The sequence below is a fragment of the Pinus tabuliformis genome, chromosome 8 (genome assembly GCF_031772625.1).
Source record: "Pinus tabuliformis cultivar Carrire ecotype Pingquan chromosome 8, CPIR1, whole genome shotgun sequence".
NCBI classification, from domain to species: Eukaryota; Viridiplantae; Streptophyta; class Pinopsida; order Pinales; family Pinaceae; genus Pinus; species Pinus tabuliformis.
In genome coordinates, this window is record NC_142294.1 from 519,501,661 (window position 1) to 519,573,749 (window position 72,089).

Here is a 72,089-nt window from a genome sequence, read left to right on the forward strand (position 1 = left end):
AGAGGCATTAATCATTTGAAAATTCAACTAGATATGGATATTTGGCACTAGATCTTTGTTGTTCTCTCACAAGCATGCATGAAATATGTCTTTCAATGCATGCCAGACTTCCATTCTGCTGCTGGATTTGACACTCAATTAGTTGGACTTCCCTATGAATTTGTTGCATATCTTCTAAGGGCTATGGGATACCTGCAAGTGGCAACATTAATGCCTTAGCCAACAAAGTCTTCATCATCTAATAGATATGAAGATTTTTCATTAACAAGGTTTGTCTACCTTGTGTCTAACATGGGTATGGTAAAATATCACCAAAGTCAGCCAAAATATCTTGGTCGTTGGGATCCATCTCAACTCTAATTTCCTCCCTCCATTCACTAATTATATTTATGGCCCATGAAGGAGTTCCTATTTTGTATGTGTTAGCTACTACATTACCTAAACGATCAATACTACCACACCAATGACCCTTTGTGCAGTTGTTCAAATCATGTCCTTTACCATGCCCTCTACTTGAGTTCGAGCCAGGGTTTCAGAGCGATGAGGGATGCTCCATCGTTGCACAAGGGTCCCTTATGAAAAACTTCCTAAGTTTTCATACAATAAAAGTCCTAAAACCCTTGGCCCATAGTTGGATGATCACATAGGGAGGATCTAGTGGAAAAAGAGGGAGATATGGGGCTTGTTGTACTAAGGGTGGAACTTTGCTATGAGATCTAGCAAACAATAATGGCCAGATAACATTTCAATAAATTTGACCCATAATTTCCTCTGATGATGTTGCACAAGGATGATCTTAGAAAAACAAGTCCATGTTCGATGGGGCTTATCCTAAGACAACATATCAGGCTTATCTTGCAGAGTGTGATCATATGAATTTACCTCTTCATTAAATTGAGGGCTAAGAGACCCCATGTGTAAATGAAGAGTCAGCCACCTTCTTCGCTGAATGTAACCTAACACCCATTTGGTTTGACTTCCCATTGACCTTAAATTATTCATAATAAAAGCAATGCATTCCAAATATATTTGAATGCTCTTGGCATCACCTAAACGACTTCGCATGCACCAGAAAACCCCCATGCACAAGCCTAAATGTGCTAACAAAGGAGCATAAACAGAGTAGGCCCATGGATTCAAGGGTTACTAAAATACAAAATTCCAAACAAATAGGCACATAACTAGAATATTCCCAAAATAAAATAGAGAGAACAATACAAACATAGCAAAGCGATTTGACATTGATACACATCACTGAAGACATAATAGAAAGATATGGGACCACTCGAACATATGCATGAGAGCAAAGGAAGTGTGGTGAGGTTTCTCAAACACTATCCTTTTAAACTTCCTTTACACTCCGCATGCAATGGCCATTTCCCTCAACTGAAAATCCTGATTACCTGCAAAATTTCCATTTTTTTTGTCTCGAAATTTTGATAAATATCATACCAACTATGTAACTGGCCTTATTCATTTTCCTATGCCACCATCTCTCCTCATTGATATTCCCAAGCTTCCCTTGCATGAGTTTACATGTGAGGGGCTAGCCACACCAACCCCTATTGTTTATGACCATCATTAACATGATTACTATGACCTAGATCCCACAGTGGTTTCTTGATTAACTCGCACCCTAATCAAGGATTCCTCAATTTGATATAATATGCTTTCTATTGAATAAGTTATTATGTATATTCATATTTGAAACTCAGTACTATTACTTGAATGTGTCCATGTCCAAATGGTCTCAACCTGCCCATTGGGGACCCAGGTATGTTGACCATTTGGTTGCATTCAAATGAGTCCAAAAACAAAAATTTCTTAGTTTTTCCAACAACACTAAATAAATGTATTTGCCTTTATATCCTATAACATCAACTAGCCTACACAATAATTTTATAAAAACCTTCCTATGCATCTAAGAGGTATTAATCATCTGAATATTCAATCAAAGTTGTATATATTGCATTAGATATAGGTTGTTATGTCAGAGGCATGCATTGTATATGTTTTTCAATGTGTGCTAGATGTGCATTCTGTTGTTGGATTTCACACTAAATTAGTTGAACTACCCTATGAATTGGTTGAATATCTTCTGAGGGCCCTAAGATACCTATAAGTGGCAACATTAATACTTTCACCAAAAATTTCTTCATCATCTAGTAGATATGAAAAGTTTGCATTAACAAGGTTCATTTACCACACATGTGGCTTGGTTCTGTTAAATGATCACCAAAATAAGCTAGATTCTCCTCTTCTTTTGGTATCCATCTTAGCTCAATTTTCCCTCTTACCATTCACTAATTATGTTTCCAGCCTGTAAAGGAGTGCCAATTCTATACGTGTTACCTGCTACATTATGAAAAACTATCAATACTACTATGCACCTACCATTGGTGGACCTGTTCTAATCGCTTCGTTGACCATGTCCCTGACTTGGGATTGAGCCATGACTTCAGAGGGATAATATGTGTACGGTCATTGCACAAAGACCCATTATAAAAACCTTTTGTAGGTTTCCTTGTAATAAAAGACCCGGAGTCATTGGTCCATGGTTGTTGATCACATAGGGAGGCTCCAATGGAGAGAGAGATATGAGGCTTGGTGTCCTGAGGGTGGAGATTTCTTGTGAGAAATAATAGACAACAACGAATAGATAACATTTCAATAAATCTAACCCATAATTTCCTCTCAGGATGTTGCACAAGGATGATCTCTTCCAAACTAGTCCATCTTCGATGGGGCTTATCCCAAGACCACATGTGAGGCTTATCTTGCAGAGTTTGACCTTGGGCCTTGATCTCTTCACTACATCGAGGGCTGAGAGATCCCATGCATAAATGAAGAGTCAACCACCTTCTTCCGAGGCTATAACCTATCACCCAGTTGGACAAAATTCCCATTGACCTTAAATTCTTTAGACTCGAAACTACCCTTTACAGAGATATTTGACTATTCTTAGCTTCATTCAAATGACTCCACATGCACCAAAAACCCCTTGTGCCCAAGCCTGAAGCTACTAACAAAGGAGCATAAACAAAGAAGAGTCGAACCTCACTACTCCAGTTTGGGATTTAAATTTACGAATGGATAGGAGGGATTCCATGAATCAACAGATATACAAACTGAAGGGTTACAAGAAAACATAATGCCCAAAAAATAGCTACGTAACTGGAATATTTAGAGAAAAATACAAACATAAGAAAGTTATTTTACATTGATACATAGCACTAAATATATAATAGAAAGGGATGGGCTGACTAAAATGTACCCATGAGAGCGAAGGCAATGTGGCAGGATCACTCAAACACTAGCCTAGTAAACTACCCATGGTACTCCCCATGTAATGCCTCTTGCCCTCAACCTTGGCTCCTTCTTACCTACTAAGAGTTTCTAGCTCTTTCATGCTGAAATTTTGATAAATATTATACCAACTGTGTAACTGACCTCATTCGTCATCATATGCCACCACCTATGCTCATTAATATTCCCTAGATTTAATTGCACGAGTTTACATGTGTGGGCTTATCCACACCACCCCTCGTCATTTATTACCATCATTAACATGATTATTGTGGCCTAAATCCACAATGCTTTCCTACTCAACTCGGACCCCGATTAGGCATTCCTCACTTTGAAATAATTTACTTTCTATTGAGTAAAATATTATGTATCTTCATATTTGAAAATGGATATTATTACTCGAATGTCTATTAGTATAGAATGAGTAGTTATGTTAATTATATTTATTTTTCCGTGTCCATTACTGATACATCTAATTAGTTTGAAATATGTACGTTTCCTACTCCCATATTAAATGTTTTTATATTCAAAACTAAAAATTGTAGTTATCAATTGCAAATTCAGTGTTAGTTTATATCATATAATAATAGTTTACAATGTTTTTAGATTGCTTTATATTCAAAATTACTACTTGTATAAATAATAGTTTGAGCATTAAAATATATTTATATTCATATGGATTTAAAATCAATAATAATAATTTTGTATTAAATGATATATATTATAAATATATATTGTAATCCGTGACTGCCACGACTTACGTGACCGATCCTAAAGGGATATGTTCCAATTCTTTCCTAAAGAGGCTTTTCATCATCCAATACAAGTGTAGTGTCTACTTGTATTGGGAGGTGTGGCCCTGGGAGTGGCTTGGGTCTAGAACCAAATCTTTCCATTCTTCCAAATTTGGATCAAGAATACCTGCTTTCTCATTAAGCACATCATCCCATTCAGCTATAAGTTGGCATATCGGGGTCAAGCCTGCATGGTATGCCCTCAGTGCATCCTCAATTATCCTAGAGGTGGGATTCCGTCCACAGGTTTAGCAGTAGAGGAACCTGAATTAAAAGTTTATGATTTAACCTGTTTTCCACGACCATTGTAGCCACAGGTGGCTCTGCTATTTCAAGCTGTAGCACGAGCCATGCAGTTTACTTCGAAATACCCAACTATCAACTTGCAAACACTTAACTGAAAGAAAAACGAGCAACCCCGATTGGCCAGGGAATGCCCTCTGTCGGAACACCTGTCAAGATAAACATTATTAAGAGCCACACCCTAAACAAAACCTAAAATTGCCATCGGTTACCTGTCAAGGTTGTAAGAGATAAGAACTTACCATAGCCATAGGTCATACAATATCCAGAAATGTTGAATAAAGAGAGAGACCTTAAACAAATCACTTGCAGAGGCCTTAATAGATTTCGGCCAAAACCACAAAATTGCATATGCAACCTAGATTGGATATTCCACTAGAAGAACCATGTGAGCCATGAACATCTCAAGAGCCTAACTATTAAATCTCGAACATATCAAGAGCCTAGATATTAAAAGCTGCATATGAATTATATATATAGTTTTAAAAAATAATAATTTATGAATATAAATGTATAATAATTATTATAGACAAAAATTAAAGACAATTCATTATTAAAATTTTGTAAAAATTAAAGTTTCTCATTATATTTAAATAGAAATGCAATACATTAAAAAAGCATATTATACATTTTTATTTTGAGAAATGAAAATCAATTTGTAATAATTAGCATCATAAAATTAATTTAAGAGATAATTTTTTTAGTTCACCAGGGTATAATTACCTTAATAAATAAAAGAATATTTTCCAAGCCCTAACTTATATGCTAAAAAAAAGTATTGTAAGTGATAATTTAAATATCAATAATAATTCAGTAATATTAAATAGAGATATTATATTTTTATAAAAATGTACATTTTAGTTTTGAAAAATATGATAATAAATATAAAATTTGTTTTATTCTCCAGAGTTAGCTTTAGTGATCAATAGTTAGATACAAAATTTTTTATATTGTTTTTAGTTGTTGTTGATCATAGCTTTATTGTCTTTGATTATCTAGTGTCGACCCCTGTAATCACACTTCACAATTTACCCAGATTTATACAGTTTAGTATCCATCAAATGCAGGGAAGTATTCCGAGGTTTAATTGGCTTTTATTGTAAGTAAAACAATATTAATTTTAATGATGTTTAATATTAAATTTATTTAGTAGCATGGAAATGCGTAAATCACATAGAAAAGCATGCAATAATTGGATATTGAAAATAACTGAATTTTGTTGATATGTTTGTACATAAATGTTGTATGAAGATTCAATGGTGTCATATATTTATAGTAGTCTCACCACAAATCATCAAGGAGCAAGATAGAAGAGAAAATAGTTTTGTGTTGATTATAAGAAATGAATTCACTAAATGAATGTTAAAAGGAAGAAATACATGAGTAAATGATTAAGAGTAACAATGAAGGAGATGATTAAGAGTATTAATATGATTAATTTTGAGGAAATGTTTAAGAGTATTAATATGAACCTTAATCAAATTTTGAGGTAAATATTTAAAATTAAGAGCTCATGACCATAATTTAAGAAAAAAAATGGCTTTTAACCATAATTTAAGAAGAATAAATAAAAGAATGAGACCACTCTTTAAGAATCAATATATGAATAACTGATTTTGACCATAATTTCTAACAATAAATAAAAGAATATAAAGATGACATTTTTTCACCAAAAAATTAAATCATAATAAATAAATATTTTCATTAGAATTGGACAATAAATATTTATGACCAAAATTTTAAGAAGTTTTTTCTAATAATCCCACAGGAATGAAGTTACCAATGCCCACGGGGCTCTGGATTGACGGTGAATGGGTGCATTGTTAAGGCACTCCTCGCAATAGGTCACTGGTTCAAATCCACTGTGGTTGGTTACCTACCAAAAAAAAATAAAAAAAATAAGAAGCTATCAATGATAATTTTGATGACGATGATGATTAATTTCCACTAGATCTTAAGAAAGGAGATTAATTGTTGCTTCTAAAAAAACAATTCTATGATCAAATAGAATAGAAAGAGGTGTTCCTATATCATTATACTTTTTGTGATTGAACAAGCAAAAGAAATTGATAGTGTGGTATATGTTAAAAACAATAAAATAAATTACATTCAAAATATACAAAACAATAATAATAAATTGATAAATTATAAATTATATATTGATAATAATAAACTATAAAATAATTGATTGGTTGTAGTGTTAAGTCACTTAGTAATATGAAGCTCACCAATTCCAAAATTCTTGGGAAAAATCCTAGCTATGTTAAGGGTCGGTGTGGCCGAAACCAAGTGTGGTTTCTCAAGCCAAAGGTTAAGCCTGCAATCAATAAAAGTATGTATATATATATATATATATATATATATATATATAATAATAATAATAAAGTCTAAAATTATGAAAATATAAATATAAATTTGACCTGTGATTTCAATAATTATTTAAAAAAAAATGATAATTACATTGATTGAAAAATATAAGTATAGAAATTTAAATTAGTAAGGAGCAATCATCTAGGATTTATAGGATATTAAATAAGAGGGAGGAGAGGCAATTGGCCAGAAGGAATTAAAGAGAGGAAATAAGGTGGGGGAGGAGATCAAAGAGATAGGAAAATTATAAAAAAGGAGGAAAACATTATGAAATCAGCTCACAAAAGATAGAAAAGATATATCAACACCTTATAATTCAGCCTCTTTGAGGGGCCAACCTCCTTTACATTACATAATTGAACAATTCATGGATGATTCAAATGACAAAACCTCGTTTCTATATATAGGAGTCTAAGGGGTCACAATATAACCAAGCCGACCTAACAATAATAATATAAAGGCACAAAAATAACAATAGAGGGATTCTATGGGGCATAGTAATAACAATATGGGGACAATAAGGACACAACAATATTAATAAGGGATATAACTACAATAGTAATGGGGGCGTAATTAGTATTATAGGGACCTAACATGCCCCTCTCCTTCAAAAAAGTGTTGTCGTCAACGCTTGAGTAGTTTTGGATGCTTATGTATAAAATTTTCATCCTCCCATGTGGAATATTCAGCGGATAAGTTCATTCACTTGATGAGATACCCAGAAATGGATCGATTTCGTAGATGTCGAGTTCTTGTTTTTATGACTGCATCTGGTTCCAATATAATTTTTCCTTCCTCGTCATGTTCTAGCAATATTGTTTGAACTGGGAGCTTGTCACCAATAACCTTCTTTAAACATGAAACGTGGAAAACTGGGTGCACTCAAGAAGTTGCAGGAAGCTCCATTTTGTATGTGAAAGTACCAATATTTTGCAACACCTTGTACGGACCATAATACTTTGGTGATAATTTAATATACTTCTTACCTTACTTGAGGGAGATTTGTTTATATGGCTGTAACCGTGGGAATACCCAGTCACCTACATCAAAACTTCTTTCACTGTGATGTTGATCTGCTTGTTGTTTCATTCTATTTTGTGCCAACATGAGGTTATCCTTTAAGAGTTGGAGAACTTGTTGTTGATGCTTGATGTGATGATCCACTGCTTGAAACGTAGAATTTTCTCTTAAATATGATGTGATGGATGGTGGCTGATATCCATAAAGTGCCATAAATAGGGTCATTTCCGTTGCAGTATGGAAGGAAGTTTTATACCACCATTCAACCAGAGGCAACCATTTGACCCATTCTGTTTTTTTATCAAATACAAAGCAATGAATATATCCTTCCAAACATTTTTTTACTATCTGAGTTTGTCCATCAGATTGAGGATGATAAGATGAGCTATGAGCTAACTGAATACCAAAAAAAGAAAATAATTTTGTCCAAAATTTCCAATAAAAATGGGATCTCTGTCACTTACAATAATCTTTGGGTTTCCATGTAGCTTTTGAATTGTTTCCATAAATGTAGTAGAAATTGTACTGGCTTTAAATGGATGTGATAATGAAAAAAAGTATGCATAATTGTTAATTCTATCAACTACCACCATGATGACACTCTTTCCCTCAGACTTGGGTAAACTTGTGATAAAATCCATTGAAACCTCCTCCCAATGTTGGCTTGGAATGGATAAAGGTTGTAATAGACCTAGTGTCTTAATTGTTTCAGCTTCATTTCATTGGCAAACCAAACATTCCACCACAAACTTTTGAATATCTGATTTAAGGCCATCCAAAAAAAATTCCTTCTTAACCCTGTGGTAAGTTTTAAAAAATCTTGAGTGCCCTCCTAAGGGAGAATCATGCAATTCTAGAAGAATATTTTGTTTGAGTAGGTAATTCTTACAGAGGTATAAGTGATATTTATACCATAACGAATCATTTTTCCAACTAAATGTATCAGATGTACTGGAATCTTATTGTAACTTTCGAATAAGTGCCCACACTTCTTCATCATTCTTTGATTCCCCCCTTGCTTCATTTATCCAGTCTCGTTGGATAATAGAAATGGCACACAACAATGCTTCCACATCATCATCCTTTCTTGAGAGTGCATCTGCCACAACATTTTGCTTCCATTTTTTGTAGATGATTTCAAAGTCATAACCCAACATCTTTGTGACCCATTTTTGTTTTTCTTCAGAGGATAATATTTGCTCTAAAAGTATTTAATGCTATCATGATCCGTTTTTACCTTGAAGTGCCTTCCCATTAGGTAGGGTTGCCATTTCTTAAGTTCGTGTAGTATTGCCAACATTTCCTTCTCATAAATAGCTTTGTGTAAACACTTTCCCTTGATTGGATGACTTTCAAAAGCAGTCGGTCTTTCATATTGCATTAAAACAACAACAATTGCATTTCCTGAAGCATGACATTCCACAATAAAGGTTTTTGTGAAGTCCGGTATAGCTAAGACTGGTGCTTGGCACATTGCCTATTTAAGATGTTAGAAGGCCTTTGTTGCTTCTTAAGTCCATGAAAATTCATCTTTCTTCAATAATGTTGTTAGAGGTGCTGCTATTTTCCCATAATTCTTAATGAACTTGCAATAATATCCTGTCAACCCTAGAAATCCTTACAAATTTGTTATGGATTTGGGGATTTTCCATTCCTTAATGGCTTTAATTTTCCTAGGGTCTACCTTAACTCCTTCATGAGATACAATATGACCCAAATATTCCACCTCTTATACTCCAAAGAAACATTTGGATCTTTTTGCATATAATTGTTTCCCCTCCAATAGTTGTAGCACCCTGTCAACATGTTGAACATAATCCTTCCAAGACTTGTTTTAGATTAGTATATCATCAAAAAATACTAACACAAATTTTCTAAGGAAGGGTTTGAAAATGGAATTCATCAAACCTTGAAATGTAGAAGGTGCATTGGTAAGGCCAGAAGGCATGACCAAAAATTCATAGTGACCCTCATGAGTTCTAAATGTTGTTTTCGTAATGTCTTCAGTCTTCATTATGATTTGATGATATCCTGAAGATCCAACTTGGTGAAGTAAATTGATCCATTCAATTCATCCAATAATTCATCAATGACAGGAATGGGAAACTTATCTTTAATAGTGAGCTTGTTGAGCTCCCTATAATCGAGACACATGCACCATGATCCATCCTTCTTGTGCACCAATACTATGGGAGTAGAGAAAGAACTTTGGCTAGGTTGAATTATACCAGCCTCTAGCATTTCTACAACCATACATTCAATTTCACGCTTTTGGGAATAGGGATATCTGTATGGCATGATGTTTGGAGGAACACTTCCTGGAATCAAATGAATAACATGATCATGATCACGAATAGGTGGGAGACCTTTGGGAGTCTCAAATACATTGGAATGATTGTCCAAGACTTTTTGGAGATCTAGAGAAATAGATGATTTCGATGTGGAAACATCTAGCGAACATAATTGTGCAATTACACCTCATTTTTCCTTTTTTAAAAGCTTTATCATATCGTTAGAGCTTATTATCTTTCTCGGTTTCCCTGCAATACCCCTTAATTCAACTTCCTTTCCTTCCACATAAAATTTCATGAAAAGTTCTTGAAAGTTAAAAGCTATTGTCCCTAAGGATTGTAGCCATTGAACTCCTAGTACAACATCAACACATCCCTTTGGAACGGAAAGCATTGGGCTATTCAATACATATTCTCCCATGGATAGCTTGATCTTAGTTTGATATATGATGTAGCATTTCTTCGTCTTCTCTATGGGTCATGCTAGAGCTTTCAGGTTGTTTACCAGGTGTTTCCATTTTCTTTCTTCAAGGCATCAATTACCAATAATAGCGCTTCACTATTCCCTTTGAATTCCTTCAAACTAATTTTTCAAACCAAGCTTATGCAAATATTTAAAAAAAATACACACCTTTTTTTTTACTTTGTAGTCACCCGATATTGAATCCAATGTACCTCTGCAATTTCAAATCTTCCAGTTCTAAAATTACGACCTGTAGTAGCCCTCTGTGTCCTCTTTCTAATGCCACTAGTTTGATCGAATTTAGCTTCTCCAAGAAAGAGTTATGCACTATCTCCCAAGATGACCTGACTACATACCTTTTCAGAAGAGTAGACGTGTATGAAGTGTCACATGTCACTTTTTTGGCCTTTGAGTCTAAAAAATATACACAGGAAACTATAGTCTATCCTCTTTCTGTAACATCTTACGAAATTGAAATCTGATGCTCAAAACAAAATTTATGATGATTTTCACAAGGTCACCTATTTGGAATGTAATTCAGGAGTCTACAAAAAGACCAGCTTCCTCAGATCATATCTCCGCAAATATAGCGTGAAATGCTCTTAATTTCGAACCCGAGGTTTGGTGTGATTTTCTCTCAAATGGGTGTTTTTTTTCTCTTCTGAAACATCACAGAAAAATTTATAGTGAAAATGCCATGATGACCTATTTGGAGCAGTGAAACCCTAGAATCCAAACCTCTAATACCAAATGTTATGAAACCAAATCACAAAAGATAGAAAAGATAGATAAACACCTTAGAATTCAGCCTCTTCGAGGGGGCAGCCTCCTTTACGTTACGTAAATGAACAATTCTTGGATGATTCAAATGAAAAAACCTCCTTTCTATATATATAGGACTCTAAGGGGTCACAATATAACCAAGCTGACCTAACAATAATAATATAAAGACGCAAAAATAACAATAGAGTGATTCTATGGGGCATAGTAATAACAATATGGGACAATAGGGGCACAACAATATTAATAAGGGATACAACTACAATAGTAATGGGGGCATCATTAGTATTATAGGGAGCTAACAGGAAAGGAAAGAAAGAAAGGGGAAGGAAAAGGAAGAAATGAAATAATTACATTTTAGATAAGTATTAAACTTTAATTTATAATTTATATTAAAAATATTCTAAAATATTGCATAACAGTAAAATACTTATCATCCACGTAGTGATTATTGAGACCTAAAATAATTTTTTAGAAATGGGTTCTTCCTCAAAGGGTGGTGACTCAAAGGAATGAGAGGACCATAGAGAAATTACTTGGTTAATGAGTGAATAGTAGTTAATGAGATAGTTTCCTAGTGAGCTAATTCCCTAATTATTATCTAAAAAAATAAGATCAAGAATCATTTGAATAATACTAGTTTCAATGTTTGACAAATTATCTAAAAAAACCTAAATACTATATAACCTATTTTCTTAACAATATTTTCAAGATCATAAAATTGAATCTTAACCATTTTTATTTCAAATATATAGTTGAATAAAAATTATTATAATAACTAATAAATAATAATTCATAAAAAAAAGATATTAAAATTTAAAAGGTAAACCAAAAATATTTTAAAAATGATACTGTAATTTATAAAATACTATAAACAAAATAATTCTTTTAGGATGATCTTTTAGATATGCCAATTTGAGGCTGAAAACTTAAACAAGGACTAATTAACATATAATATGATATTCAATATTCAATATTCTTATATTTATGATTTTGTTAAAAAAAATTTCAAAATATTTTTTTTCTTTAACATAAGAATTAAAAACTTATTGTATATGCATGCACATTCACTATATATATTTGGAATTAAATATCTCTCTTTTAATGGTTGGCCTTGTAGGGGATGTGGAATTTTGAAGTGAACCAAACTTATCTTAAACCTACCTAATGTCGACCTATAACCTACAAAGAGAGGCTCTGGAACTTTGAGAGAAGAGATTTCATAGAAAGAAACAAGAATGACTTAAGATCTAAATATAGAACCTAGAGGGCTAAAGATACAAAACCAAGCATTGTTAAAATATAAGGGATTGTGCAGGAGCCTAGGAACAATAATTATGAACCCTACTAGAGGAGGAAAGAATAATATCTCTATTGGGAAGAGTGATAATAACATGTAGAAGATATCTATCATAATAGAGTGCAAAGAAAAAGGAACCGAGGAGGGAACTGATGGAAAAAGGGATAAAAAATGAACCAAACCATTCTAAATACCAAAGAAAAGGAAACGAAGCCACATTTTCAATTTTTAAAAAAGAAATCATTTAGTCATTAAAATAAATAAAAAAATGTTTGCATTTCAAAGATCAAATTATTTTAAGATAGGAAGTGTGAGTGCACTGACATGCATTTAGTGGCCTAGGTATCTTATTCATGTTATTCTTGCACTTATTCATGTAAATGTCACATGTTTTCTTGTCACTCAAGCCACCTACATTACCCTAATGTTTATGTACTAATTCGAACGAACTATTAAAACATGTTACTATGTTTTCATTAATTCTTAACTAAAATTTGCTAGACTAGTTGAAATGTGGTGGTTTAGAGTGTATCTAGTTTATTTTGTAACAATGCATCATACATAAAATGATAAAATGTTTTGAAGTTATATTATAGGTACCTAGAAAGGGTTCCTTGTGCAACAATACACCAAATTTAGCAATATGAAGTTCTTTGAAGCATAGTGGAAATTGTTACTTCAATTCACTGCAACCTTTCAATTTGATGGGATCTACAATGACCTTCTAATTCGATGCTAATGCAGTGGTGTTGTATCTTGTATATTTGAAATTTTATATTATGGATTATAGAAACAAGAGCCCAATAAGTTTTTTGAGAGAAGTGAAATATAAATGACTTTACATGGATTTGCGACCCAATTTACAGAACTAAGGGTTCACTTGTGGGTTCAAGTCTCAAGAGTTCATCTAGTTATTGGAATTTATATTTATTATTGTAAGCATCAAGAGAGTGACTTCCTATCAAGATTTAATGTTCTTTTTTAATCAACCAAATATTTGTTCTATGTCATGCATTTCCTTTAAATATTCGTCCATAATCCTCTCTAATTTATGTAAATATTCACCGAATCACCTAATTTAATTAATTCACGACATTTTATAAGTATGTGGTGACCCATCTGTAGTTTGATTCACATGTAGTTATTTTCTTCGACTGCCATTTTATTACTGGAAGAAAAGAGCATCTTTGTATATTTGATAATATATTTGCTTTCGAGAAAGAAACAAATATTTTGACTAAACAATTTTAGGATGTTTAGTTTATTTCGAGGAGACCATGTTGTGAATATGGACTCTATCCAAGCATAAAATCCATTAAAATATTATAATTATAATAGCATAAACATCAATTAGGGTGAGCACTGATGACTGGAAAATTGGAGTGAGAATATGGAATATAATGGGCTGTCTAATTTGATATTTTTTGCCTTTTAAGTTAGAAATTACATTTGGAATGAGATTTTGACTTTTGATGGTTTAAAATATTATTGTTAATGTACAAATAAATTCAATATTATGAGAAAATCATACTATATTCATTATTCATATTTTATATTCTAATATTTTTAATTTTCCATTATATATATCAAAAGAAGGAACATCTATTACACTTACAAATGGTTGCACCACTAAATACTGTCAGTACGGTCACACTCCCTATCTTAAAATAATTTTATCTTTGAAATGAAATTTGTTCTTTGAGATGCAAATGTTTTTCTATTTATTTTAATGATTAAATGATTCAGTTTAAAAGAACAATCGGTGTGGCTTTGACGCCTTTTCTCTTCCTTTGGTATTTGGAATAGTTTGGTTCATTTTTAGCCTACTTGGTTTCAAAATTAGTTCTGAGCATGGTTAGCAATTGCAAAAACGCAGTTTGGATATCAAATTATTTACGTCACCAACCATTTATAGTTGTGTTGTGTGCAATAAAATTAACGAAGATGCTTAAAAACTATGGATTGGCCTACATCACCCTAATCAATAGAAGTTATGGTATTTAACGATCATCCTAGTTAAATGGATCCAAATTCCAAGTATTTCCAAGGAGAATCCAGTTATGATTTTGTTGGAATTTGACAACTAATATATTAAATATGTGTAAATTGTATTAGTTACTGCAAAGTTAGTTTTATACCGAAGCAACAGTTATGTAGTGGAGGAGGCTCTTATATAATTGATGAATCCTCAAACTATTGTAATCATGGAAAATAATTGTTTATTGAATAAAGAATCAAATCCCTTGCCCCGTGGATGTTTCCTTGACACTCTATCAAGGTTTTACCACGTAAAATCTTGTGTTTTTTTGCTTGTGTCATTGCATTCAGTTTCATTTATACATTTCTTGTTTAATTAGCTTCTTCACCAACAATTGGTATCAGAGCTATTGATTTGAGTTGAGAAAATTGGGGAGCCCTCGAAGAGAGACATTGCAAAAGAAAAGGCGAAAGAGAGATGCTGCGTGAAAATTGGGAGCCCTCGAAGACGCTGCATGAAAATTGGGAGCCCTCAGAGATGCTACATGGTATCAAAGGAAGGCTGGGTCATTTACCACTAAACATTTCCTAAACTTTAGCTTTGAGTATAGGAGTAAAGATTTTATCTGTTGTGGAAGACTGAATAGAATAAGTGTCCATATGGAGGCTGCTCAGTTTCTGCATTATATCTAGAAGCACGCCATGTTTACAGGGGCATTGTATTTATACCAAAACAGCATCATCTTCGATGAATGAAACTGAAACATCCAAATCTGTCATTGCTACTACCAGTGTGCATGATCCTTTCTTCTGGAAGTTGTTCAGCTTTCGCTTAGATTCCAACCTAGGCAAGGGTCATTGAACTCGGTGAGGAAGTCAAGAAGCTCATCTGGATTCTAAGCCAAGCAAGATTGAAATGAACAGGGTTCATTCCTATCATTTCTTGTTTAAGCCACCTGTCTAACAAGGAGCAGCCGCTGAAGGAAAAGAAATCATTGTGTTCTTTTGGAAAAGCTTGTACATTAAAGTCGTGCACATTGGAGGGAGAGAAGCCACATTGGAAAGAAGCATGTAGAGGTGAAATTGTGTTGTTGCTGGAGAGAGATGTCACCACTTGCAGCTGCCAGCCCCCTGTCCCTGCATATAGATCACTAAGAATTCAAATAAATCCCGATTTGAAGTCAGGAGGAGAATCTCAGAAGAAAGCCTTTGATCAAAAGTCTGGGTATTTATTCAAAACAAAAATTCCAAAGTTTTTGAAGATCTGTTGAGCTGTCTGAAGTTTTAAATACAAAATTTTTTGAGTATTTGAAGAAATCTCAGGGTTTGAAATCTGTGAAGTAAATTAAATAAAAGAAGGGGAATTTGTGAATTTTTTTTAGAAAAGGATTTCATTGATTTCTAGAAAATGATTTCATTTCATTGAAGAACGGAGGAAAGGGAATTCTTCCAGAAAAACTGTTCTAGGTTTTTTAAGTCAGTTTGAAAAAAAATTGGGAAAGTAAAATTCTGAATTTTGTTGGGGATTTGTGAAATTTTTCAGAAAATTGAAGTAGGAAAAATTAAAAAAAAAAAATTGGAAAACCCTTGTTGGAAGAAGACAAATCAAATTTTTATTGTGTTGAAAGATTGAAAGCCTAGGAGGAAATAAATGGCCAAGATGATGAATGCAAAGTTTGAGATGGAGAATTTCACTGGCAAGAACAACCTTTCTCTATGGAAACTGAAATGGGGCAAATAAGAAACCTACTAGCATGACAGATTCGGACTGGGAGGACTTGGATGCCCGAGCTCTCAGTACCATCAGGTTATGTGTGGCAGATGAAGTTCTCTTCAACATTGTTGAAGAAAGTACAACTGCAAGTTTATGGGAAAAACTAGAAAAAATATATATGACAAAATCATTAACCAATAGAATAAATTTGAAAAGACAATTGTACAGTCTACGGATGAAGGAGGGTACAAAAGTTGCAGAACACTTAAATATTTTTAATACACGTATATGCCAATTATCAGATATGGAAGTTAAAATTCAGGAAGAAGACAAAGCTATAACCTTGTTGTGTTCTCAACCTGAGTCATGGGACCAATTCATAACTTCAATCAGTTTGAGCACTCCTGATTCTTTTAAATTTGAATCAGTTGTGGGAGCTCTCTTATCTGAAGAAGTACAAAGGAAATCTAGTATTGAAACAACTGCACTAGAAGCCATGATAGCCAGCGGACGGTCAAAGGAGAGAGGAGAAAAAACAAGGGGGTCTTCCAGATCAAAATCAAAGGCAAAAAAGTGTAAGCAAAAATGTTGGCACTGCAATAAAATTGGACACCTCAAGAAAGACTGTTGGAAATGAAAAGAGTCTGATAATCCAAAGAAGGAAGCAAATCAGGTTGATTCAGGTATGATAGATGGAGTTTTATCTGTTGAAGAATTATGTATGATAGATGAAACTTTACCTGTATGTAATGTATCTCAGTATTTTGAAAGTGGTTGTTAGACTCTAGTGCTTCTCATCACATGTGTCCACAAAGAAATTGGTTTACTTCATATAAAGTTGTAAATGGTGGTTCCATGTTTATGGGTAATAATGTATCATCTCAAACTGTTGAGATGGGAAATATTAGGATTAAAATGTATGATAACATAGTTAGAACATTAGCTAGTGTTAGACATGTACCTGAATTGAATAAAAAATTGATTTCTTTGAAGTGTTGGATTCGGATGGTTATAAGTTTATAGGTCAAAATGGAGTGTTGAAAGTCTCAAAAGGCACCCTAGTTGTTATGAAAGAAAAAAAGGTTGGAAATCCTTACAAACTCAAAGGAAGTACTCAAGTCAGTGAAGCGACGGTTGTGTTAGAGAAAGAAGAAGAATGTATTTGCCTATGGCATTAGTGATTGGGTCTCATGAGAGAGAAAGGTCTTTAGTTACTAATGAACCATAAATTACTTCCTGATTTGAAATCCTTGAAGTTGGATTTTTGTAAACATTGTGTGTATGGAAAATAGTGTAAACAAAGGTTTAAAAATGGAAGTCATAATAGTAAAGAAATTTTAGACAATATTCATTCTGGTCTGTGGGGAACATCTCTTGTTGTATCATATGGAGGTTCTTTATATTTTTTAACATTTATTGATGATTTCTCCCATACAGTTTGGGTCTTTATGATGAAAAAGAAAGCTGATGTATTCAATGTCTTTAAACAATTTAAAGCAATGGTAGCAAAAAGAACACGTAAATCAATTAAATGTTTAAGAACTTAAAATGGTGGTGAATTTACTTCTCTAAAATTTGAACAATATTGTAAGGATGAAGGAATTGTTAGACACAAAACTGTTGTTTATACTCCTCAGCAAAATGGTTTTGCTGAACGTATGAATCAGACTCTTATGGAAAGAGCCAGAAGCATGATCAACTATACTAACCTACAAAAGGAGTTGTGGGCAGAAGCAATATCCACTTCTTTTTATTTAGTTAAGAGATCACCTTTTGTAGCAATTAATTGTAAAATTCCTGAAGAAGTTTGGTTAGGTCAGTCTTGTGATTATTCACATTTAAGGATATTTGGTTGTGATGCTTATGCTCTTATTCCTAAAAATCAACGTTCAAAATTAGATCCAAAATCGAAATTTTATGTCTTTGTTGGGTATGACTATGCTGTGAAAGGATACAGGTTGTGGGATCCTATGTCATGAAAGATAGTCATTAGTAGAGATGTAACATTTGATGAATCTTCTATTTTAAAATCAAATGTTGAAAGGATTGAACAGGAATAGGTATCACCAAATCAACAAATTCAAATGGAGGCACTAATTTTATTTAAGATTGGCACTAATTTGTTTCGTATTAATATAATTCTTTTAAATATCATATATCATCTAAACACACAAAAAAAAATCACAAGTGTGTAATATCAACATTATTTTTAGATGTCGTAAATAAATTCCATATTAAGTAAAGAAAGAATTGCACCTCTTTTTCATACCAAACGAAATTATATACTATAAACTTTTTTATTCTATTTTTATTTTACTTTTCAATTAATTCTTTAAAACAAAAAAAATTAAATAATTCAATCCACGCCTGCCAAAACAAAAATCATGTTTACAACATGAACTATATTTCAACAAACAAAGATACATACATGTAAGCACCCTTCTGCAAAGGCTTTCGTGCATTCTATGCCAGTGACACAACTAAATGATGCAAACTGTATTAGTAAAAGGGAGCGACTCACACGCAGTCTTTCTATTAAGATAAACAATGGTTGTGCAAAATGAGAATGTTCGAATAGTACACAAAGGTGAGTATTTCTAGTGTTTTTTTGGTTCGGCAGCATGACATAATGTAGGGAAAGTACTTATACCATCATTCCAAGTTGCATGGTCCAAAGATAAATACGTCAACGATGAAATTGAACAATAATCAAACTAGAATTTGGATATGTTAGAGCAGAACAGTCTCCACAATGCCCACTAATAGTTAAGTCAATTCTGATGGGCACATTGTGGTCAAAAAAAATAAACCGGTCCAAATCGAGTCCCTGAGGTAGAAAGAAAATAAGAAATATAAAGTGGACCAAATAGAAATATTGACCATAAATTCAAAATACTAAGTAAATCTACAATCTTACAAGTGACAATATTCTTTATAAATGAGGACCTCGTTCCATGATACCAAGGTAAGTTAAGGGAGGAGGTTCTAAAGGTAAATGAAGGAAGGAAAGAAAGAAAATGGGAAATCGTTAGAAATAGAAAAGCTATTGTTAGTGATAGAGACCAAAATAAAAGTAATAAATAGCAATTGGGAATATTGTAGATCCTATTTTAAGGTTCTATTATGACTTCCCATGGTCTAAAGGTCCTATGTTATGTTTGATATTGAGTGAAGTTGATATTATTTTTCTTGTTGAAGCATGGAAGTATGATTCATCTAACATCCCTCACATAGACGGATTTGTCTTATGGTTAACATGGAATAATAAATTGTCTTGTAACAGGGTTAGAGGAATAACATATTATATAGAAAATAATGCTTCTCCTCACACTCCACTTCATATGATAGACTCACTCAATTAGTACATTTGTATCGAAATCTTTGATATTAAATCTAAGAGAAATTAAATCACAATTTGTCATTTTGTACCTATCAACTTTATATTTTATAGGAAAAATAATATAAATAAAATTTTTCCTTATAATGTCCTAGAGAAAATATTCATAGTCGAAGGAATGAAAGTAATAATTTTTAATACTGCCATTTGTTGCATGATTTATCTTATAGATCCATTTGGAGGTCATCACTTATAACCTCTCTGGTCTCAGAAGTATCTCTCGTACATGTTTCTTCAAGATGGACTAATATTCTTCCATCATGGCATATTTCCAAACTTAATTGTCTAGTGATTCTTCATAACTAGGGGGCTCAAAACCAATGATGTGCTTGATTAGTTTCATATCGTCTAAGTATATTTGAGGTTGTTTACTTTTTATGAATTTACCTTTAGGGGCTACATGTCCTTATAAAACATATAGAGTATCACAACACCATTCTAGTTTTTTTCTAGTTACAAGAGTCTCTCTGATAGGCTTTGGTCATTTTGATGGTTTTGTTGACTCCTCTTGATATTTTGAAGAATGAATGATTTTTTTAGAAGGATATATAACTACATTCTTTGGAGCCTCATGTTCTTCATCATAAATTTCATTGTGAGACTCTCTAGACTTACTGAAGGCTACTTCTTCGTCAAAGGTAACATCTTGAATAACTTCAATCTGGCATGTTTCTGATATGCGCATTCGATATGCCTTTGAAGTTGCATTTTATTAAACAAATATACCTTTCTTTCTAAAAGGTTCCAACTTCTATCTCTCCTATTTCTTAACGTAACATATATGGGACAACCAAATATTCTTAAATGACTCACTTGAGGTTTTATTTTGGTGAATGCTTCGTTAGGTGCATTTCCCTCTAATATTTAGATAGGACTTTGGTTTTGAACATAAATGGTTTTGTTGGCGTATTTTTCCCATAATAACATCAAAATGTCTATATCATGAATCATCACCTTCACTTCTTATACAATTGTTCTATTCTTTCATTCTATTACGCCATTTTGTTAAGGATTGTAAGGAATGATCCATTCCCTTCTAATTCTTGATTCCTTACAAAAATATCTAAAGTTTTTGGATAAGTACTCTTCTCCATTATCTAACCTTAGGAGTTTGATTCTCCTTCATGTTAGGTTCTCTAGGCTTATGCTTAGAATTCCTAGGACTTATTGAAGACTCCTTCCTTAGTTTTCATAAAGTAGATCCAAGTATTTCAAGAGAAATCATCAATGAATGTTACATAGTACAAGTGGACACCCAAGGAGGTTCTTGTCATTGGTCCACATATATCTGAATGTACTAGACTAAAGATTCCCATAAATATATTATCACTACTTTGAAAATATCTATTTGTATTTTTACTAAGTGCACAACCCTTACAAATGTCATCAAGCTTAATCAAAAGTTTTGGAAGACATGTAACCATTTTTCTTAATGTTGATAAATATTTGTAATTTAAGTGAGAAATTATATGATGTCATAAGCTGAAATAGATTGATAGTATTATGGATCAATGCTTGTATTGGTCATCCTATTAACCTATATAGTCCTTCTCGGACACCAATTACTTTACTAATTCTATGCTTGAATTATTATGCCATATAATAACTTGTCTAGAACAAAAAATGCAACTCTATAGCCTCTCTCTTCCAATGATGAGATAGAGAACAAATTCATCTTCATACTTGGTATTGTATCCAGGTTATACGTTTAATGATAAGTCTCTTTCTTTGAAGTGATAGCTTCTAAAAAAATGTTATGAAACCATCACACAAAAATATATAAAAGATAGATCAATGACTTAAAAGTCATCTTCCTCGAGGGGGAAACCTACTTTACATTACACAAATGAACAATTCTTTGATGATACAAATGAGAAGGCCTCCCTTTTATATATAGGAATATAAGGGGTCCCAATACAATCAGAGCCTACATAACAATAATATTATAGGGCCACAACAATAAGAATAGTGGGCTTCTATGGGGCATAATAATAACAACATGGGGACTATATGGGCACATTAATACAATAAGGGGGTTGCACTAATAACAATAAGGGGTTACACTAGTAGAATAAGGATCTAACATGCCCCTCTACTTCAAAAAAAAAATTCCTTAACACTTGAGTAGTTCTAGATGCTTCTGTGTAAAATTCTAATCCTCCCATATGGAATCTTTAGTAGGTGATTTCCTCTACTTGATGATATACTCTAAAATTGATTGATTTCGTAGTTGTTGATTTCTTGTTTTTGTGACTGCTTCTAGTTCCAATATGATTTTTTCTTCTGCATCAAGTTCTGGTAATATTGTTTGAATTGGGATTTTCTCAACTATAAACCTCTTTAAGCATGAAACATGGAAAACTAGGTGCACTCAGGAAGATTCAGGAATCTCTAATTTGTATGCCAAAGTACCAATATTTTGTAACACATTGTATGGACCAAATACTTTGGTGATAATTTATTATCCTTCTTAAATTGCTTGAGGGAGATTTGTTTGTATGATTGTAGTCGTATAAATATCCAGTCACCTACATCAAAACTTGTTTCACTGTGATGTTGATCTGCCTGTTGTTTCATTCTATTCTGCGCGAAAGTGAGGTTATCCTTTAAGAGTTTGAGAACTTGTTGTTGATGCTCGTTGTGATCTTCCACTGCTTGAACATTAGAATTTTCTTTTAAATATGATGTGATGGATGGTGGATGATATCCATAAAGTGCCACAAATGGGATCATTTTTGTTGTAGTACGGAAGGAAATGTTATACCACCATTCAACTAGAGGAAACCACTTCAACCATTCTGTTTGTTTATCAGATATAAAGAAACGAAGATATCGTTCCAAACATTTTTTCACTATTGCAGTTTTCCCATCATATTGAGGATGACAAGATGAGCTATGAGCTAACTGAGTACACAAATATTCCACCTCTTTTACTCCAAATAAACATTTGGAGCTTTTTTCATATAATTATTTCTCCTCCAATAGTTTGATCACCTTGTTAACATGTTAAACATGATCCTTCCAAGACTTGTTGTAGATCAATATATCATCAAAAAATAATAACACAAATTTTCTAAGGAAGTGTTTGAAAATGGAATTCATCAATCCTTGAAATGTAGAAGGTGCATTGGTCAGGCCAAAATGCATGACCAAAAATTCATAATGACCCTCATGAGTTCTAAGCATTGTTTTTGGAATGTCTTGAGTCTTCATTCTGATTTGATGATATGCTAGATGAAGATCCAACTCTGTGAAGTAAATTTTTCCATGTAATTCATCCAATAATTCATCAATGAGAGGAATGGGAATTTTATCTTTAATATTAAACTTGTTGAGATCCCTATAATTTGGACACATGCACCATGATCCATCCTTCCTGTGTAGCAATACCACTCGAGCATGGAAAGAACTTTGAGTAGGTTGAATTATACCAACCTCTAGCATTTCTACAACCATACGTTCAGTTTCACTCTTTTGGACATATGGATATCTGTAAGTCATGATGTTTGGGGGAACACTTCCTCAAATAAAATGAATAGCATGATCATGATCACGAGTAGGTGGGAGGCATTTGGGAGTCTCAAATACCTTGGAATGATTGTCAAACACGTTTTGGAGATCTTGAGAAATAGATGATTTCGATGTGCGAACCTCTAGTGAACATAATTGTGTAATTACACCTCGTTGTTCTTTCTTTAGAAGATTTTTCATGTTGTTAGAGCTAATTATCTTTCCCGATTTCCCTTCGATACCCCTTAATTAAACTTCCTTTCCTTCCCAAAAAAATTTCAAGAAAATTTCCTGAAAATTAAAAGCTATCTTACCCAAATATTTTAGCCATTGGACTCCTAGTACCACATCTACACCACCCACTGGAATGGAAAGGATTGGACTATTCAAGACATATTCTCCCATGGATAGCTTGGTATTATGGAACTCTCCAGAGCAATTTATGGTTCCTCTATTTGAAACCATTACTTGACATTTTGTTGCTGGATATAGGAAGAAATTCAATTCCTTGGCTATCTTACAATGAATAAAATTATGGCTACTTCCCGAATCAATCAACACTATTACCATTTTCTTCTTGATATACCTTCGTATCTTGAGAGTTTGAGGTGTGGTAATTTCGATCAATGCATTAGAATATATGGTCATATTCATTTCTTCTTTCTCTGGGATTGGTTCCTTATGTATATCCTCTTCTTTTGACGTTTCTTGTTCCTTTTCATGCTCCTCTTCCCCATCTATGTAAATTAATTTCTTCTTAGCACACTTATGACCTTCAGTGTATTTTATATCACAATTGTAACAAATCCATTTTTCTCTTTTTTCTTCCAATTGTTGTGGCGTCAACCTTGTAGGTGGTAAAAGGCTAGGAGAAACAACAATTCCGTCTTCATAGTTGTGAGTGGTAGGCTTCCTTGTGCCATAATTTTGCTTTCCCTCTTTATTGCCATCCTGAATGCCTTCTCCATTGAATTAGGTTCCCAAAGGAGAACCTCATGTTTGATTTTATCCTTTAAAGCCCCTATGTGTCACATCAATCCTATGCTACTGTGGAATATCTTTTACCCTTATATTCAATTTTTGGAAGTCCTTAATGTGCTCCATCATTGAATCCTTTTGTTTGAGATTTATCAATTGGCTAAAAAAAGTGTTTCTTTTTGTATCCTCATAATGTGCTATCATTTCTTCCGTGAAAATTGCCCAAGTGACAAATTTTTTACAAGAGTAAAGCCATCGATACCATACAAACTGATTTGGTTCCAAATATAAAGCTAAAATGCATACCTTTTGTGTGTTTTGCACATTATGCAAATTAAAGTATTTCTCCATCTGTAGTATCCATGTTAGGGGATCCTTTCCATCAAAATTCCTCATATCGATCTTTGGAACATGGTGGGTCTTCAATCCAATGTTACAGTCTATGAAATCATGATTAACATTTCTTTTGTTCTCATCATGAGTAAGCATTTCTTGTAAAAAAATTGTCAAATTTTCCTTCAAATCTTCCATGTTTCTTTTAATATTTTCTTCTATACCATCAATATTAGCTTCCATGCCCTTCGAATTCCTTCAAACTAATTTTTCAATCATGCAAAACTTTCAAAAAACTACACACCTTTTCTCACTTTGTAGGAGCTCGATATTAAATTTGTTGCATATCTATAATTTTGGATCTACAAGGTATGAAATGAGTCTTACGGTATCCCTCTGAGTCCTCTTTCCAACCCCACAAGTCTAATAAAGATTGGATTCTCCAAGGAATAGTTATGCAAACTCTCCCATGATGACATGATTATAGACTAGTTCAATAGAGAAAACTTGTACAAAGTGCCATGTGTCACTGTTTCAAGCTTAGGACCTGAAACTAATATATAGAAAACTACATACCATCCCCTTTCTATAAACTCTTATGAAATTTCAATTTGATCCTTAGAGAGAAAATTATGATGATTTTCTGCAGGTCACATGTTCGTGATGTAATTTGAGATCTTGCAAAAACCATAAATATCTTGGAACATATCTCAAAAAATATATAGAAACAAGATCTGAAGTTTGGAACCAAGCTTCATCAGGATTTCAGCTCAAATGGGTTTTAATTTTATAATCTGAACCTTTGTAAAACAACAATTATAGCGAAAATTTCATGATGGCCTATTTGCAATTGAATCCTAGAGCTTTCAAAAGCCCTAATGTCCTCAAATGATATCTTAGAAACTATAGTGAGACAAGATCTAAAATTTGGCCCTGAGGTTCGGAACGATTATATCTCAAATATATCTTTTTTTTAGCTTCTAAGATTTGTAGAGAAAAAGTTATATTGAAATTGCCACGATGACCTGTTTGGAGCAACAAAACCCTAGAATCCAAAGCTCTGAAACCAAATGTTATGAAATCAGCTCAGAAAAAGATAGGAAAGATAGATCAATGACTTAAAAATCATCCCCTTTGAGGGGGAAACCTCCTTTACTTTACACAAATGAACAATTCTTCAATGATACAAATGACAAGACCTCCTTTCTATATATAGGAGTCTAAGGGGTCCCAATACAATCAAATCCTACATAACAATAATATTACATGGGCACAACAATAATAATAGTGGGCTTCTATGAGGCATACTAATAACAACATGGTGGCTATATGGGCAAAATAATTCAATAAGGGGGTTGCACTAATAACAATAAGGGGTTACACTAGTAGCATAGAGACCTAACAAAAACCTATTGTGTGCCTAGATACACCATTGTCTACTAACCATATATAATTGCCTTTTCTGATAGTTCCTAAAAGATAATAAACAAATATTTTCTCCTCAGCTCCATCTCACCTTAGAATAAATTCTTTTTGAACCTTACCTTTCATAGTGAATCTTGAGTAGTAGATAAATATAGTCAAGTTGTTGAAAACTTATCTGTTATGCTAATTTAGTGGATACTCTTTCAATAAGGCTCTGAAACCATGTTGAATATTCTATAAGAATGAATAGTAGAATCTGATTTTACGATTTGGAAATTACTTCCTAATTATTCGCATTAAATTTTCTTTTAATTCATTGATATCATTGAGCAATTATACATAGAAAAAACTAAACAATAATAGAAAGAAAAAATAGGAACTTAAAGAGACAACCATGCATAATAGAGATGACACATATCACTGGAAGCCCAAACTTGGGAGAAACACAATTTTTTAAGGAGAATTTCTCTTTAGAAATGTTCACAATTACATTAAATTTCTCTAAGAAATCTATGCCAAAAGCCATACACCATATACTAGTCAAACCTAGTCAAATATCACCTAAAACTAGAAAATTCAGTGTTGGTCAATTGTCAAAATTCAACCTTTGGTCAATCTTTAGGCAAGGTATATGGTAAAAACTATATGTGGTTAGCCTCATTCAATAGTCGTATATTGGTCAAACTCAGTCAAACTTTAGATTCTTGCTTCCTTTCTATTCACACATGTAAATATCTCATGTAGGTGATGTTGTTGTTGGATTGGTCGAAATGATGATGAATTATTGTTTACTTAATTATATTTTTGAAGTGGGTTTGACCAAGGGTCACACCGACTGATGGTGGGAATAATGTGTTAACCTAGAGCCTACGTGAACTCAAAAAAGTAAACTTTTAATTTTATTTTTCAGATTTTTTCTTCACTGATTTGGGAGGCAACTTAGCATGTGGGAGTACTTCTTTATGCTACATTAAAATTAACATAGTCCAACCTAGTACTTTCACTTCATACCTTATTTATTTTTTCATCACCAAACTATCGATATCTATATAAATGAACAAGCATCCACCAAAATTCATGGGTACCTATTTGTTGCAACTATTGGTCTACTAGGGTGTCCTTTGTGTACATGGTTCATTCAACCTATTGATGAAATCCCCCTAAATGTAAAATGTCACTTTTATTGCCTATAACAACAATGTGGTCCACTCATGTTTCATATAGCCAACACATGGCATACTCCTTCAAGTATTAGAGAACTCCCAAATAGAAGTTATTGAACTAAAGTAAACAAAATACCAAGTCATGAAGGACACATGACAAAAAGGGCATGCATGCCTATTGAGGTTTTACAGTGATATGATCTTTAGATGCTACATATATCCAGATATGTACACACTCCATTTCATGGAGATACTAGGTACAATAAGTATTTGAATGCTAATACAACAAGTCTCACATGACATATAGACTTTATTATGGTTGCAATGTGTGGATCACGTTACAACCTGGTCATGATTCTGCTTTATTACACCACTTAATATTTACACTCACTTGTCCACTATCTGATCTTCACCATTTTCATAACTACTCCATAAGCATTGTCACTTACTTCCTTCAACCAAACTTGAATGTGTTCTTAATCATATATTAGGACCTATATGTCCTCCTTGCTAAAAACTCATCATTCCACTCCAAAGAATTAGCAGCTTTATAATCAACACTTGGTTTTCCCAATTGAGAACAATGCAATTCAATTACACCTCAAAAGGTTCCCAGGCTCCTGCTTTCAACTACAAAACAATGTCATGTATTGGTCGGAAACAAACCATACCTCTAATACCTCAACTTAATTGGGAACTTGTTGTACTCTAGAACTCAACACCAATATGACCATGATGATTGATTAACTAACCATCCTATGGACCTGCTCCCATTTACCAAGATATATGAATGGCATCCATTGTATTCACCATTTATCTAAGAAAGTAGTTTGGATATGGTATATATCCATATCAATCTGACATTCTCTATGCACATGAAAAAATGGACTTATAGTGCAACATTCAACATATAGCCCATGGAACAAAAGAATATAGCTAAAACTCAATTCTAGCTACAACACTTATTACTATGTGATTCATAAATGGCACTCCCATTCAGTACTACAAAAATAAACAAAATATGCATAATATAAATGATGAGAAAAGCATCTTCTTCATTTACAACCATGAACATATTTGGTGTCTTAATCTGTATCTCAATTCCACATGATGAGGGTTTTGTATTTCGCATAGTTCTTCATATCTTCATGATATATACTACCCAACAATTCTTATAATAGAACATCTCTATTGCTAGAATGACTAGTTCCAACACAAACTAAAACATGTGACAATAGTTGGTCATACTAAATGTCACTACAATGAAAACCAAATTCACCATAATGTATTTTAATGACATGAAATATTGTTTATTTCAAGAAATTTCAGGACTTCATTATAAATTTAGAATTGAGATTTTGGTAACACCAATCATTTAGCCCAGCGAATTTCCATGTTGAGACATGTAATATGACTCAACTTCCTCTTGACAAGAAAGAACCCCACATAAACATTTAAAAAATCTTTATTTGAAGTTATGAATTTTTTTCAATGTGCCATACTCTCCAACTTTGACTCCATACATTGGATTTGCAAATTATTTAGCATGTGTGCCTTTATCCAAACAACAAAAAATTGTCTTAGACCTTCATTTATGATTCTTTCCTTTATTATGACCATGGAATTATCCATAAATATGATCATTTTTTTGTTTTGGACATCATTTGGACACTTGAATTTAGGCCATTTCCATGAGTTTACAAATCTAATTACCGAGATGATCTTTGTTTACTCTAGAAAAAATTTTGTGGCTTCACAAGAGAACTTAGTCACATCCTCTTACAGATTTATAAATGAGAGACTCAAGTCATCATAGTAGACAATGTTTCCCCTACACATGGATTCTCCTCCAAGAGGGTTGCACAATGGCTCTCTTTGAAGGATGGCTCCACTTGAATTTTACATGTAGCTATAGATACATACCTAGGAAAATTTATTTTTCCTTCTCTCATAGGTATCCTTCATGTGGGTTCTAATCTATGTTTCTAAATGTATCCAAAATAAAATAGACAAAAACTCTCATAATGAAACAAGACTTTCTTACAAGTACAAACTCTACTCTTGGTAGTCTGATTCACGAAAAACAATCCTCGCAAAAATTATTTCCTCCCTGTATTAATTAGTATCCACATATAACATGCTCTGATTGCATCCATGGTAGTCATTTCTCATGCAATCCAAAGATGGAAGAAGCCACTAGGCATCAAACAATTGTTTAATAAACCCTCCTTGTCCACTTGAAATACATAAACATAGTATTTCCATTGCACGTACAATGTTATAGTATTTATCTCTCTAAATCAAGAAAAGGTTTCCATAAGCATGGACTTAGTCATCTTTTCAAATACATTCTCTACCCATAGATTATGCAACAGTATATTTTCCTCCTCCTCACCTCCCATGACCATGTCAATCCATGAAATACATATAGAAATAACTTGCCTCCTAGTTGATGTACCCAAATCCGAAATAACATAGAAATTCCTACAAACCTTTATAGAGGATGCATGATCTACACACCACAATCACTGAATCAATGAGACCTTCTCCACTGATTTTTTTATCCATTCCCTGATAAATCTATGCTACCATAAAATCAAGTAGCACCAGTTTTCCAATAACCTTAGTTACCTTTGACATCATTCATGACTCGCAACTATTGGAATAATGCGGAAACATATAAGATTATCCTATAACTAGAAGATATTATGTATTGTTAGAAATATTTACCTAATTAATCATTGATCAATTATCAAATCTTATAGTCTAAGAATCTCTTCAATAATAATGTAATCCTATACATGTAATATTTCTTTGTCCCGGTGAATGCAAGTGAGTATGTTATGCTCTTGACCTATGAGAAATGATAGAATACCATAAATGCGAAGAAATGTAGCCCAGAATACAGAATAAAATGATAAAAAATAAAGTATTTTATTAATCAGAAATAGATTCAATGTTCACTTGCCTCTTCGAGGGGGAAACATCTAGCATAGCAAACCTTAATTACAATAAGGCTTGATGATATTTTCTTTAATAACTAATACTATTTATAGCTAAATGACATCCAAAACCCTAACTACTAGTGGTCCCTTACATAAGTCGGGTTAACCACTTTATTTATTAACTATGGCTCGTTTACAACTAATTGTGGTCCTTTTTCTCTAATGCAGGTCAACCACTTACAATTATTAGTGCAAGATTTATTTACTCTCTAACAAACTATGACTATGACTCGGCGCATTGGGATTATTACATAAACAAAGGGGTTAGGGTTGGACCCTAACATCCCCTCCCCGATCAAATGTAGCCTTGTCCTCAAGGATGAAGCTGCGGAAACTTCTAAAGGATAGTGGCTGGTTCCTAGGTTGCATCTTCTAGATAAGTGTCTTTCCACTTGACGAGGACTTCTTGGATTGTGCGACCACAAAGATGTCTTTCATAAGTATCAAGGATCTATTCTGGGTGGAGCCAGAGCCTTCCTCATCCAATTCGAGTAGACTGGTTCGAATTCTACAATTGTTCCCCACCACTTTCTTGAGGCATGATACATGGAATACCAAATGGATTTTTGAAGTTGGTGGCAAGGCTAGTTCATGGGCGACTGCTCCAATGCGTTGAAGTATCTCATAAGGTCCATAGAATTTTGGTGCTAGTTTTTGGTAGCCCTTTTCCTTGAGATATGTTTTCTTATATGATTATACTTGTAGGAATACCTAATATCCTTCTTGAAATGTGCTCTCGAAATGATGTTGGTCCACCTATTGCTTCATTCGATTCTGAGCTTGATGTAGATTATCTTTGAGATGAGATATCATGGTGGCACAGTTCTATAGGAGTTGATCAACTCCCTGCACCTTAGAACATCAAGGGATATAATAAATAGGTGAAGGGGGGAGTTGGCCATACACTTCCTCATACGGAGTCATCTTGGTGGCTTCATGATAGTTAGCATTATACCACCATTCAGCTAAAACTATCCATTGTACCCATTGATGCTACTTTTCAAAAGTGAAGAACCTTAGATATGTCTCCAAACATTTGTTGATTGCTTGTGTATGACCATCGGTTTGTGGATGATATGTGGTACTTAGTTGGAGTTGCGAGCCTTGTAGCTTGTAGTGTTCTTGCCAAAACTTGCTGGTGAAAGTGGGGCCGCGATCAAACACAATGGAAGTCATCATGCCATGTAGTTTGAAAATATGGTCCATGAAATCTTGAGCCACCAATGTGCGAGTAAATGGGTGGACTAGAGCACAAAAATTATCATATTTAGAAAGTTTGTCCACAACCACCATGATGACGGATTTTTTGCCCAACATTGGGAGACCAATGATGAAATCCATGGAAAAATCCATCTAGATGGAAGCAAGGAGTGGAAATGGTTGTAAGGATCATGGTAACTTGATTGTTTCTCCTTTTTTGTGTTGACACACATCAAATTTAGTTAGAAAAGTAAGAATGTTGTTTTCATGCCAATCCAAAAGAAGGAACGATGAGCGTGAGCATAAGTTTTTTGAAATCCTGAATGCCTTGCAGTTGGAGGTGACTGCACTCTTCCAAAATGTGGGTTTTGAGGGTGGATTCCAGTAATATAACTACTCGATCCTTGTAGCGAAGAATATCATCCTTCCGAGACTAGTCAACTGAGGAATTAGGATCTTCTCTTAAGTTATTAGTAAGTTGGGAGAGAGACTGGTGTGATAATCATTCCTTATGAGGCTCTTCAATCCAATATGGTATGGGAAGAGAGATTGATAAGATGGTGCTTTCATCCTCAAATTGGCATGATAAAGCATCAACTACTACATTTTCAAGCCCATTCTTGTAAATTATCTCATAATCATATCCCAGTAGTTTGGATAGCTATTTATTTTGTTGTGGAGATGATAGACACTGCTCCAAAAAATATTTTTGGCTTTGATGGTCCGTGCAGATTTGGAAATGTCACCCCAACATGTATGGTTGCCAAGTGTGTACTGCATGTAAGATGGCCATCATTTATTTCTCATAGGTAGATTGACCCAAATGTTTTCCACTCAGTTGTTGGTTGGTGACGGCTAATGGCCGACCTTCTTGCATTAATACAACACCAATAATAGTACTGGAAGCATCACATTCAACAAAAAAATATTTGGTGAAGTTTGGTAGGGCCAATACGGGAGTGGAGCACATGGCATGTTTGAGAGCCACGAATTCTTGTTGAGTTGCATGAGTCCTAAGAAATGATTTTCTCATGAGAATATTAGTGAGGGGTCTAGTAATGTGAGAATAATTGCAAAAAAATTGTGATAGTAGCTAGTGGTACCCAAGAATCCCCTCAAATTCTTCAAGGTTTTTGGTTAGGGTCAATCTCGAATTTCCTATTTCTTGGATCAACCCTCACTCCTTCGTGACCCACAATGTGTCCCAAATACTGGACTTATTCCATTCCAAAAGAGAACCTGGACAATTTAACAAATAACTTGTCATTCCAAATCAGTTGAAAGATCAGGTCTGCATGTTGAATATGTTTGTACCAGGTTAGGTTGTATATGAGAATGTCATCAAAGAAGATAGGGACAAATTTTCGGAGATATGGTTATAGTAGGTGGTTCATGAGGTTTTGAAAAGTATGTAGAACTTTAAAAAGACAAAATGGCATGGCCAAGAATTCATAATGCCCTTCATGAGCTCGAAAGGTAGTCTTGGGAATGTCTACTTCCTTCATCCGTATTTGGTGATAGCCAGAGCGAAGATCTAGCTTGCTAAATAATTAAGCACCATGTAGTTCATTAAGAAGATAATCAACAACTGGAATAGGAAATTTTTCTTTAACAGTGAGCTTGTTGAGGGTCTGAAAGTCTAGACACATGTTCCATTCACCATATTTCTTTAGCACCATGACCACTGGTGATCAATAAGGACTGATATTGAGATGAATAACACCACCTTTGAGGAGTTCCTTGATGAGTTTTTCAATTTCGTTATTTTGGGTGAAAGGATATTTGTATGGGCGCACATTAGGTGGTTGGGTCCTTGGGACCAAAGGGATTCTATGACCATGTTCACCCCTAGAGAGTGAAAGCTCTTTATGTTTATCAAATACCTACTGGTGGTGGTCTAAGGCTTGTTGCATCTTAGGATTAATATGAGGAGTAGTGGAGTCAATGGCTTCAATGATATTAAATTGGGCGATGACTCCATGATGTCCCTTTTTCAAAATATTTTCCATTCGATAAGAGCACCTACTTGGAGTCCATGTAATGTATGAATGTGGTTGTTCTTCTTAGATATTATATATAACTACTCAAAATCCATTGTGATCGGGCCTAGTGTGCGAAGCCATTCAACACCCAAGACAATATCACAACCACCCATTTCAATAGAAAACATGTGGGTCTTTAGGTGGCAGTTTCTCATCTGAAGCTTTATATTTTACAGTGGCCTTCATATTTCATGGTTTCCCCATCAGCAATAAGGACATGGAAATTAGAGACTACGCACACAAAACAATGAACAACTTCGACGACTCGCTTATGGCTAAAGTTATGAGTGCTTCCACTATCAATCAATACCACTACTGGTCGATGTTTAAGAAAGCCTCGAATTTTGAGAGTTTGAGGTGAAGAAATGTCTACCAAATCATGTAGTGATATAACTGGTTCATCTAGCATAGCTGTGATATCATTGTCAGGCTACGTTTCCTCAACTTCGCCCTCAGGCCCACCAAGGGTTTAGGCTTCCTCAAATGAGTTGTTATTAGTAGCATCAATTTGAACTAATTTTGTTTCCTTGCATTTATGCCCTAAGGAGTATTTCTCATCACAGTAGTAGCACAATCCTTGTTTTCTTCTTTCAGCCATTTCTTTTGGAGACACCTTTTGAACCTTAAGTGTTTGGATAGGGCCCTCAGCTTGGGTGGGACACCCCTTGGCTACAAAATTTTTATGAGTGGACTCGGAAGCTAAGGATACTTCCACCTCAATGGCCTTTTCGTAGGAATCCATCCACGTCCTTGGGTGCTGCATTCAAACATGGGATTAGATGGCTTCTTTAAGACCACTGATGAAACACTCAAAGTAAAAGTCATCTCCTAGACTGTCATATTTAATGGCCAATGTCTCAAAGGTTGAAATGTAGTATTTTACTATACCTATCTATCGAAGCTTAGTGAGACGGCGCAAAAAATTAGATTCCCTGTCAAAGTGGTCACATACAGCTTTTGATAACATGTACCAAGTTATGTTCTCCGGATAACATTTTTTATGAAACTACCACCATTTCCATCTCTCTTTGTCCAATTAAATGGATTCCACATGCAGTTTAGTTGGATCTTCGCAGATATCATTAAGGGAGAAATATTGTTCCATTCGTGCTACCCATACTGCAGGATTAGAGCCATCAAATTTGTACATGTCTAGCTTGGGTGGACGAGAATGTGAATGTTGGTGATTTCCATGGAAGGGAATGTGATGGCTGGATTCTCCTTCGAGGTGTTCATCAACACTATGATCCTCCCGATGAGGCCTCTGCATCATATTGGTGAGCAGTGAAAGTTGTGAAGTAATTTGTTCGATATTTCCCTGGAACTCATCTAACCTTTTTTCAAGGCTCTCGATCTTCTCATAGGCCATCACTTGAGATCTGGTACCTACCATACACAAAACTTGGTCAATTACTTAAGAGTAGGCTTCTTGGAAAGACGGTGATCTCAGGAATCTATTGGTGCGGATCACTAGAAGTCACCTCAGAAAAATTTGGGACCGCTAGAAAATTGAGGCTAACAAGTGAATGGTACCACTATGATCAGCTCGTCATCCTAAAGCTTATATGCTAAGTCTCTTGCAAGTGTTAAGTTTTACTCCCCGTTGATCAATACTATAGTGGCCAAATCCTGAAATACATGATCCTGCCCAATGTCCTATGAAAATAGGGCTTTTATTGTAGTAGCAACAAGCCTTGCTGCACAAAGAGTTTGATCGGCATTGCGAAACCCCAATTGATGAATGTGAGTTGCACGGCGGTGACATAACCCTAACTATTGGATTTGATTTGTATGGCGATGGTAGAACTTTAATTATTGGATTTTATTTTCATTGCGGTGATAGAAACCAAACTATTGGAGTTGATCTAGAAGATAAGGTAGTGGGCTATCTTCAGATAGCAGAGGGAGCTATGGCCACAAAGGAGTATCAAGGGATATAGATCGCAAAATACAGAGGGGTCTGACAATAGTACTCGGCCCTATATTTCAAGGCGCTAACTAAGGAGGAATGACTGTACCCTTAGCTGTACTACTCAACTACCCTATAGTACATGCGTGTAATTTCCTCGAGTGATGTTCTAAGTGTACTATAGGAGAAGGACAACTGAAAGCTGATCTAAGGCTAGGTTTCAGGTGAGTGTAGGGAGCTTCCGATATACCCAAGGGTACATGGATGTGTAGTCAATTCACGGTCCTATCTAATGTGCTACTACTCAAGGGGTACCCACAGTGGTTATAAGGAAGTATGACAAGTGTGACCACCTTTTGTATTTCTTGTGTGCATGCCTCCCCAAATCCGTAGGTTTATGCGCCCAATGACAAAATCAACTGCTACAAAATTGCATAAACATGGTTTGATGATATTTTAACTTTTCTTAATTTGTTTATGATTCTTTTTAAATATTCCATTGTTGTGTGTGGCCTCAAAAACTATTGATTAATTTGAAAGTTGGATATGGCTATCTTTTTATAAGAATCATACCTAAACAAAGAAACCAAGGTTAATGGCACTAATTGCATGAATTGGATGTTTAAAATGAAAATATTGATGAAAGGATACAATTTCTGGTCGATAGAAAGTGGTGATGAAGTGAAGCCAAAAAAAGGTGTAGGACCTACAACTAAATCAATTCAAGATTGGGAGAAGAGAGAGACTATGGTGAAAGTTCTTCTAAGACTGTCTGTAACAGACAATATTATACTGCATATCAAAGATTGCAAGACATCAAATGATACCTATAAAATTCTCAAGGATTTGTATGAATTGAAGAATAAAATTTGACTCCTATCTATAAAGTGTAATATTTTGTCTATTGAAATGGAATAAAATGGAAGCACCAACAATTATATTTCAAGATTGAAGTAATTTAAAGATACTCTTGGAGATATAGGTGAAGAAATATCTTTCACTGACCTAATAACTATAACCTTAAATGGAATCTAGATTAGTTTCAAATGTTCATCATAGGTCTTATAGCAAGGGAGAAGGGTCCCACATTTGATGATTTGGTAGTCATACTTATGCAAGAGGAAGAAGGGCAAAGAAGCCTTAAATATCAAAGTTATAATTTGGTGCTAAGGAAAAAAGGGAAACTACCATTCAAAAGGAGTATACATATTGAAGAGTGAAGACATTGGAATTATCGCAAAATGTTATATCCTTGATGAATGAAGGTGTGGAAGTAAGTGAGGAGTGACTACAGAATCAACTGCTATGGAATTTCATAAACTTGGTTTAAAGTTATTTGAAATTTTATTAAATTATTTCTTCTTCTTTTTAAATAGTCCATTGTTGGGTGTGGCCTCAAAAATAGTTCATTGATTTGAAAGTTGTATAAGGCTAATTATTTATCATAATCATATATAAATAAAGAAAACAATTTGGATGACACCAATCACATGAATTGGAAGTTTAAAAGGTAGACATTGGTTGAAGGATACAATGTCTAGTTGATAGCATGTGTCGATGAAGTGAATCCAGAGGAAGCTGCAGGAGCTACAAGTAAATCAATTTAAGAATGGGATAAGAGAGATACTATGGCGAAAGTGCTACTGAGAATGTCTCTAAAAGAAAACATTATAATGCATATAAAAGATTAAAATACATTGAATGAGACATGCAAAACATGCAAGGAATTGTATGAACTAAAGAGTAAAAATTGACTCTTGTCTATAAGAGAAAGATTTTCTCTATAAAATGGAAGAAAATAAAAGCATTAGTAATTTTATTTCATGAATTAAGGACTTTAAATATACTCTTCAAGGTATAGGTGAAGAAGTATTTAGCACTGACCTAGTCACTATAACCTTAAATGGAATGCAAGATGAGTATTAAATGTTCATCATAGGACATACAAAAGGCGAGAAGGATCCCACATTTTACCACTTCTTGAGGATATTTATGCAATAGGAAGAAAGGTAAAGGAACCTTAAATCTCAAAGTTTTTATTTGGTATTAAGGGAAAAAGGGAAACCGCCATTCAAGAGGAAGCCTTAGGATGGTAATAAAGGAGGAAATTCACCACATGGAAAGCCATGATTTGGTAAGTCACCATTTTCGAAACCACAACCAAGTATGGCATTTCCAAATGTTGATATTAAATTTCATTATTGTGTCAAGTTTGGACACTACTCTAGAGATTGCACGAAAAGGAAATAACATGAGTCTAGACATACAAATAGGAGGCACACTAGTAATTTTGTTAATAAAGGAGAAATAATGAATGATGAAATCAAAACCTTTAGATTGTGTGTTATATATGTTTCACTATATACTAAAATATATGATAAAAATACTTGGTTTGTTTATTTTGGAGCCTCGATTTATATGTCCTATAATAAGCATTGGTTTTAGAACTTTAAGGAAACTAATAATGGTACAAACATATATCTTGGATATGATCATGTACACGAAATAAATGGTATGGTGACATATCAGTGACATTACATAATGGTTGTGTTAAACTAATTCTTAATGTGATGCATTTGCCTATTTTTAAGAAGAATTTAATCTTAGTTTGTTAAAAATTGGAAACTAGGGCCAAATTCGACCTTGGGACAACTCTTTTATGGAGATGATGATTGCATTGGATTCCTCTTTTCGACAAGTCCAATATTGATATAAAGATGATCTCATCTGGAAAAGCAGAAGTGTGATTTTGAATTTATTACCACTCATGTGGAAATTGATCAAGTTGGCTTCATCATTATTTAGGCTCAAGAAACCAAATGGATGTGTCTCTTTAGCCACAATGAATTGTATAAATACAAGAGACCTCACACCTCATTTGGACATCTGTCACTCAAACATTTTTATCTCTCTTCATCGGATTGGTTCTTACATCTATTGGGCAGCCTCTCTCTGTCTCACATGTCGCAAGAAGGTCGAATTTTTCTGGGCTAAATTTCATAATTTCATATTGTTTGACTAGCATTTACCGACATGATATTGACCATTTTTTATTGCAGTTTTTGGGTAAGAATTTTCATTTTCTTAGGCTACATCGTCTGAGATGGAAATCAAGGTTTTATGGGTAGTTTGACCTATGTTGACCACAGACCTGAAAGAGTTTGATAAAAAAATTTGTGACTCTTTTAGTTGACTTTGACCACTATTAGAGCTTGAGTTTGACTTCCTTTGACCGAGTTTTGAAGGAGGTGTTTGACTGTTGTTTTGACCAGTGTTGACCTTCTAGTTAGGGATGAGGTTTGATTACAATTGACTATATAAATGTACAAGGGTGTTTTGACTTTTTATTGGTCAAGTAAATTTGACTTTTATACTCTCTCTCTATTGAAATTTTGATTTAATAATAGGAGGAATTGATCAATGGGTTTTCCCCACATTAGGGTTTTTCCTTTAGATCTGCCAAATCCATTGTTCTCTTTCCTTGTATTGTCTTCTGCATTTTGTTTTGTGTTCTATCTACATTTAGTTTCAATGTGATTAATGGTTAATGTGATTGCTATTGGAAATAATTGGAAATTGTTATTGGGCTGCTAAAGGAACATTGAAGTAAATTGTGCTAAGCATAGAAGATACCATTGTTAAATAAAATTAACGCAGTCTATACCATAACATATCAGGATTTCAAAGTGGAATTTGTAAATTCACATTATGCGGTGAAAGACATGTACGATCTATTCGAGGTCATTGCAATGGGAATTTGAATTGGAGGTTTATTAAGCTCAATGTGACAACCAAAAATCATCAAGAATTGGCACCAAAAACAATGACAACAAAAATCTTTAGCATCAAAGGCATGACCACATTACTTATCATGACATATTCCTACATAAAAAATGAGGAATGGTAGAAGTGCTTCCAACACTTAAGAATGAATATTCTACATGTGAGGGGTGCGTATTAGGGAAGATGAATAGGGAAGAGTTACCTACTCATATAGATAAAATGAATAGATATGTTATAGAACTTGGGGCATACATATGTATGTGGTCCTATGCAGACTAGATTATTAGGTGAAGCATATTACTTATTGATATTTATTGATGATTTTTGCTAAATATACATCATGAGAAGGAAGAGTGATGTATTTCAATATTTTAAGGAGTTCAAAAATTGGTTGAAAAGAAAACAAGAAAACACATCAATATCTTTTGATTAGATAGAGGGGGAGAATATATTTCAATTGAATTCATCAAGTACTAGAGTTCCCATGAAATTGTACAACAATACACATTACCATATACTCCATAACATAATGGTGTAGCTAAAAGGAAGAATAGAAGCCTGGTAGAATGTGCATGGAGCATGTTAAGAGGTAGCAATCTTGCCAATTCTTTCTAGGTTGAAGATTTTTCACTATTGTTTACTTCAAAATTAGAAGTCAAACTAAATGCTTATATCATAAGACTCCTTTTCAAGCACTTTATTGTTATAAACCAACAATAATTCATTTTATAATCTTCGAAAGAAAAATATTTTCTCATGTTCAGAAGGAAGATAGGAGGAATCTTGATGCAAAAGCTATCAAGTGATTTTTCATAGGTTATTGTTTTGATCATAAATCATATAAGTTGTTTGATCCTAGCACACATAAAATTTTTGCATGAAGATATGCATTATTTCATGTGCTTGCAGGAGAAGGCCATGAGAATGATAGGTATGTTGGACGGCATATTGCTTATCAATATGATCATGTAAAAGAGGAAGTAGCTGATAAGCATGAATAGAAAGAGGAAGAATCCAATGGCATTGACACTTGTAGCAACCATAGTGTAATCAAGAGGAAGATATGATTGACATGAAGCAAGAGAAGAGTTGAAATAAACTAAGTACCAACAAGATCATTTCATTAAACTCAACCACCAGTAAGATTTAAATATTACACCTTAATGACAAATTATAAATTCCATAAAACCTTTGAATTTTGAAGAATCTAATGAGCATAAAGAGTGGAGAGATGAAATGAAGGAAGAATATGAGTGTATAACGAATAAAGATACTTGATGTTTAATGGAATTTCATGAAAATAAGGTACCCATTGTATCCAAATGGTAATTCAAACCTAAATTTAAAGTTGATGGCAATATATATAAACATAAAGCTAGGTTAATTCCAAAAGGATACTCACAAAAAGAGGGAATTGATTATGTAGAACCTTTTGCATTTGTAGCTAATTAAAATACAATTCGATTAATGAATGTTTTAGCTACAAAAAATAAATGGAAACTACATCAGCTAGATGTTTGTCTTCATGAATGGGGAACTCAAACAAGAAGTATACCTTGTTTAGCCAAAAAGTCTTCTTAAAAAGGGTCAAAAGAACCTTGTGTGCAACTTAAAGAAAGCAATATATGGATTGAACTAGGCACCAAGATCACAGTATGTGAAGATTGATTCTTTCTTTCTTCATAGAGTATTTATGAAAAGAAAAAGTATATATATCAAAAAGGGAATTTTACTATGATTCCTATTTATGCTAATGATCTTATTATAACAAGCAATGTTTCTAAGTTAATTAATGAAGTTAAAGGACAATTCTCATAAGAGTTTGAAATGAAAGACATTGATGAATTGAATTATTGATTAGGACTTGAGATATGGAGAAAAGGTGAATAAACATTGGTTACACAGAGTAAATATACCAAGGAGTTACAAAAGATTAAAAAAAACCAATGTGTGGTAGTACCAATACCATTACAAAAGAATGTCAAACTCTAGAGTAATGATGGTACAAGAGAGGTGGAAATCACAATTCTCCATTAAGGGAAGTGTTGGAATAATGGAGAAATCTAGAAGATTATCCTATAACTAAAACTTCTTATGTGTCATTAGCACTGCTTTCTTAATTAATCTTTGATGAGTTGGCGAATCCTATATTTTAGGAATTTTTTGAACAATAACTTAATCCTATATATATATATCTAAGACATTGTTAACCTAATGAATTCAAATGAGTGTTGAGTAATGTAGTGCCCTGAGTATGCGATAATGACCTGCCACCCTTCTCATATTTTGTTTTCCATTTATGAATGCCCCTATCCCAAAACATAGCGTGCTTTAGGAGTGTCCCTATCCTAGAACGTATGCTAGTTTAAGAGTATAGCCAAGCCCTTTACAAATCTCTTAGCTCCTTAGCAACAAATGTATTCAATGTTCAAATGGTGGAAAAACAACTTATTCTAATGCTCACAACAAAGATATCTACTACTAATTTTTTGTTTCTATGGGCGTGCTCATGAGGGAGTGGGGAGTAGACCTCCTCTGTGTAAAAATACAAGAAAATAGACATTATTACACAATTTTTTGAGGAGCACTTTTTATTAAGCAATGTAATAATACAAATATAAATACATCGTAAAACAAGCAGATTATTTTAAACACAAAATCACTCATTTAAAAAAATATATATATCTTACCAAAGAGTAATTTATCTAAAAATAATTCGTAAGAAAAAATCATCCACATTTAACTAGGTCTAAACAACCTTCTACAAACTAATTGTATCTAATAATAACCAATAACCCTAACAATTAAATATATAATAATAACCAACAACCCTAACATTTAACTAGGTCTAAACAACCTTCTACAAACCAATTGTATCTAATAATAACCAATAACCCTAACAATAAAATATACAATAATAACCAACAACCCTAACAATAAAATATATAATTACACTTACCATGTAAAATATAACGAGGGAGAAGAAAATTACAACGAATGAAAAAAAAAATGCATGAATGCTACCCAGGAAAAAAATACATTTTATTACAATGCCAACCATATTTCAACCCCAATAAAGTCACCGATTCGATTTAATTTCCATAGGTGAGAGACCAAGCATCCAAACACCAAGATCACATCTAGGTACACCGTTGTAGAAATAATGCGAAAGAAGTAACGCATCACAGATGACATGCAGATAACAACTAGGCCCCCTTCCATGAAGACTTCTGAAGAAGAAACGCAATCTACGGCCCATCACCGTATCAGGTCAAAGAGAGTGACTCATTTCAGTCTCTCCGTAAGAATCGGAAATGGAATGAGAATGTTCAGAAAATACCTCCATCAATCAATATACACAAGTTAAGATTTTTGTCAGCAGCCACGAATAATGCGGGGGGTACTACGACTCTCGGATATTATCATTTTCACATTTGTAGTAGGTTAATTTCATCATTCGATTCGATAGTGGAAAGGCAGAAGCTCAGCGTTCAAATTATTCAGTTGGCGTGAAATATTGATAAAATCAAGTATGGAGGCTCCGAAAAATGAATAACCATCAAACTATTCCTTGTCCTCTGGTATTTGAATATGTTACAGCAACATGAGATTCCTCAATGCCCAGTGAGAGTTGGCTCAATTTTTATGCCCACAATGCGTTTGAAAAAATAAAATGGACCAACCCGAGCCTATCAAGGTTTAGGTAGAAAGAAGAAAAAGCAAACCAAAAACAAGTTTCTGGCACTATAAAATCCCCGCTCTCCTACCTTCCATGAAACAAGTTTCGAGCACCTATCGGCTACAACGAGGGTTCGACCTCCGAACTATCGCGCTGGATTTCAAATTGGTGGTAATTCCTTGCAAACAATGTTTGTGATTTCTAATTTTCTGTGCGTGAAAAAATTACGAGTCGTTTTGAACAAATAAATTATGTGCAGACTACATTCGCTTCAGTTGCTGCTATTATGGCGCTGTTAATGGTGGATTCAAGTTGGGCTACTCATAGAAAGGTGCTGAGCAAAAGTGATTCCAGCGCTTCACCGATATTCAATGTCATGGACTACGGTGCACATGCCAGCAGTTTAAAAGATGATCCGACGGTGAATGTTTTTTAATCAATTATATAGATTCAATATTCATTTGATATTTTTGTTGTAAAGTTTGATGCACTTCGCATATATTCATCGTTAATCTTGGGTGCCAGTGGGCGCGCACCTTTTTAAATTAATACCGTCCCTTTGACAGAACTCTTAGATTTTAGGAAAATTCCCTCCCACGGTCTTTACCTGTGTTTTATTTTCACGCTTAAAATCTGTTTAGTATTGATGCACTAGGCCAAAGATATGTGCCTATTCCTTTCAGAGAACTAGTTAAATCCTTTCTTTCGCAAACAAGAAAATTTTATTAGATTATTATCGTTCTTATAATACCTACGTATTGTTTCTCATTTGTGATTTATAGGCATTCATAGAAGCATGGGAAGCAGCATGCATGGCATCTTCCAACGCGGTGTTGCGGAAGTATGATTGGGGAAGATATTTCTAATTAAGCCAATGACGTTTCTTGGCCCTTGCCAGTCTCATATGTTGAAGTCGTAATTTCAACGCAGCCGTACTGCACTCCCCAAAACCACCGAACAAAACCACAAACCGCCCAGAGCATATTGCACCACCTTCCAGCGTAAAGCAGTTTCCGTATTTTTGGCTCCGATGCGATTTGGTGCAGACGCGTGTCACTCACCTGAGATCAGCCAACGTAATTTATCGGAAGCTAAAGTTTTGTAGCATGAGGCCTTCCGATATTCTTCTCCACCGTTCGATTGCTTCCATCGCTCTCCACCGTCGATCGTTGAAGTTGCATATGGGCCCGCATTAAATCAAGGATTGCGTGGAGTGAATGTCAATTTTGGTTGACCATACCTTCTAATTAATGAAGTGTCATATATGTAAGTGGATAGTTAAGTTTTTTTTATACGGCATGTATTAATGTTCATAAAACCGTGTTGTATTTTTTTTAAGTGTGTTGACCATTTTGTAATGAACAATATAACAAATGAAGTGTGTTCGTTTTGTGGTTGTTGCACACGGGAGGAAAAGAACATTGGTGTTCGCAGCAGCGTGAAGAACTAGAGGATGTATGCACAGCAGTGCACAAGATATATTTTGTAATGTTTTGTTTTGATTTTTTTTGTAATGGAACGGTGAAAACCCAAGGTGAAATGAGAACTGAGCTCGTAATGTTTTATGTGCTAAAGGTTTTTGTAATATCCATGAGCGTATAATGAAATTGTTTTACAGCAATAAACTTATGTAAATTTTTATTACAGCAGTAAGGTGTTTTTCACAACAGTGAATGTAAAAAGGGTTTTACAGTGGTAAATCCCTCTCAGTAAAAGAAGATGAAGTTTGTATCAATTTTTTTTAATAGAAATGTTTTTATGGTGGTGAAATACTCTGTTTCTCAGTGAAATTTTTTTTTTAAGCTTTCCTGTGCACAAAAAGATCATGTGGAGGTAAAACAGAGCATTGCCTCTGTGTGTTTGAATCTTGGTTTTTGGTATTTTCCCATGAAAAATACCCAACAGTGGTATCAGAGCAGGCTTAGGCTCTTTAAAGAAGTTAAAGAAGCTGAAGGGAGAAGGTTGTTGCTGCAACAAAATTTCTCAGGCAGACAAAAGACTCAGACAACGAAGGATTCAGGTATTCTTCATAACTATCTTGTTTGTTACTAAAGAGACAGTCAGTTTTTAAAATACACAGTCAAAGAATGGCTAGCACAAACACTGGTATGGGTATGTTTAATACCCAGCTCCCACAGTTTAATGGGAAGAACTATGACTACTGGTCAATAACTATGAAAGCCTTGCTTGCTTCCCAAGACTTATGGGAAATAGTTGAATCTGGGTTTGAAGAACCAGCAGATGAAAATGAGTTCAATGCATTAACTCAGGGAGAGAGAGATCAGCTGAAGAGAAATAGGAAGAAGGATTCAAAAGCCTGTATGTTGTTGTATCTAGCAGTAGACCAGAGTGTGTTTCCAAGGTTAGGAGCAGCTAAGACAGCAAATGAAGCATGGCAAACCCTCAAGACAGCCTATCAAGGTATGCAGAGAGTGAAGACAACAAAACTACAATTGCTGAGAAAAGATTTTGAGAATCTGTGCATGAAGGAGTCAGATAACATTGACTCATTCTTCACTCATGTGATTGGTGTAATCACACAAATGAGAATTCATGGAGAAACCATTGAAGATAGAAGGGTTGTGGAGAAAATATTGAGGGTCTTACCCTCAAGGTTTGATGCCATAGTCACCACCATTGAAGAGACAAAGGATCTCTCAAACTATTCAGTTGATGAGCTACATGCATCACTGATAACACATGAGCAGAGGTTGAGTAGGAATGAAAACTCATCTCTTGAGCAAGCCTTCAAGACCCAGATGTCCTTTGGAAGAGGAAGAGGTCAAGGCAGAGGAAACAAAAGAGGAAGAGGCAGAAGCCAGAACAGAGGTGGAAGGAACAGCCCAGCAAATGCTCAAGGAAGAGGCAGCAATCCAAATCAGAACCAAGGCCAAGGCAGGAGCCAACAAAGAGGACAACATCATGCTCAAGGACAAAGGTATGAAAAATCCAATGTCCAATGCTATTATTGTAAAAAATATGGTCATTATGCCAGTGAATGTAGGAAGAAGCAGCATGATATGAACAATAGAGAAAATGCAAATGTCACTAGAGAAAACAACAGTCAAAATAATGTGTTGTTAGCCTGTAACATGGCTGAAACAAATAGTGAAGACATATGGTTTTTAGACTCAGGTTGCAACAACCATACGACCAGAAACATAGCCTTCTTTTCTGCCCTAGATAAAAATGTGAAATCAGAAGTCACACTAGGAACTGATAGTAAAGTGTCTGTTATGGGAAAAGGAGAAGTAAAAATATTTTCAAAGCAAGGAGAAAGGAAAACCATAGCAGATGTATACTATGTCCCCGGAATGAGATGTAATCTCTTGAGTATTTGACAGCTTGTCCATAAGGGGTACAATGTTTTCTTTAAAAATGATGTATGCACCATCATGGATATACCACCCAGCAAAAGATGCATTGCTGAAGTGAAGATGACAAAGAACAGGATGTTCCCTCTCCGGATCAGGGCAGACATGAAAAACAAAAGGGAAATGGCAGCAGTCACCCAAGAGGCCTTCCAAAGTGTGCCAAAGGATGAGAACTGGTTATGGCACTTGAGATTTGGGCATCTAAATTTTGGAGGCCTAAACTTATTGAGCAGAAAATGAATGGTAAAGGGATTACCATTGATAGAGAAACCTGACAGCCTATGTGAAGGCTGCATTTTGGGAAAACAACACAGAGAAAGTTTTCCATCAGGGAAGAGCATAAGGGCAAAGACACCCTTAGAGATTATCCACTCAGATTTGTGTGGACCAATGCAAGCTCCATCATTAGCTAGAAGCCTATATTTCTTGACATTCATTGATGATTTTACAAGAAAGACTTTGATATATTTCCTCAAGAACAAAAGTGAAGTCTTTGAGAAATTCCAAAATTTCAAAGCACTTGTGGAGAACCAAAGCGGGCTGCACATAAAAGTATTGAGAACTGATAGAGGAGGTGAGTATATCTCAAATGAATTCCTAAAGTTTTGTAGAGAAAATGGAATACATAAACAGTTCACAACTCGGTACACTCCGCAGCAAAATGGAGTTGCTGAAAGGAAAAACAGAACCATCATGGAGATGGCAAGGAGCATGTTGAAGGCAAAGCATTTGCCAAATAAGTATTGGGCTGAAGCTGTACATTGTGCAGTTTATATATTGAACAGGTGTCCTACAAAAGCAGTCTTGAACAAAGTGCCAGAAGAGGCATGGAGTGGGAGAAAGCAAGGAGTCACCCACATGAGAGTTTTTGGGTGTGTGGCCTATGCACACATACCAGATCAGCTAAGGAGGAAGTTGGACAGCAAAGGGGAGAAATGCATCTTCATTGGATACAGTGATGAATCCAAAGCCTACAGGCTGTACATCCCATCTACCAAGAAGTTCTTTGTAAGCAGGGATGTTCAATTCATTGAGGAAGAAGCTTGGGATGGAAGCATAGAGAAAAGAGTGAATATCAAGAACTGTTTGTCTCATGATGAAGATGAAGAGGAGGTGGCTAAAATGCATCCCCAAACAGCAGCGCCAACACAAGGACAGCAAGGGACACCATTGAGGATAAATGAAAGTGCTTCTCCAAGCACACCACAAGGAGGAAATTCAAGTGCATCTTCAAGCACTTGCACACCAAGTGAAAGAGGTAAGAAATTTAGAAATCTAAGTGACATTTATGATGAAGGAATGAATTCTTTGTTTGCCTTGTATTGTCATGTTGATGATCCTATTCATTTCGAAGATGCAATTAAAGATAGGAAATGGATAGAAGCTATGGATGAGGAGATGAATGCCATAGAGAGAAACCAAACATGGGATTTGGTTGAGCTACCAAAAGGCAAAGAAGTCATTGGAGTAAAATGGATTTACAAGACCAAGAGCAATGCTGAAGGCAAGATAGAAAGGCACAAGGCAAGGCTGGTTGTCAAAGGCTACAAGCAGCAGTATGGAAGAGATTATGAGGAGACTTTCGCCCCAGTTGCAAGAATGGAAACCGTGAGAGCAGTGTTGTCCATAACAGCTCAAAACAAATGGAAAGTCTACCAAATGGACGTGAAGTCAACATTCCTAAATGGAGTGTTAAAAGAAGAGGTGTACATTGAACAGCCTCTCGGCTATGAGAAGAAAGGTGAAGAGCACAAAGTGTGCAAATTGAAGAAAGCTCTTTATGGGCTGAAGCAAGCGCCAAGAGCATGGTACAGCAGGATATATTCATATCTATTGGATAATGAATTTGACAAATGTGAAGGAGAACCCACAGTCTACATCAAGGAAAAGGATGGTAAAATTTTAATTGTTGTCTTATATGTTGATGATGTTATTTTCACAGGTAATGATGACCAGCTCATTAAGAATTTTAAATCAGTCATGAAAGAGGAATTTGAAATGACTGACATGGGTTTCTTGAGATACTTCTTAGGCATAGAAGTAGATCAAAATGAAAAAGGAATTTTTATCTCACAAGCAAGATATATAAATCAAGCATTGGGCAGATTTAACATGCAAGAATGCAAGGCAGCGATCACTCCCACAGTAATGGGATTAAAGCTCAGCAGAGAGGACAACAACAAGGATTTTGATCCTAGTTTGTACAAGAGTATTGTTGGCAGCCTTATGTATTTAACAGCTACTAAGCCTGACATTATGTATGCTGTTAGTTTAATTTCTAGATTCATGGAGAGGCCAAAGGAGGCACATTGGTAGGCAGCAAAAAGAATTTTGAGGTATGTGAAAGGTACCAAAATGTTTGGAATTTTATATACTATCTCAGAACATTCAGATTTGGTTGGATACACTGATAGTGATTGGGCTGGAAGTGTAGATGATCAGAAAAGCACTTCTGGCTGTGTTTTTCATATGGGTTCAGGAGCCATTTCATGTGCTTCTAAGAAGCAGTCCATTGTAGCATTGTCTACAGCAGAGGCTGAATATGTGGCAGCTACAGCAGTAGCATGTCAAGCAGTGTGGATGAGAAGAATGTTGAGAAGCTTAGGCCAAGAGAAGGCAAAAGCGACAGTGATCTTTTGTGACAATAGCTCAGCTATTGCATTGTCAAATAATTCAGTGTTTCATAAGAGAACGAAACACATTGATACAAGGTTTCACTACATCAGAGAATTGGTGAACAATGGAGAAATTATCTTAGAACATTGCAGGACTCAAGAACAGGTAGCAGACATCTTGACAAAGCCATTGGATCAGAAAAGCTTTGAATTTTTGAGGAAGTGTCTCGGTATGACCGAATGCCCAGCTGTTGAAATTAAAGGGGAGTGTTGAAGTCGTAATTTCAACGCAGCCGTACTGCGCTCCCCAAAACCACCGAACAAAACCACAAACCGCCCAGAGCATATCGCACCACCTTCCAGCATAAAGCAGTTTCCGTATTTTTGGCTCCGATGCGATTTGGTGCAGACGCGTGTCACTCACCTGACATCAGTCAACATAATTTATCGGAAGCTAAAGTTTTGTAGCATGAGGCCTTCCGATATTCTTCTCCACCGTTCGATTGCTTCCATCGCTCTCCACCGTCGATCGTCTGAAGTTGCATATGGGCCCGCATTAAATCAAGGATTGCGTGGAGTGAATGTCAATTTTGGTTGACCATACCTTCTAATCAATGAAGTGTCATATATGTAGGTGGATAGTTAATTTTTTTTTATATGGCATGTATTAATGTTCATAAAAACGTGTTGTATTTTTTTTAAGTGCGTTGACCATTTTGTAATGAACAATATAACAAATGAAGTGTGCTCGTTTTGTGGTTGTTGCACACGGGAGGAAAAGAACATTGGTGTTCGCAGCAGCGTGAAGAACCAGAGGATGTATGCACAGCAGTGCACAAGATATATTCTGTAATGTTTTGTTTTGATTTTTTTTGTAATGGAACGGTGAAAACGCAAGGTGAAATGAGAACTGAGTTTGTAATGTTTTATGTGCTGAAGGTTTTTGTAATATCCATGAGCGTATAATGAAATTGTTTTACAGCAGTAAACTTATGTAAATTTTTATTACAACAGTAAGGTGTTTTTCACAGCAGTGAATGTAAAAAGGATTTTACAGTGGTAAATCCCTCTCAGTAAAAGAGGATGAAGTTTGTATCAATTTTTTTTAATAGAAATGTTTTTATGGTGGTGAAATACTCTGTTTCTCAGTGAATTTTTTTTTTTTAAGCTTTCCTGTGCACAAAAAGATCCTGTGGAGGTAAAACACAGCATTGCCTCTGTGTTTGAATCTTGGTTTTTGGTATTTTCCCATGAAAAATACCCAACATCATATTTCAGTAGAGGTAAGAAAGTTGAATATTAGATTGTATGTTTTTAAGATGATCATGAAAATTCTATATTAAATTATTTACTAAAATCATAAATTTGCAGATTGCTGGAACAATAGTTGCACCCAATAAACCATCTGCATGGAATAGCAGTGAACTGAATCTGTGGATTCGATTTTATGGTATATCTGGGTTGACCATAGAAGGTGGCGGTGTCATTGATTGTCTAAGGCCAAGATTGGTGGTCTAAATCCTGCAAGGTTAACAAACAACAAGTAAGGGTTCCCTTTAACTGTTGTGTTTCACCTCGCTGTTGTGTACAAGTGGCCACTTAAAAATGGGTGGTCCTGTTAAACCACACAAAAGGTTTCAGTCATTTGCCCAATACACACCAGTCATTTGCCCAATAAACGATGCACACATGGCACTGACAATCTCCTTCCATACGCCGCTCTTATCCTCCAGGTCAGCCCCCATTGAAAATCCTGTCGCAATCCTCTATAATATTCCATCTCTTCCGCGTTCGACTCCACCGACTCCAAAATCTTTCCCCTGCCCAACACTTACCATTATGATTAAACAATAAATTAGTAGTATAAACCGGCTCCTTCAATTTATATTAATCACGTCAAATTTCTTGTGTGCAGGTTGCTTGGATGCAGCTCCACCGGTTTGTTTCCAGATGGCAATCTTATCTTGATTACCTTGTTTACTTGCTTGAAAAAAGACGTAATGATCACCTTGTTATAAACGATTTTTTTAATCTTTCTGTAAATTTTAATTCAAGGCTGTGCTCATCCGGTTGTTTGGATTTTGGGTTGGTCTTACAGGCAATGACTATTAGTGGACGTTCAACTGTTTTGATAAAAAATTTGCAATCTGTCTATAGCCAACGAATGCATCTCGTAGTGGTCGACTCTTCTGATATCCAATTAAGCGGGCTTCAGATACAAGCTTCTGAACAAAGCCCAAACACTGATGGTATTCATTTACAAAGAGTTAAGAATGCCCAAATAAACAACTGTGTCATCCAGACAGGTTAGAAGTTAGTGATTTCACTGGTTTGCGTTAACTTGTTTATTCACATATTACCATATAGCATAGATCCATTTTCTTAATAATAAATCAGTCAATATCCATCTAGCATATATCTATCTCACCGCAGCTGCTATAGCCTATAAGTGCAAATCTTAATTTCACTTAGTTAATGTTCAGATTGGCAAACGCATAATAAACATAAAAGGTCTTGGTAACAATGATTATAAATACTCTATATCAGGGGATGATTGCATTTCCATTTCGTCGGGCTCATCTACTATTAATATCAAAAACATAAAGTGTGGCCCAGGCCATGGCATCAGGTGAGATAAGCATTTTGGATCTTATCCTGCAGAAAATACAATCAGTAAAGATGAAATCTAAATTGTACTTCTTCTCTTGTGCAGCATTGGAAGTTTGGGAAAGAATGGAGAAGAAGCCCAAATTGATGACATTCTGTCCAAAACATCACTTTTGTCGAAACATCCAACGGAGCCAGAATCAAGACTTGGCAGGTTGGTTTAACAGGTGTATGGCTCCTTTAATTATTCCTATTCATACGGCAATGAACTGCAGTTCGTAATTGATATTAATCTGAATTATCTAGGATGGTTATAACAGAATTCATGCTTTTGTAAATATACAGGGCGGTTCTGGCAATATCGTATTTGAAGACATAGTTGTTCATAATGTTAAGAATCTGATTATCATTGATCAGTACTATTGCGATTCCGCTTCACCTTGTAAAATTCAGGTGATCAACTAACCATTCTGGGCATTTCCATATTTTCCCAACATGCCCCACTAAAATATATAGACTGAATACGACTTAATATGAGTTTAGTTCCCGCCGTTGTTGAAATATCATTTTGAAGTCCATCAACGTTAATTCCAAAATACTTGTTTAAGCACAGATAATATAGGATAAATTTCCCATTTATTTTATCTTGTAAATACTATTAATCGGGTTAGTAATTGGTAACTACATAGAATTTCATCCTTAGGTAAAGAATCGGTAATCACGGAATTTGGTAATTCCGGAAATCTCACCCAACTAAGAGAGACCCCTATAACACTAAACGTCGCTGATTCCAACCATCAAACTTCATACAAATTCTCTAAAAAAACAATTGTGTTTCATTTTATTGTAATATAAAATAATGGTTAATATATATATATATATATATATATATATAAGTCGATAATATATAATATAAACCTCACCTACGGACATCTGGTCTCCACTAAATGCATAGAGGTAAAAACTATGTTATACTGCAATAATATTTAGACAAATTGGTTTTGAAGTTTGGTATTATTGTTTGGTATCAATAATACTGTGCGTCATGTTGTTGTGTGCAACCATCCGCAGTGCAAATACAAGATGTCGCGTATAGAAATATACAGGGAACTTCATCGACCGATGTGGCTGTGAACTTTTCGTGCAGCAAGACAGTTGCTTGCACAGGAATTACTTTGACAAATGTTGAGATAACTTCGACTGCAAATAAAGTAACGTATGTGTGTGTCAATGCTGTGGGAATGGCTCGAGGGACTATTTTGCCGCCCAGCTATATGAAAAACTAGTGCGGTCCCTTGGACTCCTTCAAAAGCATGACGATAACTCATAGCCAAATTTAACAAGATTCAATTATACTGGTTTTTGTTTTATGGGAACTTCATAATACTGGGAAATTTGGTTTTTTGTCAACTTACTTTGTATCCACGAGATACTTCACAAGCATCGCAATAAATCTTAGCCGAATAGATAAAATAGCACACAACAAACTCTAATCAAATTATATATATTATGAATCAAGGAAATTACACACATATTTATACAAACAAAAGTCTCAAGATAGGAATTCTTTCTTAGACATACATTAGTGTGGTTGAGAGATTCTCTCAACCACACACTAAACTAGGAGAAACTATATTCTAGCTGATTCCTATTATGTAGGAACAAACTCCTCAAATGGAGAATTACAACCATAGACAAGTAGGAATTAATTATTTCTAACTCCCCCCTTAATGACTACTTGTCATGATAGTGATTCACATACATGATTCTGTCGACCGTTATCACTGCATATATGTCCCTACAAATCCCCCACCATCGGGCGAATTGCATGTGCAGAACTTCCAAAAACAAAGAGAGATCAGTGCCTTTCTAAGCCAAATATTCATGTCCAAATAACAATCGCAAACAATTGCGCTGATTGCACTTTTCGACGCAACTGTTAGATAGAAAAGTGTGCCGACCCCCTTCTACTCAGACACACCAATATCTGAGACTGTGAGCCAGGTGTTACTGCAGTCCACCTGCTCCTACGAGCACAAAGCTCCCATGTACACGTTAGCCACTCAGTCAATATGCCACCACCGAGCAAATCCGGAACTTAAATGTGCCACTTCCGGGCAAATCCTGTAGCCACTAAGACTCTATGGATGGTTTTTGGCTCACCACCAACCATCACTTTACAGTGACAAAAGATGGTTTCAGGCTGACCATAAACCATTACAAAGTGGTTTTAAGATCACCACGAACTTTCAGATGCCTTTAAAAATCTTACATTTCATTCCACAGTTTCTAGGTACATACAATGACCATTACAACAACTGGTCTTGCTTATAACATGCTAGGGAGTCTATTCCACAAACCACACTAACTCAAACAAACATCTACTTTGTTGTCCACCATAAACGTTGTCGTTGCTTCTTTATCCCATCTTTTCATAGTTCACATCTTGGACATCTTTGTCAAATAAATTCTTGGAACTCCATGCTTAACCTATCATTCGTTAGAGTCACGAATTCTAACAAAATAACTTTACCTACCTTGAGTTAGCTAGGCTCAATAAGGCTCAATAACTTTAAACATGATTCCAAGAAACTAAATAAAGCATAAATTCTTCAGGTTTAATTTCTCTATCTCTGCCCATAGATGATTATTTTCCAAACATACCAGCAGCCATTTTTCACCAACGATACCTGTGAGGGGTCTACTGATAAAGAAATGGATTGACGACTTTTCACCTGGACTCAATGCAGTGCATTCAAACACTGATGATCCAGACATAGGCACACAGCCATACGAAGAGAACACAATTTTCCCTTCAAAAAATAATAATCCAGGACTCCATGGTCCAATCCTCCATCGCATTTCAGTATCCAATTCTCCCGGCATCGCAACATAATGCCACTTCCCCTACTCACAGTATCAAGTCTAGTCACTGCTCTCAAGCATGCCTCCTCATGCTTGCCTCCAATCTCTGATGTAGCTCCAATTGATGTCGTTGCTCAGCAGCAGAGATAAAACCATTTTAATCTTTGTCAAAGAACACGGAATGCTTCCTTCAGCTCCTCTTCATTTGTACGGGGCTATTTCAGACAGATACACTGGAACCACCTGATTGGCAAATCCGAAGCCGACACCAAGTAGAATGCGCCCCAGAATAAGCATCTATACATTAACAGCCGTGCCATTAAGGGTAGAACCGATCAGAAAACTGGTACAGCCAGTCAACATGGATGTCTTACGTCCATACATTCTGGTAATGCTGGATGCAAAGAAGGTAATGATCAGCCCAGCAAGATATAGAGAAGATTTGAATGTCGTCAGTAGTTGCCTGTCAAATTGACAGTATTTCAAATCTACAACAGTGTTTGCCTCAGCACAATTAGATGCACCATCAAGCTGCCAATTAAACTCTAACCTCTGTCGTTCCTAACTCAGTGAGAAATGGATTGAAACTATGGAAGAATTGACGGTGAGTCCGCCCTCCACTTTGACGATGAGATCTTCATGAAAATTGTCCATGCACTCCTCAATAAGATAAACAAAGAACACAATTGCTGGTTTCTTTCCTCAACAACAGAAGCCCCTGCCTCTGCATCTCGCTCACCAACATGATGAGTATGTTCACCAACACAATTGGCCACTATCCTACACATTCAACTGCTCACCACGCTGCAGCTACTCTCCACGCTCAACAATGAGCAACGATTCCCATGGGCTCTAAAGCAGAACAAGTAGTTGCGTATCTAGTGATGCACATTGCTCCACCCTGCACCACGGGTGACCTCAACTCCTCGATCACTAGCACTAAGCTCTCTTTCCGACTAGTACGCAGCCTCCAGCAGCTTGATCACAACAAATTGATCCGCTTTCTCCAGCAGCTTGTTGATAATAGCAGAAAATATCTATTAGCAGCCACCCATGACTGCATACATGTAGATCTCTGACTTTGAAGATGCCACAAATCCAACAATAGATCTCGGATCCCGTTTTAGCGCGATGCACCTTCCACAACAGATCTCAATTCTTCTAATTCACTTTCCTGCTATAGAGCAATCCGACGACCAATCTAGCAGCGCAATCCGGCAACAGTGCAATCTGGTGATAAAACACGGCGCTACGAGATATTGATGAGATCGACTCACTCATATCAAACACATCGCTGCGAGATATTTGGCGAGACTGGCGAGATCTCTTTATCTAAGATTCACTTAATCCGCCGATATGCCGATCTGATTTCCTTCACTCATATGGATCAAGATTCGATCCTGGGACCTTGATCTTCTGTCCTTTCAAGAACCACGGCCTGCACTCACTCTCAGCTAATGAATCCGACATCTCTGCTCTTCACTCGCACTAATCCGATGAATCCAAGATAGATCTTTCAAAGAGAAAAAGGCTGGCGCTTCTCGACGGCGAAAAGTCTGCGCCAATAAGTCTTGCTTTTCCACGCCAATAGCAATTTCTGGCACGTTGGCATGATTATCACTCTCAAAACCGTGCCAAATGGCGCGACTGTTCCTTAATAAACCGCGCCAACCCCTCCTTCCGCTCAAAAAAATGATCAGTCATCTGAGACCTGTGCTTAGACAGATCTGACAAATCCAGTATGCCACTGAACTTTAGGCATGCTCACATCTGCAACTCTCCATGCTCGCCTCATCCAGTTGAGCCCTCTAGCCCTCAGACAGATTTCAAGCAACCTCATTCAACCAGGATGCAGTCTGTCATAGAAGGTACTCCACGATCCGATCCTTCCTTGATCAACAATGACAGATCAAAGAGCTCTTCTTCAGCACATCCCCTCACACACTGCGTGCCTACCTGAGCCTCTACGTGCCTAGCTTCTCAACGCTCTTGCATTCTCTCCATGCCTATGTTGCGTTCTTGCTAATCCTCCACATGGCAATAGAATGAAGACCCGACCACAGATGGCTGCTTCACCAAACACCTCTTCATGTAGCCACGCTGCCGACTGGGATTTGACTTCTAAGATGGGGTTTGTGGGCATATACAGATATGCACATGGACTTAAACAAAATTCACAGTGGGTTTGCTTCGCCACACCCTCGGCTTTCTCTCAACAGATATTTAGATATAGATGGACAAACACAGTAGTTTATTTCTCTATGCCCAGGAAGGGCCAGAGGCCCTTACGGGCTCTGAAGCTCTGATACCAAGATAAAATAGCACACAACAAACTCTAATCAAATTCTATATATTATGAATCAAGGAAATTACACACATATTTATACAAACAAAAGTCTCAAGATAGGAATTCTATCTTAGACGTATAGTAGTGTGGTTGAGAGATTCTCTCAACCACACACTAAACTAGGAGAAACTATATTCTAGCTAATTCCTATTATGTAGGAACAAACTCCTCAAATGGAGAATTACAACCATAGACAAGTAGGAATTAATTATTTCTAACTCGAACTTAACAAGATTCAGTTGAAATTTGGTCTTTTCTCAACTTACTTTGTACCCACAAGATACCTCAAAAGCATCCCAATAAATCTTACCCAAAGTTAACAAGATATACTGGTATTTGTTCTATGGGAACTATATTGTTAAATTTGATCTTTTGTCAACTTCCTTTATACTCATATTTGATACCATTTAATTTATACATTTTTATAAATTTGCATTTAAATATATTGAAAACATCCACACATATAAATTATTATTATATTTTATTTGACTAAATCTTTTTATTTTACTTATAAAATCAAAAACCATATATTTTAAAAAAGTTATAAATATAAATTAATTATGAAATTTTCAAAAAGAAAATTATTTATTATTTTTCAAATTATTTGTTTAATCCAGTCTAAATTAGTATTTGAAACTTAGTACTAATACTTATCTCACCAACTAAATATTTATTAGTGTAGAGTGTTAGTTAGTAGAGTAAGTAATTGTGTATGTTACAATTGTTTATCTTACCAAGTAAATACTTATTGGTGTATAGTGTTAGAATTTAAAATTTTTGTTCTTACATATCTCACCAAATAAACACCTATTAGTGAAGAAAGTGGTTGTGTATGTTATAATTAATTTTTTATATTTATTTGTGATACACCAAATTAATTAGTTTAATAATTTTTATTTTTCTTTCCTAAATTTTTCAAGTGTTTTCTCTTCAAAATTAATACTCTGAAAAACATAAAGATTAAATTCACAAATTAATTAATTTAATAATTTTTATTTTTCTTACTTGAATGTTCAATGTCCTTCCACTTCAAAATTAATGCTGAGAAAGACATAAAGATTAAATTCACACTTCTTATGCCAATTTTCTGAAATGTGGTTTCTATATTCATAATTACAACTTACAAATTTAAATGTTAATTCCACATAATCCAATTAAGTGGTCATAATATTAAGATTATTTGTTATCATAATATTGAGAATATTAATTGGGCTCATGTGTTGTTTGATAATTTTTTATATAGTAATTTGTATTATTTATTATTTAACAATTTTAATCATTTATGTTATTTAATATTATATATATATATATATATATATATATATATATTTATATTTATATTTCGCTATTTATTATTTGGAGGGTAAATTTATAATTGTATCAAATAAATATAAAAAATAAATATGAATTTAAAAATGTTGAAATAGTTTTCTGGGGGTAGTTCAATCAGTTAATCTATGAAAATTAAAATCGTTGAACCTCGAAAGACATATGCTTCAATTCCCCCTATTCATATCTTAGCTTACTAATAGGCTCCTCCATTCCTCTCCGTTACAAAACTTTTTTCTAAAATAATTAATATATGAAATTCCATTTATTAATATATAAAAGATAACAAAAATATATCAAACATATTTCATTCATAACTATAAAATAAAAACTAATTTATTATAGGTATGCTACTAGGTTCTTCTAGGTTACAAAAGAAAATGTTGGAATAGTTAATATATGAAAGTTCATTTATTAATATAGAAGAGATGACAATATTATATCAACATATTCCATTCATAACTATAAAATAAAAATTAATTTATCATTATTTACGAGTAAATTTTTATCCATAGGCTCGTCCTGAAAATCAACCACACCTACTGGTTGGAAACGTGTAGACCAAATATTCTCAATATGATTTTTTCCCAAAAATTTCCATTAATAACTTAATATATATATTTTTTGAAATAATAATTTAATAAATATATATTTACAAATATTATATAAAATATAAAAGTTAACTATATTATTCCTTTAAAAACTAAAAGTGCAACACAAGAATATATATATGTATGTATGTATGTATGTATGTATGTACGTACGTGTGTGAGAGAGATCGAAAGAATGTGGAATCTTAATTTCAAAATTTCTACAATAAATATCAAATTTATTTAATGGAAAAAATACATAACTGATTTTTAAAATAGAACAAAAATTATAATAAATTCATATTATTTGTATAAAATATACTATTTTTTCATATATAAATATAAGGAAAATTAATATTATTTTAAATTTTAATTAAAATAGCAATTAAATGTGTAATGAATATAAGTCAAAGAATTTTAATTTGAATAGTTTGGTAAATAATTTATTTCTTCACTTGTGTGGGTTTATGTTTATTGAGATTTGTCATATCCTATTTGTTAGTGGCATTTATAAGAAGTTGTCTTCCATGTAATATAAATCATATAAAAAATGGTTAATTAAAGATATATATTTTATTGTAAATTAAAAATAAAAATAAAAGAGAATTATTAACTATAAAAATGATGTTAGATATAGTCAGAAAATGTGTAATAAAAATGAATAAGTTTTAAATTTTATAAATTTGTCTTGTAAGTGATAGTACATATGTTGACGATATTGACAATATAAGTATATTCCTTATATGGAATATGCAATGTTGTACTTGTGAAAAATAAATAAATAGATAAATAATAAAGAACTTTCAAATTATAAATTATAAATATTCTATTGGTTATGATAAATAATTAAAATTCTAAAAATATAGAGTGAAATATTTTATAAAATTAATACCATTGTAAAAATATATGAATATTTAAGTTTAATTTAAAAATAAATATATTAAAAGAAACAAAAATTAATGTCTATAAAAAAGTTTAATTAGCCATGTTCATATCATGAAATGTTTGTAAACCATGAGATTCAAATTTCATATTGTCATGTGGATTAGACAAAAAAAAAAAAAAAACTAAAAACTAAAAATAACTAAACAAAATATTGATAAAAAAATAAAAAACCAAAATTATATATAGAAAGAATAAAATGATTATTTAATAATGTAAATTATTAATATAAAAAATATAAAAATGAATTAAGTTATGAGAATTTAAATAATATTGATAATGACAATGATGATGAACCTCCACTAAGACCAATGTGGTCTATTTGGCCTCAAGAAAAGAAAAAGAATCTAATTGTGATTCTTCAAAATCTTGTTTCTATGATAAAAAGGAAGAGAAAGAAACACTCCAATATCGCTATGTTTAGGATGGCTTAATAAGTCAATAAGATTAGAAGTGCGGCAGATGTTCGTGAATTGATAGCAAATGTGAGTAAGAGTTGGGCAGTCTAAAGGGAAGTGTTTTTCATCTTCCACCTTCTTAGTATTGCAAATCTGGTAGATTCTATCATCTTAGGGTGTCTTGGGAGTAGACCACCACCCGGTCTCACTTTGAAGCTCATGAGAATTAGTTCTTATCCTAGCGATGTTTATTTTTTTCTTAGTACTTGTTAGCACAAAGAGATAATTCTCATTATCAAGGGTGGGGTTGATCACCTCCTTATAGTATCTTAGCTTCCTTTTACCCTCAAGCCCCTTATCTTCCCACAAATTGTCCATAAAATTGGAGGTAATAGTATCTTTGACACAATCCTTGCTTCCCATGATGATCTCCTCCTTAATTCCTAAATGGTCAAGCCAAGACTAGGCATCCTTATCCCACCCGCGCTTGAGGTGAAGGTGGAAGTTTTGACTAATGTTAGAAGCAATTTTTAGGAGCCGATTGGATTCCATGTTGTAAAGCTTCTTCTTATACATCATATATCTAAACATAACCATACTTTGAATGGGGGACATGCCAACTTCGATCAAGAGGATAGTATAGGGATTATTTCCCTTGATCTTTAGGTTGTAGGTTATGAATTCCTTTTGAATCATCTCAATCTTTCTCCACGACTCTCTGGAAATACTACGACCCCAAACTTTGCATTCGTATAAGACAACAGGGGTAGTGACAGTCTCAAAGAGGATCCTTTCTTTCATACTTACAATTGTTCTCAAGCTCATAATAAGCTTTGCAGCCTCTAATAATCCTTTTCTCGATGCTATAATTCTAGTTGAGTTGATGAGGAAAGTCAGTACCCAAATATTTGTAAAAAGCAACCCGCTCTAAACAATGGTTATTATAGGCGAAACTACCATGGGTGGTGTTTTTTGTTTTAATGATCATGAATTTAGTCTTCTCAGTATTAACTATTGTAGACATCAAGAGTCTTAAGTTTCTTGTATAGGTCATCATGGCTTTTTGCAAGAAGAACAATATCATCAGCATAGAGGAGAAGAATATTGATTATATCACCAAACTCGGTGCCCTTGCAACCTTGCAGTTTCAAGGCACTCCTCAAGCTTATCGATATGAATGACAAAAAGGGTAGGGGATAGGGGACACCCCTGCTTAACCCCTATATTGCATTTAATATCTTTAGCCCACCCTTTGTTGGTCTTAAACTTTGACAATGACAATCTAGTAGAGGCGGATCACAACAATCCCCATTTCAGGAGGAAATATTGAAAATGAAAATTAAGTTTATATATATATATATATATATATATATATATATATATATATATATATATATATAATATTGAAAATGAATATTGATTATCCTCACTTCATAAGGAACTATTGGAAATGAAAATTAAGTTTATATATATATATAAATAATGAGTATTGATTAGTTATTCTATTATGATTAGATAAAGTTAAAGGATAAATAATAATAATAATAATAATAATAAAATTATATAGTTAGGAACTTTTTATTTTAATAGTTATAATAAACATTAATAACTTTTTTAATATAGTTTAAACATATCATCCCAATGAGCACTTATTTATTATACCCTGTGCAAACCTGGTATTTAGCATTCAAATTTGCCTTTGACTAAGTATTAGTTTGTCTTCCACCAAATATTTATGCCATCCATAATTTAGCATTGAGAATTCATTTTTATTTTTATTTTTTATTTTATTTAAATTTATTTATTAGGCCGATAGGCCTTCCTATGAATCAACAATCATCTACACTTTTGCCCAGCTCCGTTCGATCAGGTGAGACACTTTCAACTGCTGATTTGAAGTGCTCGATTCACTGTCCCTCGCCGTGCATCGCATCTGGCAAGCATGCACTACACTTTGACTGGTTTTTCTAAATATCGGTTGAGTTGCCTTCTTTTCACCTCCGATTTCTGCTATGCATTGAAAGAAAATCAGTTGAGTTGCCTTCTTTTCACCTCCAATTTCTTGGCTTTGTGGCATGGCTGCATGGAAAGAAAATCAATTATCTTTGAATAATGGTTGAGTTTCCTTCTTTTCACCTCCGAGATCTTGGCTACGTGGCATGGCTGCATCTTCATGATGGGTTTCTAAGCAAGATGATTTCTTCTCAAGCAAGCATGTTCGAAGATATCTACATGGATCTTTGGACATGGTCTTCAATTCTCTAAATTGGCAATTGGCTCCATGGTATGTTTTCATCTTCAAGATAGGTTTCTGAGTAAGATGAGCTCTTCGTTTTGTCATTTTTTCAGGGGAGCGTGAATCATTTCTTGATTGCATATTTGCTTCTAATCAGCGGATATGTCTAAATGTCTTCCTTGCCATTTTTATTGGGCAAGTGACAAGACCTTCCTGCCATTGCGAGACACAGCCTTTGATTATAAAGTAGAGGGCACATAAAGTACCTGGCCTTGTTATGTAAAAACTCTTATCAGATTGCCACTAGGGGAAATGTTAGGTAGATCCTACTTCCGGAACTGGGTTGTCCAATTTTGTTTCATTGCAGCTTTTCAAGTCAAAATTCTTCTTTATGTGTGCGAGCATGAAGCCTCCTGGGCGAAAGGCGGCCGAAGAAGGCTAGAGAAAGGGTCATTATCATCTCCTTAACTGGTCATCATCTTTATTTTCTTGATTTTTCAGATGGCAATGAGTGGTTTGCTCAGTCAAGACTGTGGAACACTGGATAATGCTCTGGCATTGCAGGGCTGGGTTTTGTTTTTTGTGGTTCTGTTATGGCTCATGAATGGATGTGTTTATGGATTGAAATTTAAGGAAAATATGGGTTTATTGTAGCATATGAATGGGATGCATCCAAGCATTGAAATTTCAGAAGTTGGGTTTATTGTGCATATGAAATGGCATGTGTTCATGCTTTTGAAATTTTACTCAGAGAAAAGAAAAGATGGATTTGGTATTGCATATGAATGAGATGTATTCATGCATTGAAATTTCATTGAGAAGACGTAAAAATTGGTTATTATAGCATTTGGATGGACTTATTCATGCATTGAATGCTCATTAAGAATCAATAGATGGCGGGTTTGTGATAGGGTGATGCATTTATAATATGGTATTTACGCTGATTGCAATGTGTTTATGCATTGAAATTTCAACAGAATATGGGTTTACTGTAGCATATGAATGAGATGCATAGATGCTTTGGGAATCTTTTGCTACATTTTCCAATGGATTTGAGTCCTAAATGTTTGCTCAAATGGTAAAGTTATAGCTATATTATATATATAAAAATTCTGCCAAAGCAAAGTAGGTTGGCTCCTAGGATATCTACTCTTGTCAATATATTAAACCCTACAAGCAAGCAAGGAGAGCTATGTTTTTCCTCTCCTCGAAAGTACAAAAAACAAACATATGCGTGACTCAGACATAAATTTATTCGTTGTTCACCCTACTTTGACAATTAAATGTTGAGGACCAGAAGTCTGACTAGTTTTGTTTCCTCATCTTCTATTTGGTATTTTCCCTAAGGAAGGGAACCAAGTCCTAATCTTTTAATCACTATTATTCATAAGTAAACTCTCGAGGACGAGCTAGGGAAAATTTCTAGGGACTGTAGTGTCTTTAATGACAATCCCGGTCCCTGGCATATTTTCAACATTGTCAGGCTAGATTTATTAATGCAGCTTTATGTACCGGGCCTTTGAAAAAAAAAAAAAAAATGACACTCAATGTTAAAAACTCAGTTAATATATCAGATGTTTGAATAATGCAGTAGATTTGAAACTATAATTGCTTGTTAATTTAAATCTTAGATCTGAACAATAATTTGTAAGAAAAATCACAAAACCAAAATAAACAATAGATTTATTTGGAAAATTACTAGGAAAGACCACCTTAACTTTTCTGTTAAATAAAAATTTACAATGATTTACAATTCTGTCAACTCCAATCTTCTGGTATTGTCAGGCATACATATATTTTTTAATCAATATTATATATAAATAATTAATAATTTAGTCAAATATTATTAACACAATAGCATGTGCTATGAACCAGTCTCCAATAAGATCAAAACCATTACTATAAACTCTTCCAAAATTTTCAAGAATTTATAATACTTCATTAGCTGATCTGAATAGTGTTCGGTATGTTGTTCCTCCTTTCAAGCATGCGTGTTCATGTTTAGATGGTTGTCTTTAGGTGAGCGTGAGATCACAATCAGGAAGGCATCCATGGGGAAGAAGTGCTTCTTTTATTCTTGCTACATGTAATGTTAGCAATGATTTGGTATTTTCTTATCTTTGTTTTTGCCTTCCGGCCTCCTAATTTGGCATTGACCATGGTTTTTTAACATCTCTATAGACATGGTCTTCGGAATGGCTATGGTCATTTAATTTCCAACTTCTAAGTTCTCCCTTTGAAATTTAAGGTTTGTAATGTCATATTTAGCATGGTTTCGAATATTATATTTTGACTTTCTAGTCGCAATATATAATTATGGTTTTCAATGTAGTATCATTCTATATATGTATATTGTTCTTTATAAAATATAATAACTATATCATGGTTTCTAATGAAATTAACTTTTTAATAGCAATATATCAACATGTTTTCTAATATTATGTTTTGACTATCTAAATGCAATATACAATTATGGTTTTCAATGAAATAAATTGGTAGGGGATAGTCATGGTGGTTATTGCCTTGGTCACTAGCAAGCTTTGTATATGCTTGGCCATCTACAGAGGTTTCTTGATTTTGGGTAATTAACTTACTCTAAAACGCAATAAGACATTCAATGTGTTCCTTGTAATATAGATATAAGCAAAACATCTAAAGAAAAGTAATTGCACAATGATCCAGTCCAAGAAAACAAGGTTTTCCACAAACCAATTAACTCTTCTAGAAAAATTCAACAATTCCAATTTAATAATCCTATCGGCCTCTCTTTGTACCTTTTGGGACAATTGCTAGTTTGTAAGGTTACTGGTTGAGGTTTTATTATAGGTTGTTTAGTAACTTCCATTTTCATTAGTTACTACATTTTTGTTTTTAGTTTTATTTCTGTTTTATTTAACTTTTTTTTTTCTATTATTTCCATTTTCATAAATTGTAGTTTTTCCTCCACATGCTAAATTTAAAAAGACTTATTATTTATTGAAAACATATTTTAATAAATTTAATTAGATTTATATATATATATATATATATATATAAACAAAAAAATCTCACACATATGTAAACAATATTAGTTAATCATATATATTTTTTATTCTTTGTGATGATATTTAACAGTACATTATTTTATCTTTTTTTATGAAATCATTATTTTTATTATCTTTTAGTTTAATTAAATTAGGTTTAAAGCTAAACCCTTGTACTTACTATGTAGCCTTTGTTTTTATTCATATATATATATATATTTTCTCAAATTAAAATGTTATATAAATTTGTTATTATTTAATTTTTTAAATATATATTGTTTTTTATTAATTAATAAATTTTTTACCCAAACCTAATAATCTAGATAAATTTATATTTTTTCATTTTTAAAATAAACATAATTATTTATTCGATTTTTTCATTACCCTATCAAATCAAAAAATAGATAAATTCTAAAATCATTTGGTCACATATTCTTGTGCAAATTTTACCATCAAACAAAGGAAATGTTTGATTGTGTGGGAAAATGTGAATTGACATGAGCTGACGCTGGCCCACGGAGCGTGGTATGCGTGGACGGATGAATGTTTGATTGTGTGGAAAAATGTGAGTTGACGTGAACTGATGGTGGCACACAGCGTGGCATGCGTGGACGGAGGAATTTTAGAAGTTGGATTTAGCACTTTGAAAACAGATTCGATGCCATAAGGCTCCCGTGGCGAATTTGAGCGCTCGGTTTCAAAGAGACGTAAAATACAAAAATTGCATTCATTTCAGAGTTGACGCGATTACAGCGCACTATCAGGAATCGGGCACAGTCTAAGAAAGTCGGGCGTTTGTATTTTCCATGAAAGTCTGCCAATTAGTTCCCAAGTTTGGTCCTCGTCCACGACTCGGCGGACTAAGAAAAACAGTTTAGGTAAATGCGGAAACTCACCATCTAAACACAGTTTGTCTCTCGATTCTGATTCAGCTTTCCGCCGCACTTTCAGCTTGTGGTAAGTGCATGCACATTCCAACTCTGTTGATTGACGTGGCAGTACACGCCCCGCAAAACGCACAAATACGACTAGTCGGTTGACGTTGCTTTTTTAAAGCCACAGTTGTTGGACGACGGAGAATCACCCATGGTGGAACTCAAATTAATTTCAAATGCCAAAAAAATTTAGAAACAGGAATTGGTGAAAGACTTGTTTTCATATTCGCTAAAAAGAGATTTATTTACAAATATCAAAAAAATTTAGAAGTAAGAATGGGTGATGAGACTTATTTTTATAGTGAAAAAAATTGTTTTTCATATTCTCAAAAAAAATTATTTGCAAATACCAAATTTTGTATATTGTCTAAAACTCTTCGTATTTTATTAAGTTTATCATTTGAATCTTAAAAGCATCTGAAATGTTTTAAAGGGGTCTTCTTTAAGTTTACATATTATCACACAAACAATATGCTTATTGTTAATTTTTTAATTCAAAATTATATAAAACTGAAAAGTAGTGGATTTCTATATCGATAAAAGTTATAAGATATCACAGCTTCATCTCCATGGACTCTATCTTGACTCCACTAAACTCTTAAATGCAAGCAATCTCACTTTGGAGCAAGATATATTCTTTAGACAAGGCATTAACTTCTTCATTAAGTTCATGAAGAATAGGGCAATACCAAATTCATATGGCAATACCAAATTCATTCAAGGGGGTGCAATACCTATTGAATGTCAGGTAAATTGGTCTCAATATTGATGTTGTTGACCCCATTTCTATAATTTTCCTAATGAATTACCAATTTAGAATCTCCCATAACTTGAATCATTTTTACCGCTCTGAAAAAATCAAAGAGCAATCAATTCAACATTATTGTTGTAATATCCTTCGCATAAGCTCCATAAAAACTCTCCTAAAATGAGGGTCGTGGAATAATTAATTATTATTAATTTTTATATTAATATCACATGATGAATATTTTTGTAATTCTTAAATATAAGAATATTACAAGAATTAATTCTTAATTCTTTTATTTAGAAGAATTTATATTCTTCTATCTAAATAAATTATATTTCAAAGTTGATATATTTTATAAGTTTTAGAAATAATGAGTAATAGTTTTAGAAAAGCTATGGAGAAGTGATATTTTGGTAATAAGGCAAAAGAAAATATACCTTCAAAAGAAAAGCATGAGACATTTATGGATGATTTATTGAGTGATTCTAGAATTTAGCAAAATATGATTTATGGAGTGACTTGTAGATAATTTATGGAGTGATTTTAGGATTTAGGAAAAATATGATTTATGGAGTGAGTTATGAAATGATTTTAGGATTTAGAAAAGCTATTTCATTTTTTCAATTCTACTTATTGTAAGCCTACAGGACAATATGAGAGCTAATGATAGAATACACGTAGAAAGGAGCCAAGAGTGAAGAAGGAGGGATTGCAACCATGCATTAAAAAAAGTAAGAGTAAAATTTATTTCCATAAAACAAATCATATGATAAAGAGTAGAGATTATTTTCTTTGGAAAACTTCTATGGAATTTCAGGCATAGAGGAGTAAGTGTTTTAAACATTGAATTCTTAAAAGACTTCATGTGCATTGAATTCTTAAAATATTTTCATGGCTAAAGAATTGTGTGAATCACATGATTTATTGGAAAATGGTGTCCAAATATGTCTTTGTATATCCAAAACTATGATAAATGTGTAAAATAGAAAGAGGTTTTTGTAAATGATCCATTCTCGCTAGAAAACTCTTTCAGATTTCAAAAATTCATTTCCAACCTCTGAGAAACAGTGTCCAAAGTTGATGGCAAAAACATAAAATTATGTAATATTTAAACCTGGAAACATGGGATGCAAAGATTCATTCGAATATTCCTAACAATGAAGCCTTCGTAAAAATTGAGAGATATTTTTCTAATGAACTCATTCCCAACGAAAACCACTTTTGTTTTTCAAAAGTTCATTTCCACTTGTTTCCATTGATTTGTTAGCGCAATAAGAATAGTTGTTATGTACATATAGAGATAAATAAATAAATATTGAGTTTGATATTTCTTATAAATAACTAAGTTATTCGCATGCACAAAAATATAACAATTATGTTTATAATTCTTGAAAAGAAGTAAGTTATTCACATGAATAAAATAGAACAATTATGTTATTAATTATTGAAACATAATTAATTTATATCATTTAAAAAATTATTAAGAATGTTCTCGTGATGCATATGCATTAAATCTTAAAATAAAAATATTGTACTCTTAAAGAGAATATGTGCTTATGTGCATCGGAATAATATCTAGTATATTTAATTTATTGGAAATGAATATCTGAGTAACTTTTTTGAAAAAAAGTTCTATTAAAACCTTTGAATAAAATACCATGGGTTGTGTTATTTGACAATGTTTTTTTATTTATGCTATTTCTTTATGAAATATGACAAAATTTTCAGATGTGTTTAAGGATGGGAAAATATTTTGTATTGTGTGCATCATAGCTAGTGAGTTAGCTAATTTTTGGAAAAGAATAATTAGTGTGTTAAATTCCTTGTAATATATATATATATATATATATATATATATATATATATATATATATATATATATATATATATTTGTTGTGTTAGAACTCCTCAAAAAGAAGAGAAGAGAAAAACAAATCCTTGTATGTATTATGGAATTAGATTCTTCGAGAGGAAAATGGGCAAATGTATGCTTTATCATGCTCAGATTCTTCTTGAGGATTTTTTAGAGAAACATATAAAGTTGCATGCATGGAAAAATATAGTTTTGGTATTGGATTTTTAGTGAAAAGGAAGGTTCAATCACATAATATTGATTGTATTAACCTTCTTTTGGGAAGAATAATATGCAATTGCACACATAAAGGGATTAAATATGGTATTAGTTTTCTTTTAGGAGAAGATTATGTATAGTTGTTGGGCTAAATATTTTGGTAAGAGGAAAGTGTTTCTTTGCATATATGGAAGAATAAATGTTATGTGTTTGATCTCTTGGAAAAGAAATGTGTTCATATTTCCATGTAAGATTTAGTTAATTTTCTTTGGAAAAAATATACGTTTCACATAAAAGAAGAATGCACTATTACGTTATTTTATGTTGAAAAGGACAAGTAGTTGCATGCACAAAATTATAAGTATTATGTTAACTATGTTTGAAATAGAGCTTGCATTTTATACATAATAGCCATTGTAAATGGCTCTCCCATGGAAAAGATGTTTTTGGAAAAGAACATGCATTCACATGGATAAGTATAGAGTATATTGCGTTAGGCACAAATAAAATTGCTTGTTCAGCTAGTTCTCTTGAAAGCTTGTTATGCATTTACATGCACAAGAACAATGTCCAGTATGTTAGCTTTCGTTTGGAAAAAATATTAAAGTGCATGCAAGATTATGTCAGTGTCTTATTCGAAAGATGACACTTGATAGTAATTTTCTTGTTACTAGTGCATGTACAATGATGTTAAAGAATATATTTCATTACATTATGTTTATGATTTGTGCATGCACATGAATAGATGTTGAAGTGTAATTAATAAATATTGATTATTGGTTAATTAATATTTTATATTTTATCTTATCATGATATCAAGTGTGATGATGAGAGTAATGACAGGAAAGTATGATGACTTGTGTAAAGGATAATTCACATTTAACATTGTGGTAGATAAATATTTTTGGTCCATGTAGATTTAGGAATGCCAACTGTCGGATGATCCACTAATCAGAAGAACTGGGTTCCAAGACTTCATGTTCATGACTTCATGGGTAAATGATATCATGATGTTTGCAATTGCCTATAACTAGTTATGCTTCGATTTAGATTATAATTCTCTATACTAATTTAAATAAATTGTTAAGGGATGGACTCCCTTACAATCCATTAATTGAGGGGTGAACACCCTCACTATCGTTTAATTATAAAATTAAATGTTTGTTGGTTTTCATGCAATGGGGTTTTTAGGGTATGTTGGTGTCTGATGGTGTGATTTCTTGTTGTCTCTTCTTTAAATGGCATGATGCTTATATTATTAAAAGTGTGATTAACTTACTAAGTTAAAATAATAAAGGAATTGATGCAATGTTACATTCAAAATTTTATGTTAATATGCTACAACAATGGTAGTAAATGGTTCTGTAACTCATTATGTTTTTACTAAATATTTCTCTATGTAATATTGATGATTATTCTAATGGTCAAGGAGGGAGTATAGAAAGTAATTTAGAAATTCACAAATTGGTAAATGTTAAAAAAAATTCCTAACTCCATGTATTTTCCTGCGAGGTTACCGCGGGATGTTACAAGTGGTATCAAAGAAAAAAGTTTCAACACTGGCACCTTTTGGAAATCATTAAGAAAAAAAGAAGTATAGCTATGATGCTAGTGGGATTTATCTTAGGTATGATTCAAATTGAAGTTGTAATATACTACAATTAACATGAGATGCATGATGCCTGATTAATGATCACATTAAAGAGTAGAAAGTAATAATGCTTCTTTAAAAGTTGTGCTCTTGACATTTGAATATGGACGCACATAAAAGATAATAAAACTTATTTTTTATCTATGAAAAATATTTAGAACTAACTAGTTATGGTGAGGGTTAATTACCAACCTATGCATGCATACTATGACAATAATGATTATGGTGCATAAAAAAAAAAAAACATGGCTAAAGTTACAATGTACTGCTTATAAATAATGAATGCATGTATGGTTTTTGTGATAACTAAAGAATGTAGAAGTTGGGTTTGACCCTGAAGAGGACAATAAAATATTAAAATAAAACAAATAAAAACATTGAAAGAAGCTCTTTAGATGTTAAAATGAGAAATGTGTCAAGCGGAATTCATATAGTGAGCTTAAACTCAATGAAAAACTTATAGTAGCATAATATTGGATTGTCTTTTTTCATGTAGAGTTGTCTACGAAATATTACATTCCTTGTGTTTGACAAAGGTGGTAAATGAGATCCAAAGTTTTATTGTTTTAAAGAATTGCACCTCTAGGAGTTTTTGATGTGATTCAGCTCAACTTTAGGGCATATTCATTCCTTAAGACCATGTTAATCCCACTTTTATTCCCAAAAAGTTCTTTTCAAAATCATATCCATAATTTGGTTGACTTTGGTGATTTGTTGCTGCGCTATGGGGTTTGGTGATTGTCTTGTTTTATAGAAATTTTACCATTGATGACATTAATATGATTCATGCTATTTGTAAATTTTAGTCCTTATATCTCTTTGATATTTTAAACATATATATGGAAATTGGTTTCATGTCTGCTAACTATTTGCTAAAATGCCTCAATGGTTGTAGATTGCATGTTTGCAAAATTCTTGTTAAAATACCTCAATGGTTATAGATTTCATTCTTGCAAATTATTTGATAAAATTGCAGATTGGTTGTAGATTTCATGATTTCAATTTTTTTCCAAAAATTCCCCAATGGTTTTCACTTATATGGTTGCAAGCTAATTGTAAAGAAAACAAAATATTGCATTTTGTGCCCTAGTGTTCAATGTGACTATTATTTCTCTATAATATTTATGGTTGGGAATGTGGGACCTTATAGAAAGTATAATGTTATGGTATGCAAGATAATTTAATATTCTTTTCCTAAGTTGCATAATTGTTGTTATGTGGAAATTTGGAATGTATACCATTTGTATGACATGTGAGGAATTGTCCTTAATGTACTTTTACAAATTATGGGACCCATGTTAAGGGTAAAGTATAGATGCATGGTGTACATATATATTCCTTTGCATTGATGCCAACATGCAAATGGAAAATTATGTAAATTACAATATATTTTTAGACATTGAATTATTATTTGATAGAGTGGCTATGGAAGTCATTATGGGACTCATGTGATAATGTAATATTTTATTTTATTATTGACTTAATGAATACATTGTTTGGTATATTTAGGAAATAACTCTAGATTTTTAGAAGACTTCTTGTCAGCTTATGAAAAGCTATTGGTGGTTAAGTCAAGATGGACCTTCCCTAAAAGTCTCCTAAAAATCCTTAGGAGA

The 72,089-nt window shown here is 33.8% G+C and overlaps 1 pseudogene; it reads left to right on the forward strand.

The window, feature by feature from the left end:
- The first annotated feature begins 42,835 nt into the window (after nucleotides 1–42,835).
- Nucleotides 42,836–52,624, forward strand: LOC149236432 (polygalacturonase-like; annotated as a pseudogene).
- The last annotated feature ends 19,465 nt before the right edge of the window (nucleotides 52,625–72,089 follow it).